This window comes from Drosophila sulfurigaster, chromosome 2R (assembly GCF_023558435.1).
Source record: "Drosophila sulfurigaster albostrigata strain 15112-1811.04 chromosome 2R, ASM2355843v2, whole genome shotgun sequence".
Lineage (NCBI taxonomy): Eukaryota > Metazoa > Arthropoda > Insecta > Diptera > Drosophilidae > Drosophila > Drosophila sulfurigaster.
In genome coordinates, this window is record NC_084882.1 from 16,306,453 (window position 1) to 16,378,541 (window position 72,089).

Below are 72,089 nucleotides of genomic sequence, written 5' to 3' on the forward strand. Positions count from 1 at the left end.
TGTATGTCGACGTCGGCGTCGGCGTCGAGTACCTTTTGCATGTTTTCATTTAATTTGAAACATTTTCTTAGCTTAAATTACAAATTCATATGAAACGTCCCTATTGCGGATGTATGTATGTAAGATGTCAGTTGGGCCTGGCGTCATTCGTTCGGCTTATCTTTTATCGGCCCAAACGAATGTCGCCATCTCGACTCCACAACCACATCCTAGCTGCCTGTGTTGTCGGTTAGCCTGCGGCTTAAATTGAGTGCCAAGCCGTTGTTGGACCACGTAAAATGCCTGCCCACAAAAAAAAGGTAACAAAAACGTAGGCAGACAGTTTATTTCGCACGCGCCGGGACTGATAGAAACCGAACCCCACAAAGACAGCGGCAACCAGCCGTAGCATTAGGAGGAGCTCTGGAGGATCTAGAGGAGCAGCAGCAATTTACAGTTGCGCGGCCACGTGACTTACTAAATCAACTTGCCGCTGTCGCTCGCCGGCTTTTTGAAGTTGAAGTTTGTTTGTGGCAACAAAAACAACGCAAAGTCTAATTCAAAACCTCAACGTCGACGTCGGCTCCTGGTGACGCCGTCGTCTGGGCGGGCGGCAAAGCGTTGGAAATGTCAGTTTGACAAATCGCGTGCAAAAATCTGTGAAATCTTTTTCACTTTTTTGGCGCACAATTTTGAATGCTGCTGTTTCGCTTGCCGGTTCCTGTTTCAGCCTCAGTTTCTGTTGGATTTGATGTCTTCGCAACGTTACTGAGGAGTGTGGGCACCGCGGTGGCATGCCCCATGTGTTGTTTTGGCGCCTTTGCCACAAAAGCCACCGAACGCCGACGGCGCCTCTTTGGGTAATTTGTTGTGTTTGTCTTGGGCTGCCTTTTTCAGTCCGTTGCCCACGGGCATGGCAAATTTTTTGATTAATCAAAGGACATTTTTTTGTTGATGCGTTAAAGAAGCCTGAATTAATGCAAAAATGATGAGTGGAAATTTGTCAAGCTTATTTACTTCCGTCATTTAATGGGCCCGCGGCACATTGACAGCGGCTGGACGATCCCCAACACACACACACACAGCCAACCGAATTTATCTTTGTTTGCTTTTGCTTTTCTTTTTTGGTCTCACATTTTTTTCCAATTTTTTTCCAGCAGTCCCGAAGCCATTTTATGCATAATTTTTCGGGCCACGCTGGTGTTGGCTCTTATTGTCCACCATTTTTACCTGCGGCCATTGGCCCTTGCATATTTTAGCCGGATTTGTCATAATGCGTTGAATATTTTTCTCTTTCTCTCTCTTTGAAAGTGGGTCGAAGCAAGGCGATAGAAGTGTTTGGCGCCTGGTGTGCAAAGTGTTTGGCTTTCTTTTTTTTGGCTTTGTATTTCGGCAATGCTAAATCGAATCTGGGTTGTTTTTGTTGTGTGTTGGTCGCCTTTATCACCGGGCCATAAGCAGGGTAAACGAATTAGATGGGCGAACAGGAAATCTATAGCATAGGCTGCTGAGGGTTTTTTTTTGAGGAGGCAGCCGGGTCATTGCTACAGATTAAAAGGAAACACTGAAAGAGGGACTATTCATTGCTGCCATCAACTGATAAAAAAAAAAAGAGAAGCCGCAGCAGAATATTTTATTAGCTTACAGTTTAGTTATCAGTTGTCATTATATTTATTCGTTTTACCTTTAAAATAAAATGCAAATTGAGCTTTAAATTTGCTTAACCAAAAGAAACACTTTAATTTTTATATTATAGTTGTGCTTTACCATTTATTGTTTATTTCTCGTACATCGTTTAATACAAATACATTAACATTTCACATACAATAATTAAGTTTACTTTTAGTTGCCTTTGATTGTTTTTCATTTTTTTGCGTGCAAATACATACGAGTATGTGCAATTTTATTTGACTATTTTCTATCATTCACTTTCTTTTTTTTTTATTATTTTTATGAGATTTACATAGAAATAATTTGCGCTTGTAACTATTTCAAATTTAATTTGCTTAGTGTTTTTCTTTTTTTTTGTTTTGTATTACTATTAGGTTTTTTCAAATTCATTTTTTGTGTTTTGCACACATTTTTGGCGATTTCAATACTTTTTTTTGCTTACCAATTCGATTACTAGGATTAATTTATATATGTACAAATTCAACTGTTTACCTTGTTAACTTTATCATTTGTGGCATAGTGGACACACTTAAAGGTTGATTTTTGCCGCCTTGCGAAACGAGAAGTTCAGGATTAGGCTAAAATGAAAGCGGCCAAAAGGGACAGCTACTAACTTAAAGTGCAGTGCCAGGGCAGCAACGAGGCCACGCACAACAACCAGGCGGCAAATGTGGCTGCAAAAGGATTAAAGTGCTGATTAGAAGAGCGAGAGAGAGACGGAAAGTGGTTAGCTTACCTGCTCGCACACTGGCACAGGTGCCATTCTCGGTGAAGCGTTGATTGTAGCCGTTGTCCTTGAGCGCCAGAATTGTGGTACGGACTCGACTCTCGCGCCTCAGATTGGCCAGTGCCATGATATCGGCCGTGCAGCGCAGCTCGAGCACCTCGCTCTTGCTAATGAAGCGCTGGTCATCAATGTGGACACGCAGTTGCAGGTTGCTCGCATAGAGTGGAAAGCCTTCGATGTTGCGTGTGATCTCATTGATTTGCGGTTGCAGGCTGCTCTGTGGTGCCTGTTGCCGAAAAAAACGAGAATCCAAAATCGAAATGTGAATTGAAACCGAAACCGAAACTGAAAGGACAAGCATTGGTCATGCTACATGCTACATGCAACTGCCACACATGCCACACATATAATTTGCGATTTGCATTTATGGGTGCTGCGGCTTTTCGGGGCCAAAATGCTGCTGTCAACGTTGCATTTTGCACTCTGCCGCAAATATGAAATCAGGTTAACCTGCCCTCAAATATCTAATGGGCAATGGGGACAACGTTGCGTATGTGTGATGTACTCGTACTTACGGTCTTGTTGTTGATGTACCATGTCAGCCTCGCCGCAGGACTCGACCACTCTGAACTGCAATTGGCGAGCAGCACATCTCGATATTTATAAGAGTGTCGTATGCCTGTGATGAACGGATCGAATTTCGGCAGGACTGCAATAATAATTAATTCAGAGATGAGTTCAAATCCATATCAAAGTGATTGCAAAGTGAGTATTTGGCCCAATTTATGTATTTATTGTCACTTTAAGCTCTGTTTGGCCTGCAGCACAAGTGCTTGATTATTTTGGGTGATGATCTAACAGAAAATGTGGTTGTGGGTCATAAAGTGTTTTTGTGTACTCAACGCTGGCCAAGCAAGTAAGCAAGTAAAGTCAACCATCCATCCACCATCCGTTGGCCAAGCCAAACACAAGGAAGCCAACGTAATAGAACGGAATACAACCACCCAACCACTTAGGTAATTATCAACCCGCCAACAGTCTAAATATTTATTCAAAGTGTTAATTAATCTTTACAAATAATTGCCCAGGACAAACTTTTTTTGATGAAAGCAAGAATAATTTGGTTTATTGCGTCGTCGACACACACACACACACACACATACAGACAGACACAGATAGAAGCAGTGAAAACAAGGTATCCGTCACCACCAACAGTCTCAGCCTCAGAAACAACAGCAGCAACAACTACAACAACGAGCAACCTCGAGGACGACCACAAAACAGTGGGCAGGACAACAACAACAGCAGGAATAACAAGTTGAGCTTCAGTCAAATGAATGCCGACTGCCGCAGTTGTTGTTGTTGCTGTTGTTGATGCTGAAAATTTGTGAAATATGTTGAGAAGCAAAGTAGGTGAAGGAGGCGGAGGAGGTGGATGAGCAGTGGGCAACAAAGCATTGAGGCATATAGGCGCACGGGGTAGGTTGGGGTGCCAGGGGCCATCAAAAGTCAGGCAGTCAGCAGTACTATAAACTTTTTAATTGACTTAATACAAACCACTTTGGTGGAAAGTTTCTGACCTGTTTCAAGTAAAACTTACAGAGGCGATGGCGATGGCAATGACGATGCTGCTGCTGCTGCTGCTTGTACAGCTGAAGTTGATGATTGCGGCCATGTTGTGTCGCTTGGTGGCATCAGATGCATTCGGTGTACAGGTGTGTGCACAGGTGTGTGTGTGTATGTGGGTTGGGGGTTCCCAAAAAAGTGGAGTTGCGGTAAGCTGAACTGTGACTGGAATTGGCAACAACACGCACCAGCAACAGCAACGAGTATACGAAAATTTTGTACGAAAACAAAGCAATCAACTCGGATAAATAAACCAAAAATACCAAAGTACCAGTAAAACACAAAACAACAAGTAAAACAACAACAGCAGCAGCAACTCAAAACAAACAAAAAATAAAGAAAGGAAACAAACGACTCCATAGGCAGTTGGGGAAATTGCTCTCTGCCAGCTTGAATGCTAAACGAGACAAACAACAACAGCAAGAACAAGAACAAGAACAACAACATCGACAATAAGATGAAGTCTGTGAAACTGAGGAAACTGAGGTGAAGCACAAGCCCAGCATGCCAAACAGGTGTAGCTCTTTGGGGCCAATGCGGTGTCCGGTTTTTCGGGGAGCATCATACAAATGATGACCCCATATTAAAAAGTCAAAAGTGGACAAGGGCTAAGGGTAAATGTTGTTGTAGCTGAAGTTGCCAAACGCGGCTTGCCCTTCAAAACCAAACAAAAAAAAAAAAAAAACGAAACAAAAGGTGGCTGTGGAAATCTCTGAAGTAATTAGGTGTGGCACAGGCTTGTCCACGCGTTTTTGTGCAATAGACACAGATCACATCCTGAGCAAAACTTTCAAAAGTTAATCAGTGGGGTGGCGACACATGGCACGCAACTAAGCGGAAAAATATTTGCACTGTAAAGTTTTTTCGAGCAGCAGCGCTTTTTCGAGCATCATCAAAGAGCACACACACACACATACACACAAGCAGGTGATTGCCGTTTGGAAAATCGACACAAAGTCATTCTCAGACCGCTTCCCTTGCAGCGATCTACACTTTGCACGTTTTGTCCAAAGTTTTTTACAGGTGGGTTAGGTTGGCTAACTGAAGCTTGACGACGGCGATGGCGATGGCACTTTAGTGACAAAATTCCCAAGTTGATTGTTGGTCTGTCAACAGCTTCGCAAACCATTGAAACAAAAAACTGGCTACACAATCCACACAACAGAGAGCAGCGAGCTACACTAGAGTACACAACACTACACTATGCTACAAGGCATGGCATTAACTCGAAACTACGTGCTGCACTGGACATGCGGCACACACACACTCACTCACACACATTGTTCTGTTGCAGCTGCAACATCAACAGTGCGGTGTGGCCATGGAGTGAGGGGCGACAGCGGGGGCGGTGTGATGTGGTGGTGATGCTTTGGTGGTGGTGCTTAAACTTTGTCGCCAGCTCGTTGATGAAGTTTGATGCCATGGCTGCTTGGTTGGCTTTTATATTCGTAATACTTCAGCTCCTCATATCATATATGTATGTATGTCTTGCTTGGATTGTGTTTTTTATGTCTCTCACACACATACCCACACACATGAACATAAAATTAAAATGGCGAATTGAAGGTGGCATATGCCAAAAATTGCTGCTTGCTGCTTCGGGGGGAGAAATTCAGTCATTTTGTTATATGTTATATGGCGGTCAGTTTATGAGTCCCTTGTTTGTTATTGAAAAATTTTTATTACACAAAAGGAAACAAAACGGAACCGAACAAGATTAAATACAATAATAAAGCATTAGTCGTGAATGTCACAATATCAGTTGGCCATAAAAAAATATGATTACATCTCAACCAAAACTTAAATTAAATAGTTTCAGCAAAATGTAATACTTAAAATTTTAGATGAACGCTCACTTAAGTTATATTTATTGTGAATAAAAATGCCATTTAAATTGCAAGGCAACCCACGCTTTTTGATGGTTAAATTTGGAATGCGATTTGGATCTAATTTAGTCTTTGTTATTTGCATGTTGAACAAGTTAAGCGTGGCTTACTTTGCCTTGCCTACCTCTGTAGTATAATAAGTACAATAGATAAAACTCGCAATTGACATGCAAATATCACACAGACAAGAGGACGACTGGAGGAGGCGAACAAGCACAGAAGAAGAAGAAGAAGCAGAAGAAAACATCCAATTAAAGGCGAAATTCAAATACGAAAATGCGAATTCAAATTTGATTGTTACGCGTAAACAAATGCTTAAGTGCGCATTATGCAAATCAATACTCTTAAAGTAGCGTCAATAAATAACCACCACTCCCCCCGTTTCTCTCTCGCTCTCTATCTACGTTTACCCGCAAAACTGAAGAAGTAAAAAGTACCAAGCAACCGAGAAACAAATCGCTGAGCAGGAAAATTGCGACAAATAAATCATTTTGAGCCGTCGTCGTCGTCGTTGGCGTCGTGCAACACACAAAAGACATAAGCGGGCCATTTTCATTTGCGTCAAATGACATTGGGCTAGAATCAATTGATTTGAATTTCAAAGCGTTGCGCGCTGGCCCCAAACGCCGCATACCACATTGGGCCACAATCAGCGCGGAGGGCCACGACCGCAGTGTGCCGCGGCATCATGTACGCTGCCAATCAAAGCGAGTGCGACTCTCTGAGTTCAAAATGGCGCCCAACATGGCCAGCGGCACCGACGGTGACGGAGGCAGCGGCGTTGACATTAACAAGCCCCAACTACAGTTCCCCAAAAGTGCCACAAACGAGTTGGCATTGTTATTGCTGTTGCTGTTTCGGTTTGTGTTGTTGGCCCTGTTGCCTAGGCCATGCACGTGACAACGGAGATGCTGCTTTTGGGAAGATTATAAATTGATTCGTAGCAAGCACACAATTGAGTTGAATTTGTTGGCAGGTGGTGTGTGTGGGGTGTGTGGTGTGTGTGTGTGTCTGTGTGTGGGTGGCCAGGATTTATTAACAATCATTACTCATACAAATGGCTGACGCGTGTCACAATTTTGCAGCATTTATGCGGCAGCCTTTGAACTGTGTACGCGCCTCCTTCCATCTGTCCGCTTGTCTGTCCGTCACTTCATTCGTCCTGCCTACTGCCTACTACTGTCTGCCAATGCCAATGATAAATGAAAAGGAGTTGAGCTCACCCCGCGGGGGCGGCGACCCGTGCAAAGACCATTTATAATTTTATTAAGTGTTTGCAAAATTGCACATAATTTGTTGTCTTTGTGCGAGAGCACACACATAAATCATACGGAGTAAACAGTAAAAATTACTCGACAAAGATTCGTATTCAGCGTGAGATAAAGTGAGCGAAAGAGCGAGATCAGGGAAATGACATTTGCTACCTACCGCCAACGGTCATATTGGCCGACTTATCGATCAGCTTGAACTCGGGCGCATCGCCGGATACCTCACAGCGATACTGGCCGGACGAGTGCACATTTAGTTTCTCCAGCTCCACGTTGCAGATGAATTGATTGCAATGCGACGAGCCGTCGGCGATGGTGACACCTTTGACGGGAAACCAATTTGTTGTCGGCGGTGTTAGCGGCGAATATCTGCAGAGAGAAAGAGAGTGAGTGAGAGAAGACATAGACCGAAAAAACATTCAGATAAAGAGACACTTCACAGCGACTGCGACTGCGACTGCAACTGCGACTGCGACTGCGACAGAGAAAGAGTAAGAGAGACGGAGAGAACGACTCGAGTGCTGCGCAAAAATCGAATCCATGAAATATTTATGAGCGCATGCAAAAAGGTTTTCGATTTCTGCATTTTGCGGCAACGTTGCCGCAAATGGCGTGCAAATAAAAATCCATCGATTTGCCGATTTGTAGCCGCATTTCGCGTCGCGCTCTCAACGATTTTTATTATGAATACTCCGAGTGCGAGTGCGAGTGCGAGTATTATGCAGTTTTCAATGGTTTCGCCTCTGCTGCATTTTCTGCTTGAGGCTTAGTCTTTTCAACTCCATCAATTTTTCCAAAAATAAAATATAACAAAAGAATGACAATAAAATTCAAATTGCATAGCCACCCGCCACATACATTGCATATTCAGATATACTATACGATATAGCAGAGCTGTAATCTGCGCATAATTTGTGGAATTCAAAATTCGCATTTTCATGTGCAAAACGCTTCGTTTGATTCTGTTTGGTAAATATTATAAGAAACTTGTGAGCGCTAAACTAAAATTGATGGCCATGATTATCTTTGCAACTGCTTTGCTTTTAAAGTCTACATTACATATTTATTTTATTTTTGCATTTTATGATGCCAATTGAAGTATTTTTTTATGATATAATGCGCTAACAAATTCGTTTGAGCGTAAATTCCAACCCCAAGAGTACTAGCTTTCTTTTTTCTGTGCAATAATGCAAGAATATAGTACTTTAACAGTTCAATTTCAAATAAATATTCAATAAATACTTTTTAACAAAAGGATATTATTACAATTGCTTTGCATTTTTTTGTAGCGTAGAAAAAAGAAAGAACGATTGAGAGTAGTCTATCAGCTGATACCCTGCACTCAAGATATATTTAAAGCATGCAAGAAAGCTACAGTCGAGTATGCCAAATATACTAAAAATATACCATAAAATATTAAAATAATACCGAAGAATATATTTTGGAATATCGATATTGTAATACATTCAAAATATACCATAGAATATACCAGATTGACAGGTCATATTTATAACTATAATAAATGGGACATAACATATGACTATATCGTCTCGCCTGTTGACTCTGATCAAGAATGTATGTAGATGTCTGTTACATACATATCCTGCAGGCACAAAGTATAATATAAATAGCAATGTATAAATAGTAAAAATAGTATTTTAAATGAATTTTATAAGCTAAAAACGCTATCAATACCACTCAAAAAATACTGGGTAAAAATCGATCTGATCTGTTGCATGATATAATTTTCTTCTGAATGCATTTTTAGCGTGCCTTAGGGAAAGTCAATTATGTAATTGAAATACTTTTTCCACTGCTTTTTGTTAACCTAAACGCTTTGTTAACAATTCTCATTTTGCAATCAGTTGATAATGCATTTGTTAATATTGTAGATTGCAAATGAAAACATTTGAAATTTATGTGTTGCAATTACTGTCAAGTGTTGATAAACATTCGCATGTAGTATCTATTATCCAAAGACATTTGCATCAAAACCGCAATGTCAAATGCAGTTGAAAATGGCAATAAAAATGAAATAGAACATAATGTGTCAAAAACAATAAGCCGGTTGGCAAAAGCAATGCAAATCGCATGTGGTTAACGAAGATTAAATACGACATTTTTGAAACTCTGTATCACATATTATTTATTTATATTTTTTTTTGGTAAGTGTCCTCGAATCGATATAATCCATTAAACTAATTGCTTGACTGGCGATATTAATAGGGCTTTAAAATCAATAACAAACGTGGCCTAAAAAGGATTTGTGTATGTTTGTGTGTATATGTGGTGCACACAAAATACTGGGAAAATTTTGCGCTCGATTAAGCCCAACCAATGACCAGCAATTAAGCCAGTTAAATAAAAAGTGCTCTTCACACATATTTGAACGCGAGCCGTTAAGGGGCCGTTATGAACCGAAGGTGAGGAGGGGGATGGGGATGGGAATGGGAATGAAGCAGATTGTGGAAGGGCGTCAGCTGAACTGTCGAAATGGCAACGTCATCTGAGCGCAATTGCTGGCGCCCATAAAAATCCATTTCAATTAAGCATTTAAATTAGTCGCGACACTTTCAAGCGTTCGAGTGTATACACTACACTCACCTACGTGTATCTGCCTGCCCCTTGTGCCCCTCATCGCTCTTTGCTGCACCCATCTGGCATCACTTTGTTGCGGACAGTGTTGCAATTTCATGACGTTTTCAATTTACACCATAAAATCTGCATGAATGCGCCGACACACTCGCCGGACCATTTTATTATATCGAGCCGAGAGAGCCGAAAATATTTTTATGGCACTTTTTTATTTGTTTTACAGCCGCAGCCACAGCACAGTAGAGTTGGCATCGAGCTTACCGTACGCTTACCTGAAAAATTCCTGGCCATCCTTATACCATTTGACAGAGTTGAGGGTCCGATTGCCCATTTCATAGCTGCAGAACAGTTTGGCCTTTTGTGCGACATCGATAATGCGCGGGACGGAGAGGCTCGATAGATGCAGTGCGTCAATGGGCGCCACAGCTGCAATGAAATGCGTGCAGTGATTGCCGTATTAATCAACAAACTTTCAATGACTTCAACTTCATGAATGAACTTCTCAGTGACTTGTTCACTTCAATAATAAAATGCTTATCGTATTTAATAAAAAGATTTAATGCCCAAAGTAAGCCACCTTTAAGTCAGCTAACTTTGGCAATAAAATTGTGAATTAATAATACGTTTTTTAAACTGGAACTTAAAATGCTTAGTCTCTAAAGTTATAAAATAGTTTATGTATTCTTTAAAATATGAATAATAATAACAAACAAGAAGGAGTCGAGTGTGCTCGGCTGAAGTATTAAAATATATATTCAGGTTACTTTCATTTTAAATTCTTATTCACTTAAAACATATTAATATGAATTGGCTATGAATATTTAAATTAAGTCAGATAGCATTTTCAATTTTTTTTATGTGTTAACTATATGTTTAGTTAAATTCATCTAACTTTTTTAAGCTCTTAAAAAATATAATCGTTAGTGTTTTCATGAAAATATGAAAATAATAAGCATATGAATAAAATCATATAACTTTGTTATCATCTTTCCTATTTTACATATAAAACAGATAAATTTGTCAAAAAATAGTGTGCAATTTTTATATTTAGTTAACTTTTAATTTAAATTATTAATCACTAAAATAATAAGACCTTTGAAGTGTTTATTAAAATATTGATAAAAATAATAAATCAAATAAGTTTGTTACTTTAATTTTTGACCTTTGCCTTAAGTCTTTTTTAAATAGCTCTGAGTGCTCTGACTTGCCTTGAACTCATTGTTTGCCTTTGATCATGTTTAAGGGTCAAAAATATTTGCAAGGATTCTCTTTTTCACACTGGCCGAAAGGGCAGCCGCTTTTTTTTTTCGCACATTTATTATTGCATTTAAGCGAGCATTTCGCAAATGCAAAGGCCATGAATCAAATGGCCGACCTCGCGCCCAACGTGGGTTTTAATTAAGTTTATTTTACTTGGCTTGATAATAAAAATTACTGAAATGAGTGCGAGGCTGGCAAAAGGGCGAGAGAGAAAGAGAGAGAGAAAGACAGTGAAAGGGGGGGAAATGGCATTGGGCGTGCTGATGTGGTTGTGGTATTGCAGTCATTATTGTTGTTATTCCTGTTGTTGTATGTTTTATATCTGAACTATGAACTTTTGCGAACCGACAAAATAATTAGCATGGTCCATCTCCCACTCTCTCGCTCGCACACATTTTCGCTGTCTCTTTCTATCTTTGAGTGTGATACACAGAGTGCGGAAGCAACAGTTTTTCATTTGTTTATGTCCGAGTTCCGTTACAGGGACGGATTTAATGGTCCTAGGCAACGGCTTGAACGACGGCTAATTACAACAAACAGCAGACAAACAAAAATTAACTTATGTGCTCCATAAATCAGCCAAGTAATATAACTTTTTTTCCCGGCAGTGTCTTGACATATAGAACTACTGATAACTTGCTCATAAACTTTGCGAAATTATAATTAAATCAAATTCCATTTCACATAAAGTGAAGATGATTTTGATTAGTTCATGACTTGATATGAATTATAATGTTAAGTATAAAGAGTTCAGGCAAAAACAGTTAATAAACAAAACTGTAACAAATTTGCATTGTTCATGTACAAATTTGTTAATAAACTTTTTTCTTGACCCCTTTCGATTATACATAAGTAAGTAAGTATTTTATTAGCATACTATTTCCATATATGCGAATGACATAGAAACATTTAAATGCAATCATATGATCAAATATGCAAATGAAAGTGCTAAATGATAAATATTATATATGTTTATTGTAATGTGTACATACATGTGTATTTACAAGTATTTACCATTTTTTTGCGCATTTAATTCATTCATTCGCAATTTTTATTTTTTATTATTTGTTTACAATATTTTGTTTTGTTTGCATGGAAAATTAAGTACGCTTGACGCAAGCGATTAAGTATTTATTTTTGTGTATTGTGGCTGATGAGCATTAATGCGGCTTTAATATTGATAAATTTAAGTCCTTTCGAGCTTAACGCAATTTGCCACTCGCAAAAGTTGGCCCACAAATTGCTTTATGTTTAGCCAGGCCAATGCACATTACTCATAATGACGAGCAAAAAATTCGATTAGCTTAGAAAGCAATTAACATGCTAAGCATACAGACGCACACATACGGATGGAGGAGAACTACTGGCTGAAAGAAATTAAAAAGGATTTCTGGCCAAATGACGAGGTGATTTGTGGGCCACAAGTATGCGAGTATGTATGTGTAATATGCTCAGTCTAAATCTGGCTTAAGTCGCCAGCTTGGGGGCAAGTCGTCGTGCGTTTGTTTTGGCTTTCTTTTTGGCTCCACTTGCTGACTGATTGTCGGTCAGTTAATATCACTCAAGCATGAGAGCTGCCTTGGCGACGCCCGCTGACAGATAGCCAAGCCGGCCATGTGAGCAGGCGATGAGTTGGCCAAAAGCCAACATATATATAGTACGGCTATAAGATAATGAATGCGTTGACGTTCAAGCATTTAATGTGCCGAAACAATGATGAATTAGTGACGAGACAGAAACTTCTCAAGCGCAAAATAATGAGGCGTTTGCTTGCCCTTAGTCTCCGCTCTCCGTTCGTCGTCTTTAGCCACAGACAGAGGGCTTTCGACATGGCCCAAAACTCAGTGTGCGGGCAATTTGCTTTGAATTTACTTGATTGCCGGACGGAATTTGGCGCCATTTATGTTTCAGGCAGCATGAGTGTGTGTGTGTCTTCGTCAAACGGTGCATTAAATTTGCACAACAGCATCAGCATGCTCGGAATTTTCGATTAAAGAAGACAGGCACCGAAAAACGAGCATTTCGTATTTAAATTTTGAAACGCCAAGTGCTTCACGTGCTCGCCATATTAACTTGATGGCAATACTCGTATATCTGACCCAGGTATCAAGCAAGCACTGTATCCTTATTCTTGTGTATCCACAACACAAACACTCTCTGCAAACCGAATTTGTCTTTGTCATCGCCATTGACATTGACATGTGGTTCAGTTTTTGTCTACTCTCTTCCTAAGACGTCGTTATGTAAGCCTTGAGATGATAGTTCACATTACCGCTTCGACTTTATTTTCTTAGGGTGCTTGCTGCACGAAGCTCTTCAAAAAAATAATAGAAATTATATTTACAAATAATATATGGCATGTCATGTCATTGAACAATCTGTTTCTCTGCACTTACAGTTTCATTAGATTATTACATTATTTTATTTATTAAGAGTATGTGCAATTCGTATTTATTTACCACTCACAATGTCACTAGCGCCCATCTTAAGTTCTATATGTTATTGTAAGAAAAATGAACCACATTTCATCATACTACAAAGCTGGAGTAACACACTTTTACTTTTCTTTAGGGCCACAAACATTTTCAGTGGCTTTTCGGAGAATATTCATCATAGTTTTGTTGTGTGGGCTTTTGACAGCTTTGCCGGAAAATTAAAGGGAAAAACTTAAAGGCAGAAGTAAGTTAGTTGGAATATGTGCGTGTGAGATTTGTGCTCTCATCACAAGTTTTTGACAGTTTTGTGAGCAGCGGATATACAACGTATATGCTATGCTGATGGATTGTTTTGGGGGCTAGTGCTTTGTTGTCATGCCTTGTTACTGGGTTGCACACAGACAGCTGCAAGTTGGTTGCAAGTTAATGTGAAGCTAAAATGCTTAAAGTATTTTACGGAGTCTGATGCGAGAGACTGCAGAGTAAAATTATGTATAAATTGTAGATAAATATGTAATCAGATGAGCAACTAGCTACAGATGCTCTACGAAATATTATACCTTAACAGATTTGCAAGGAAAAGTTGTAACGAGTCGACAGTTGATTGCATAAGGACTCTGCATCCGCATCCTAGCTATATAATACAGCCAAGCAGACTGGAAGACAGACAGACAGACTGACGGACGGACAGACCGAGCGACCAACTGAGACGGCAAGTGGGTAATAGTTTCAGGTAAAAGCCTGTAAACGAGCAAACTGGCACAAACGAGCAGCAAGCTGAATGCTGATGATGATGCTGTTGCTGCCGCTGTCGCTGCCGATATTGCTGCTGCTGGTCGTGGAAGGGGCAACGGCGAGGGCAACGGTGCGGATGCTCGATATCCAAGGCATCTGTGGCAAATGTAGCTCGAGTCGTAGATATAAAGTCATTGAGTTGGAAACTGTTTGCCAGTGCCAAGCCAGCAAAAGGCTCAAGTACCAGCAGCAGAAGAAGAAGCATCACCACCATCATAACCACTTCCAGCAGTCGCCTGAGTAACAGCAGTTTTCTCTGCATCGCCCATTCGCTGCTTCTTTTATTTATTACATGGCGTATACGCAATATTTGCACACGCCGTAGTCCCAGCGCAGATATGCAGCAAATGCATTGTTTATATTCTGTTTCTCTTTTTTGTTGTCTCACAATTTCGCCTCTACTTCGGTTTTTTTTTTATTGTTGCATTTGTTTTTGTTTTCTTTTTTTGGCAATTTTGTAATTGTTTCCTATTGTTGAAGGGCTTGCAACTTTTTTTTTAATCATTTTTATAAATTTCCACAGTTGCATTCGCCCAACAAAAAGTTGTGGCGAAATTTTTGAATAGGCAACGCCCAGTAACCTTTTTCATTCTGGCTCCTCCTTTGGTTGCCTCTATTCTCCATTCTCCATTCTCTATTTTCGCTTTTCCTTTTTCTTTTAATTAAAACGAACTCTCAATACAATATGCCCGACCGTGTGGAGCGGGTTGGGCCCTGGAGAAGGGCATCCAAGCTTCGTTTGCCTTTTTTGTTTGCTGTTAATTTTTTGCGAGTTCTGCTCTTGTTTTTGTTGTTGTTGCTGTTGTTGTATTTTTGTGCCACTGTTTTCTTTTTTGGCGTGTCTTTTGTTAGATTTTCCACGTCTCGTCGGGACACGTTGTTGCGCCCGTTGTAGTTTTTGTTGTTATTTAGTCCCAGCAGACGCTTGTGTTTATTTATTGTGGATTTCAACAGCAAAAGTTGCAAACTAAAATTAGTAAAATGGGGTTTGCATAGCTGATGTGTCCTACAAAATAGTACTATATATACATAGTAACATATATATACATAGTAACATATATATACACCTAACGAAACTGTTTAAAAAGTGTGCCAATTGCAGAAGTTATTAGCTCTTGGGATTGCCCAGTTCTATAATATTAAAGTCATTGTGTGTGTAAAAAAAAGGTGAAATTGACAGCAATTAAATTCGACTTTAATAAAAATAACAATTTAAGGCTAAAGCGTTGAAAGCGTTGAAAACTCTGAAAGCAATTTCGTTGTTTATGGTTAATTCAAAAACTAGATTTAAACTTATGCTTTAAATGGCAAAACTAAACGCTTGGCAAACCAAAGCTAAGCAGTTAACAAAAGATCATTAACGGCAAGGTAAAAACAGAAATCCTTGGCCAGTTATCGGAATACTTTACCTGAGAGTTTTCTGACGGCGAGAAAAAGGAAGGAAAAGTGGCAACAGAGCGAGAGAAAAGTGCAACAAGCACTTGAGAAACTTTTCTCATTTAACGCTGAGGCAACCTGAAAAGCTACTCAAAATCTATTTGAGTTTAGTTTGGGTTGGGTGCAGGTGAAAGTGTGGGGGGAAAAATACGACAAAAAACATTGGACACTTACGAGTGCGAACCGAGACAAGTACAAGTAATAACAAAATATTACGTTTAAACGAATAAAAATAGAACAAAGTTTGCAATTGACAGTCATTAAAGTTGGTCGAGAGCTATGCGAAGAAACCAGGCAAATATCAATTTACATTTTCAATTGCGGCCAAAATCAACGGAGCTGTGTTTAGGCCAAATGTTCGTTGCAATTTGCTGCAATGCAATCAATGAATGTTACACCAGCAAACTGTTGCCATATTTACTTATTTTTTCTGCCAAACACTATGGGAATGTAATTGATGTTGAGTTTTGGGCTTCCTGAAGCATGTCTTTCCTGATGCTTGCTCTCTACATGTCCTTATGCTTTTAAAGCAGCGTTACACACATGTCTGTGCGAATATTTTTCATTCTTTTCACATCAGCGCAAATGTCACGCATAATGTTTAAGAAAAGCAAATATATATAAATGTATGTGTGTCGTATATATTATATTCATTTGATGCTATGCTGCGCAGCGTTGTTTTTCCACATCGTCTCCTTATTTTGCAAAAGTCAAATATTAGCTGAAAAGTTGAGAAAGTTTTCTCAAGCAATTTTTCGCTTACATTTTAGCAGCAGCAGCAGAAGCAGCAACAGCATCAGGAGCACCGACAGCTCCAAGGCAGCCTGCTCCTGGTGTTGGTCCTGCTCCTGGTCCTGGCGTGTCCTGGCCATGATGCTGCTTGGTCCTGCTCCTCCTGGTCTATCTGTCAGCAGACGGAATGCTGTTGGCATTTCCTTCACTTCTGCCCCCTCTTCGATTCTTATCTACTTAGTTTTCTCTGAGCGTCTGCCACTGTCGGTTTTCTTTCTTTTCTTTTTTTGATACGTTTATACGTTTTGCTTTTGCCATCTCTTTTCTTTTCGTTACGTTTCAGTTCAGAGTTTCTTTGCTCTTCGGCTCTGCTACGCGTTTCAGTTTCCCCCAAAGTGCATTAAAAAATATTGTTGCTGCATGGTCGGATACGAACTGCGCGTATCATTTTTGATAAAATTCATGGTAATTGTTTCAACTGTGAATTTATCGAAGTTTTTCATGTTACGCACAAACTTTGCCCTGCTCGGCAGCCAGCCAGGCATTGCTTTTTATGGCGAAAGATGTGGCTGGCGATGTGGGAAGTCTGATGGCAACTCCAACGAAAATCTTGCGATGGGATAATGGAGACTAAAACATCGTCATGCTTTTGCTTGCCTTTTCCTGGTTGCAGAGAGAGTGTTGAGGAAGAATATGGCGGAACAGAAATTAAGTCTTTAAAATTCATTAAATTAGAGGGTTAATTGCACATGAGTTTGCAATAACAGATTGGCGCATAAAAAATGCGCACTTTGATTCCCCAATCAAGTGTGAAAATCATTTTCAATATTTGCGTTAGACGGAGTCGGTTTATATATAAGATGTTGGTAGTAGATCCCTAGAGAGAGAGAGAGAGAGTGACAGAGAGTGAGCGAGAAACTAGGAAGGAGCCCAGTAGTGTACACTATATCAAAGTTAAACTTTTATCACTGTTTGCCACCATGCCACCAACGAAAAGTTGCAACTTTTAATTTAAAAAACTCCCCGCGCCGCCCTTGGAAACTGTCTCAGTTCTGGCAGCCACAACATTTACATTAACTTTTGACCTTATCACAACAAAGCCAATAGAATCAATTTTGGCCCCCCCAAACGAGAACAACAAAAGAAGCCCGCAATACCAGCACATTGCTGTGCTGTGGTCTTCGTCCTTCTGCTGCTGCTACTGGTGGCTCTCGTTTTTGTCCTGGTCGAGCCGTAGCACGCACTTAGCAGACAGGGCAGAAAAGGGCAACAGGCTAAATGGGAAAGCGGTGTGAGTGGCCTTGAGTTGTCTCAACTGCACATGGTAGAACTCACATTTACAGCCACAGTTACAGCTACAGATACAGATACAGCTACAGCTGTACAGTTGGAGGCAAGTAGTATATTATTGCCAATAATACAAATGCTAAGGGTTAAAGTTTCCAGTTTGTAGCACAAAAGACAGATAAATGTCTGTTGTTTTAGCTGGCAAACTGTTTTTGCACCAAGCATAAGAAGAACGATGGCCAAATGTACTTAGCTTATGCAACTGTGCTAGCAAACTATTATTATCAGTTAGTCCAAAGAAACTTTGCCCTCGGGATTGCTGCTTAAGTTTGCTACATAAATCGCTTGTGTGTAAAATAATATGTTCAACGAAGAATTTAATTGAAACACACTATGTTGGATTTTGTGTGTCTGTGTATGTGTGTGGTCATTCGACGTGGTGTGGTTGTAATTCCACAAGCTGTATAGAGACCGCTATCAGCAAATAATGTGGCAACCTGTGGCGTATTTTCACCTGTTAATCAAATGGTATTATAATTAAGCAAATAGTTCAACTGAAATGGTTGCATAGAGATAGTTTGTAATGCTTCAATATATTTCTAATTCTAATACTTAATGCCATTGTTATTAAGTATAATTTATTTTAATGTTTAAAAGGAAAAGGTAATCTACAGTTAGTTATTAATACAACTCTATTATAAATTACTCAACAAACTTTACAATTTAATGGCAGTTGCAGTTCTTTTTATCAGCTTTAATCGATTTGCTCAAGGTGTGTCCTTTTGCTACAAAGTATATGCCGTTAAAGGCATATTTCATATTAAATTATTACCGAAGTACGTGGAACACGCTGGCACACAGAAGATGATGGGAATACAATAACAATAGTTGCAAAACTGAAGCATATTTTAGGAGTACTAAGGGAATAGACGAGCTACGTGTGAAGGGTGTACAAGGAGCGCAAGGAGGCAGAATCTTGATTCGAACTTATGGCTGTTCAAGTCGCAGTTGCAGAATGTAAAATTTATTGTTGGGTCTGGTGAGAAAGTGCGCTGACTATGGAGCTGAAGCTGGAGCTGGAGCTGGAGCTGGTACGTGGCCGAAGTACTGCCTGGAAGCTACATGAGATTATGATTAATTGTTGTATATGCAGGGGCACTGTGGGCGTGGCACGTGTGACAAAGCGCAACGGTCAACGACACGAGTGTGCAGCTAAGTAAATAGAGCAGAAGAAAGATACAGAGATGCGGAAAGAAAGATAGTGTGAGTGCAAGACTGAGAGTGAATGAGAGGCAGTCGGTAGCTCAATGCTGCCACGCTTGCCACATAAATATGAAGCTGAGTGACATTGCGAGGGCATTAAAAAATTAATTTACTTGCAACATGACTAACTGCCTAGCTGGCTTTCGCTGGCTTTAGCTGAGCTTATGCCGCATGCCACATGCCGCATGCCACAAAGTATTCGCTACTCGCGCTAATATTTCACGCTCATTTTTGCGTAATTTAAAAACATCAAATATCCAATTAAACTTGCCACAAGCATTCATCCTCAATTTATAATAATTACAAACTAATTAACTGTGATCCCTGCGCCAAGGCAACGCCAACCGCAAGCAATGCCGAAAATGTGAAAATAATTATTAACTGAAATTAAACCAAATTACAGCGGCCCAACAACGAAGGCACCATCAACACCAACAACAACAACGACAGTAACAAACGAATGAAAATAAAAAGCAAAAGAACGCACCATAGCAATCGAAAGCATTAGCATGCGGGGAGGGAATCAAAATGAGAATAAAAATGATACAAAATTTAAATTTCATTTCATTAACAATTTGAAGGCGAACCGCAAAGCAAGGACTCTGCTCAAGCATGAAACTGGCCTGCGGATGACGAGCTATGGAAATCTGTACACAACTACAGCTCATTAAAGCTGACCAAGACCAAGACACACAGTCTCTCGCTCTAACTCCAACTCCGAGTCAGAGTCCAAGCTAGACGAGTTTCAAGTTCTAGTCTGAGTTTTGTGGGCCTTTATTTATTTTAAAGTGAAAATTATGTGGGCAGCCGAGCTGAGCACAAAGTCAGCTTCAGTCAATTTGAGAAGTCACGCAGATTCCTGGTGCCTGGTGCCTTCTGCTTGGTGCTTGCTGACTGGTGACTGCTGCCGCCTTGGCCAATGCCAATGCATGTGGCAACTGGGGCAGAAACTTTGGCCAGAGAGGCAACACAAAACGTAGCAACGGCAAAAAGGACCTTCAGCCAGATTCTCGCATGTGCGTTACGTTAATGGAATTAGAAAAGTTTTTAAGCAAAGCCAAGCTGAATATACATAGATCTAAATATACACGCATATACTATATATGTATATGTCTCTAAATGTGTGTGAGTGTGATTTTGTTAAAAAGTGCGTCTTTATGGATGTGTGAGAGTGGTGTGTGCGTATGTGTGTGCAACTACAACTATGAGCATGACATAAGCAAAGCGCAAAGATTGCGTAATGAAAAAGTTTGGCGTCTTGGCTGACTCACTTTATGTTATGCCGAAATGCCTGCCATCCAAACATCCTTATGTTCTCGTATCCCTAAATATATTTCGTTTTCTATTAAAAGTTTTTTGTCGTACGCAAATCATCAGCAATGTGAGATTATAATCAAAAAGCCTAGATTTTATCCAACCTAAAGGTAGCTGTTATAATTAAAGATTTGTTGTCAGATCTTTAATTATAAATATAGAATTTTGACAATGACAATTTCTCTGATGAAGTTTGAGAATTTGAAACTTGAAATTTCTTTTGATTTTATAGTAAATCAAAGACACAAAGACATTAATGATGTTTTAAAGTTAAGTGCTCTTTTTATGGTACTCAAAGTTTTCGAAAATGTTATTAAAATCCACATTTAAAGTTTAAGTGAATTCATATTATATGGTTTTTTGTTTGGTTTGTCACTAGAAAACTTTTTGCGTTTTATGAGGCTTAAAGTGTTGGCTCACATATCAAATCGTAATATAAAAATCATATTTAAATTTATGGTCACAAGAAAGCAAACGCAACTTTACCGATTTGTCGACTGGCATTATAATTTCAAATTCCATGATTGCTAATAAGAAACGACAACGATAACGACTACATTCCCCATTTTGTCTGTCCATTTGCCTGTCTGCGTGTAAAATTATGCGAGTTGTCTGTCCTGAGGCTATTAAGGCGGCATTCGATTTCGTTTAGACGCAAGTAAATCACCCTGGCAACACTTACAAGTTTCGACAGTTTTGCCAGCCAACATCAGGGCAGAGAGTGTGAATAGAAAGAGGGAGAAACAAGTCATCGACTTGGCTCAAATGTTGTTGGCCACATAAATCATATTTCAAATGGCGCGTGGATGAGCTGCAGGTTATTATTGATATGCACGAATCGGATAAGCAAATACAATGACTTAAAGCTCAACATGGAAAATTATGGATACTTACTACACAAGCAGAGAATTAATATTATTGTTCGCTATAAATTTGTGAAGCTTAATTCTGAGATTCATCAGATAAAATAGAAAAGTACTTTAGCCATTCAATCAACAACTCAGCCATCAAATTAGTTAATTTAGTACTCAACGAAAGTTCAGTCGTTTGACTTTTATAATTGCTGGCAACAGTTTGTCAATTTTGACAATCAACTAATTGTTTATGAATCGATTTGCGGCAGTTGCCTCGTTAAATTTTTTGGAATTAAATATTTTACGGCGTTTTTGGGTCATTAGCATTTGGCTGATGTGCAGTTTATGGCCAAACACAGACGCGACGCAAGTGCTTTAAACAAGATATTTTTTTTTGTGTTATTTTATTTTTTTTTCTGTCTGTGGTATTCCGTCTATGCATTGATGATATGAAAACGGAAACGTTAACGTTTGGTTTTTATGTTGCACGCCCAACTATTGCCAAATAATGTTCTTGAAATTCGTATTATTATTATTATTATTATTATTATTATTATTATTATTGCGATAACTGTTCGTTTTATGTGCAAAGTTCGAGCTTAAGAGCCGTGGCAATGGCAGCTTATAGCTGAATATAATTATCCTTCACCCGATGCCAATCAAGCAGAAATTTCACAAATGCCTTTTGTCGTGTATTGTGGGTTGTTCTGCTGGCATCGTTGACGCGTCGACAGCTGTGCGGCATAAATATTAATGTAAATAATTCCGCTACATTTGTATGTGGCAGCAAATTAGGCTTTACTGGAATAATTACGCAAGCAATGCAAGCAGGCAAAACTGGGCAACGAGTCGTATGCGTAACAGGTGCATGTGAATAACTTGTGAGTGGCTCTCAGCATTAAAGTTAGCGGCAGAAAGCCGCCACCTCAGCATTGTTGACAGTCAAAGCGGCACTTGCAACAGCAGCAACAACAGGCAACAGGGTAACAACAAACAGTTGTTGACTTTTATGCCAGCAAATGTCACTTGCCAGCCAGCCTCAAGGCACGACAGGTGTGTTGGAGTATGCCTGTTCGTTGTTGGTTGCTTGTTGTGTGTGTACGAGTGTGTGTGTGTGTGTGGGAGTGATTATAAGTACTGCTGGCACAAAGCTTAACATAATTCAAACGCCTACAGGGCTCTGCCGTCCACATCCGACACACAGAGCGAGTGAAAAAAAAGAGGAAAATGCAGCAACAAGCAGAGAAAAGCGAATGCAACACACTTTACATAGCGAGAGCTTAATGCATGTATGTGTGTGTGTGTATGTGTAGCACGTAAATAAGAAAATTTCTTTATTGTGAACGTAATGTCTGCAAGGAAAATGTGATGGATGCCAGCTCTCCGTTTCGCTTGCTTGCGATTACTACTCCGACAGCAATTGCGACTGCGACTGCAACTGAGCAGGATATATGCGTTCATAAAGTGTTTGCTGAGTGTTTCAGGAAATTACAGGGATTATATCACCATCAGATCAGACCTCACAAAATTCTTAAAGTCTGGCAAGCTTCCTTTTTAAATCAGCTTTCCACAAAATGCAAATTATATACCCAAGCGTATACGTAATATCGAAAGTATACGCACAGAATACGCACATAACTCATAGTATATAAAGCATAGTAGCTGGCGCTCTCTTTGGGCATAATTTAAAATTGCAATTAATTTATTAATTTGAATAATGACCTTTAAATTGTGGGGCAATGGCAACTCACGCGTATTTATTAACAGATTTATTTTCTTGCTGCTGGTTAAAAATGGTTGAAGTTGCTGGCAATTTTATTATTATTTTTCACATTTCCGGCCTGTGCATTCAAAATACGTAAGGAAAATATTTTAATTGAGTGAGGCCATGCCATGCGATTGGGTGCAATTAATACTAAAAGCAAAATATTCAGATATTTCCACAATTTAAACAATCAAAAAAGAAATAACAATTTTGTAACTGTTGGTGCAAATATTCTTCAGCTGAATTTCACATCTGTGATTGATCATTTCGAAGTTCACTTTGGCCATAATGTTGTGTGTTCATATAGCTATTAACCGCATTGTACCTGTGTCAACCATATGCCAATTGATTGTCAACTGTTAAATGACTAAGTAATTGCACGAAAGCATGTGGTTAGCTTGAAACGACAGGGACAACAGAATACAGAAGTCAAGTTGCAGTGTGGCTGCTGCAAGGACGAGGAAAGGCAAGGCAAGGCAAGGAAACGAACAAGGCAAGGTAAACAGCAGATACAGTTTGGGGCAGGTAGCAATTTGTAGGGTCATTATTCATGGTACTACATATTGAGGCATGTGGAGAAGCGAAGCCAAATGACCAGCAAAAGTGGCAAATCTTTGTTCACACCTCAACAACGGAGAGTGGACAGCACAGCCACAGAAGCAATGACCAAGGACACTGAACAGACCAGAACAGAGCACGGCAGCCGCAGAGCTCTAGAGTCTAGACTAAACGGTATTTGGTCACATGTGTTTGTGAGCCATTTTTATGGATTCGAATTGCTGCGTTTGGTCTTTTGGTCAACCTTAGAAGTGTTTTTCCTCTACATAAATTTGCTATAAAAACCATTTAAACGGAAACGTTGAAACATTCAAAAGGCAAAAGGCAATGCCACCCAGTTGCTTGGTGCCAAAAACTAGTAAGCAAACTTCCCAACTCATCTACACACATAATCTCACACACAGTTAGACACACACACACACACATTCGCACACTTGTGAACCTCACTCTAGTTGTCGTTTGAGTTGTGTAGCAGGAGTTGTGTGCCCGGTCCGCTGCCCAAATCTAAACTGCTCCAATAAAGCAAATTATCGTTAAAATGCTGCTGCACATAAGAAGATTTACGATTGCTCAGCTCGATGCTTGGCGCTTGGTTTTTGGCATCAGCTTCACCATCAGCAGCATCAGCAGCAGCTGAAGCTGAAGCAGTATCAGCATCAGCTTTAGCTTTAGCTGGGGCAGTCCCAACCTTGGCCAAATGATTCGGTTGTACATTTGCGGTGGAGCGTTCTCCTTCTACTTCTCCTTTCCTTTTCGATTGCTGGAATCGTTTGTTTGTTTTGCGCTGCATTTGGGGCTCGCTTGATTTTTGCGCACTTTCCAATTCGTCCCATCCAAGAATACGATTTTGCGAAACCTTTTGCCTTTTTTTTCTTTTTGCTTTTTTGGGCGCTTTTCGTTTCACAGTAGCTGGTGCTATTCCCGCATTCGATTTTCCTGGCCAAAGCCAAATGAGCGTATGACCAAAACAAATAGCCCACAAAGTGAGTTGTTCTATGGGTATACCATATGCATGTTTGTCTGCTACGTTCGCTCTGTGTCTGTCTCTCTCTGTGCTTGTGTGTTTGTAGTTGGGAATGTGTGCGTTGATTTGCAATGCCATGAATGCTTCAACGCTTGACTGTGGGTCGAGCACGGACACGAACACGAACACGAGCTCGGGTTTTTGGCCACAGCTGGTGCACAAATCTCACACAGTTGGTTATTTGACAATTGATGATAGCATCAAGTTGGGTCGCCAAAATGGTTCGCACACACACTGGCAACAACACACATACGCAACGTTGACCCACGCTGTCAGCTAGAGATGGACACGTGCAGCCCGAAAACACAATACAAAAAAAATCTGACACGAACATCGACATCACGTTTTCGCAATTAGTTGCAACGTGATATTTTCGCATTTCTTCCATAATCTAAATACATAGTTTTAGTACAAAATTTAATTGATTTATAATTAGTTGACATGCTGTAATAGCGCATAACTGAGAGTAAGAGTAACATTTTTGGCAATCAGTTCCTTAGCATCATCAATTTTGTTTTTTTTTTCGTTTCCGAACTTGCTATAGTTTTTGTGCTGTATTTGGCTGCTTAAATGGATGGTTCCCATATGCCCATCTCTAATGGATTGCTTCACTTGATTGCGGCGCTCGCATTAACTTTTGTCATTCCATTTCTATTTTATTTTATTTTATTTTCGCATTGCTGTGCTTGGACAAACTGCGACGGCTTCGAACTATTCTCGACTGGACTTAAAAGCTTTTGTGGTTGGTTTATCTAACGGTGTGTCCTTAATTTGAAGAAGCATTTGATTGCACTTTAACTTTTTGTTGTCTGCCATTCGTATTTTGCAGGATTCCATTTGCTCTGCGTAAATTATTAATGAGCCGGCTCCAAACGTAGCATTTCATGTTTTATGCTTTATGTTTCATGTGACATGCAAATCGGGCGTGCGACTTCCGTCAGGACACAGCCACCATATTTTTTTTTTTCGGGAAATGGAAGGAAGAAGGCTCGACCCTATGAATCCTCGTATCTGTGCGGTCATTTGGTCCACGTTCGTTTCCGCTTCCGATCAGCGCTAATGAACATTTTGTTAGAGATTTCGGCCTTCTGCTTTTGCACCCGCTTCTTATCAATATTAATGCATGCATTTTCCTTTCTCTTTTTTTGCGTTGCTTTACTTTTTTTCTCAGTCTCTTTTAACGATTTTTCCTGTCATTACTTCAGCTATCGCTTTGTGCCTTGTGCCGCTTCCGTGTGCGCACATTACATTGTCGATGCTCTGACCTGACTTCCCTACTTTAACCTCGTCGCCCCCTTTATTCACCCTGCTTTTCTGCTGATGCTGTGGACAGAGTCTGAGATTACATGGCTATGGCTACCGCTGTTTTCACTCTGCTGCCGTCCATTGCTTAATTTCGTTGGCAATTATTTATTTAAACTGGAATTCATTGGAACATAGCAGCGCTTAATTGTTTGACTTGGCAGCTAAAACTATGCCCCGGTGCCGGAACTTTGACATCTCGTTGACCGTAAATTTTCAAGTTTCTCATTAGGCCCGCTTGCGAGTGGTGGCGGCGAGTCCCAGGCGACGCGACGCGTCGAGTTGAGTTGAGTTGAGTTGAGTCGAGTCGCCTGCCACCGCTTTCTAATCAACTTGGCCACAGTTTGTCGCGCCATCCCCGAAAAACTTTTGTCCACGCCTTAGTGTGCCTAATGAAAGCATTTTCACTGCGATTTCATTTCATTTAGCCATCCGTTTTGCCTAGTCGCCCAGTCGACTGCTTCATTCATTATGCGCCCCTCAGATTTGTAATTTACACCTGAGGCTTTCAGACAGGTGAACAATGGAGCCACCGATTCAGCTTTAACCAGGCTTGTTAACCAGGCTTGTTATAATGAACAACTAGAAATTTTCGAGTAGTTTAAGATGCAATAGATTAATTCTGCACTCTGCTAATTTTACAAGGCACAAATATGTTTAAAAATTGCAAATTTTGCATATACATATTTTTGTTTATTTTGCATATTTTATAAAAGCAATTTATGATTGAGTTTGTGGCTTAAAATTGATGGTCATGCGGCGCTTTTATTAAGTCTCTTTGACAGCCTAATGAGTAGTAATATGATTTCACTGTGTTAGCTGACAAAAGGATACATTCCCATCCTCTTTAAATACGAGTACTATAAAAGTTTGTTTTTGCACTGGGACAATTTTGACAATGTCATAAAGGCGTACTCTCTCTCTCTCTTTCGCTCTGCACCAACTATGCCTTCATTTCGCTAGTTGGCTTTCTAGCTGGCTAAACTGGGAAATGGCTGGCAGCAATTATGGCCCTGGCGCAGTTTCCTGCAACAACTGCAAGCTGTAAAATGTTTATGAAGCTTTTATGAGAGCCGCTGATGTGCGGCGGGCAGCGCCCAAAGGAGGAGTAAGTAGGAGAGAGGATTGCGGGACGACAACTCTAAGAATTAACAATATAAATTATATAAAAGGCAGCGACGGACAAAAGTAAGTGCTAAATGGCTTATTATTACGAATATTTTCATTTGTAATTGTGTTTTGTGTTTCGTTCCCCAGCTTGCCTCATTTCAGTTGCAAGTGCCGCACATTCTTTCTTCTTCTTTTTGTTTGCACAACATGAAGAAATGGTTAAGCTTGCTTAGTTTTGGGCAATTTCTAGGTGAGACGTCTTAGAGTAAACTCATAATGTGCCACGTGGATACGAATTTAAGCCCTGCGCACATATTTAAATTTTAAATGGACATTTTGTTGGGGTCTGCTTCTACAACATTTTTTTTTTTCATTTTTAACTTGTGCATAATCTTTAATTTAAACAAATGCCCAAAGCCAAAAAATAAAGCTAAAGATGACATAAAAAACAGAGAGAGAGAGAGGGAGAGAGAGAGAGAGAGAGTGAAATAGAGAGGGAAATAGTAGAGTGAAGAGCGTCTGGACAAAAATCTACACCGAGCTAAACTAAAAATGAAACGTGCCGTGCGAGCAAATCAGCTTAAAAATAATAATAAAAGAAAATGTGTACATAAAATAAAGGAAAATGCTGGAAAATATCACAGCCCAGTACAGTGCAGTGTGTGTAGAGCAAACACGAGCTGTCATTGACAATAACCGAATTTCAGCATTGTTGTTTATACACTAGGAACCCGTTCAGTTGTTTTTGGCACAAATAATTTCTATTTCATTTGCTTTGTGTACGAGTATATTGTTTTTTTTATAGATAAATTCAGCGAACAGCAGACAGTTATGTTATTTTATAAATTAAAATTTACAGTTTAATATAATTATGTTAGCATTTAATTTAAATATATTTAAGTCCATATTTCAGCTCTAATAATTATTTGTATAAATGTTTTAAGAGTATTTTGGTCTTCGGCTGCTTTGGACTGACTGTTATTTCTTGTTTTCAGTTTTCTTTTGTCTGCTGTATATTATAAATTCCATCAAAGTCATTGCGCCTTGGACATACTCGTAGACGTGGCGAGCTGCCCACATCTTTCTCTCTGTCCAGAGAGACGACCTTGTAAGTGGATTTCCGTTGTGGACTGAACTGGACTGCAGTGGCATGTCAGGCATACGTAGCAGACACTTTGCTCTGTTGTGGTGGCAAAGTAGCTGCTGCTGTTGCGACACTAAAGCACATATCTGACATACGCGAGACGGAGAAATTTGAGGCACGCGTTGAATTCGTCCACAGAGAGAAAGTGAGAGAGAGACTGGCAACATTTTAGCGTTTGTCTAAATCGGCTTTAAGTCCGAGTATATAGACACAGTGCGTGGGCGATCGAGTAATAGGAGAAAGTGAGAGCAAGCAAATTAAGTGACTATTTTGACGCTTGGAGTGGGAACTTGACCTAGCCTCAGTCTGGAAGATGGAGTCTGTGCACACCTCATGGCAGGCAGTTTATTTTGGCCTTTTGTTTTCCTCAGTTTTTGTTTCCAGCTCCGGCGCTTGACTTTAGGGCCGCGTGTGCGTTGGTTTAGGCCAGACCAAAATTCAGACTTTTGCCATGTGCTTTTCGTTCTGTGTGCGCCGTTTTTGTTATTTTTATACTTTATGCAGGGTTTTTGGTATTTTGTTGTGTTTTTTTTTTAGAAATTTATTTATCAACGCTTTTTGTATTTCCGTTGCTGGTTGTTGGCGATGCCTGCTGCTGTTCCGCGGGCCGTTTGTTTTTGTTAAATTTCATATACTTCCTCATTTTTAATTTATGACAATGGCCTGGCTATTGTTGTCGTTGCCGCACCACGCCACGCCATGCCACGCCACGTTGCCACACTCCACGCCCACAAGGCCCGCTATATTATTGTAACTGATGCTCTTATAAATGGCCGTCCCCGTCAGACAACATTTCGTTTGTCGCTTTTATCGCGTCGGTGCGACAGCTCTAGGGCAGCTAGGCGGCGGTACGAGTCAATAGGGTGTTAGGAGGCTGCTCAGAGAGAGGGGAGTACAGTTGGACTGAGGTCACCGAGGCCTGCGCGGAACACGTACACTTTGTATTTCCGCTGGCCGCCATTGTCCTTGACTGTTTCATTATGACAGCTGGCGCTGTCTGTGCTCCTCGCTTCCCGTTTTCCGCTCTCCACTTCCATTTCCATTGCTGTTCCCGTTCCCGTTCCTCTAACAGTTCCTCTTCCCCATCTTCTTTCCTATTTCCCATTCCCCTTGCCGTTCTCATTTTCGTTGATTTTGGTTTTGTTTAGTGCCGCATTTATGCTATTAAAGTGTCATGTTTTTGTTGTTCTCGCTGTTGTTGTTATTGCTGCTGCGGTGACTAAAACAAAAGCCAAGTGTTGGCATTATTATTATCAACGCGTTTCCTTTTCCGCAGCAGAGAACAAAAGCAAATGGCGAGATAAAACGCTGCCATTCATGCTCTTGAGTGATTTTAAGTTGATTTCCTTTGGTTACTTTTTCCCTCTCTCTCTCTCTTTCTGTCGCTGTCTTTCAACTATATCCATGCACGAACTTAAAGTTTCTTTGTTCTTTTGCGAAACAATGAGGGCAATCGATCGAGTTGCTGCTCGCAAAAGCCGTCAATCAACTCAGACCTAAAGGTAATAATTAAGAAACTCTGCTTTGGGGTTATAGCATATCAATGAGACTAGCAAATTAAGCCATTTGTTAAGCTTTTGTTAAATTCCCGAGTGTCTCAATTAAATCTTGCGTAGATAAATTATAACAAATTGACCAAATCAAATAAGGAATTTCTAATCTCTTATCAATTGTTGCTACGATATTTAAGCTACTGGCTGCGGGGTTTAATTAAAATATTTAATACACTTTAAACCTAATCTAAATATAATTCGCCTATATTTGCAGTCACACATATTTACGACTCAAATCTGTCTTGAAGTATGCGACATTAAAACGAGCAGAGCGCATATGTGTTGGTTTATTTAATTGAAAAACATTTTCACACGAATGACGTCACGACTTGTTATATATTTGCGCATTTGAGGCGTCATTAAAAGGCGCGTCAGTGCAGATTTATATTTATGGCCTCGTGTGGCAAGCAGCAGCAGCGAGAGAGAAGCAAAAGCTGCTCCGATTGCCCATATAAATATGCAATTATTTTGCATTTGCCACAAGTGCGCTCCGCCTTCAACTTTTGATATGGCTCTGGGTTTTTATTTACTCGACGGCCGCACGCCATTTTGGCCATGTTTATGACACTTGCGACTTTTGGGCGACAGCAACAGCAAATTGACTTTTGCACGATATGAAGATGTCGTGGCATGATGCTGTGTTGCTCTGTTGTTGTTGCTGTTGCTGTTGCTGTATGTGGCAAAGTGGCAATGTTGTGTGGCTCGTCGGGGCAACCACATATCGTTTTATGTGACATATTTATTTGTTGATTCATATATTTATTTATATTTATGCGCATAATTTGCATTTGACATATTTTTATGGTGTTCGTAAAGCCAACAAAGTGGGAAAATCAAAATTCGAATACGATATTCCCCCCATTTATATAGTCGAACACAAGTATTCGCTCTTTGGGAAAGAATGGGTTGAAGTATGAATAATCGAATGTTCTGCGAGTACACTCATAACGAATACAAAAAATGCATATTGGATATTATAAAGGGATCAATTAAATAATTCTTACAGCTGTTGTTAAATGCTTGTTGACTACATGCAATTGATTGAAGCACATCGAGGGCTGTTAGTAAAATAAATGAATACTTTATGCACGACATTTGAGAATGAATTGATAGAATATTAAATCAGATATGAATGTAATTCGATTACAAATGCTGTGATTAGAAGACAACGTTAATGCTAAATCACAATAACTTGTTGTTTTCAATAAGAAATGAATACGAAACTATTCAAATTTGTAATGCAGTGCAGTGCAGTAAGGATACAAAATACAAATTTACATACTCAATCGAGGTATATTTCATTTGACCCCAAAGCCAGCAGATAGTTTGTATCGCTGTGTGTAAATATGCGTCGATGTGTGAATACATAAGTATATGTACATTATATGCGAGTATTTTGTACATTCAGATAGTGATACTGATTCTGTATGCACTTTGTCTCTAATGCGTTACAAATTGAAATGCATTGTCAAATTTGAACCATACGCACGCACACACACACACACACACACTCACTGCATGCATTTATTGTTGTTGTGACAATTGTTGTCTGCATTGTTGCAGCCTTTTGCGGCATCGATAAGCTTTTTGTATAACCATATCGTATTTTATTTGCCAGGATAGCAAGGCAGCAAGAAAATATTTGTTCATTTAAGATAAATTTATGACTGTTGTCGATGCAAATTGTAGCATTTATTGAATTGTTGTTCTTGCTGTGAATTTTGCCATTGCAATTGCCGTTCTCGTTGTCGCTGTCGTTGGCGTTTTGTTGCTATTGGCAACGCTCGTAAATAGTTATGCAAATAAATTGGCAAACGCAAATAAATCGCGGCTCACATGATAGGTGCACATTTATGACAGTTATGAAGGACCTCCAGCAACAGTTTACGCTTAATCACGTTCATAAATATTTGAGAAATGGATCTTTTGTTTTACTTACCATTAAGGATGCTCATGATCATCAATTGAGCGCCCAGCAGCAGCAGCGACGTTGACGCTGACGCTGACGGTGACTGTGACGTTGACTGTGACATCGGCGGGTTGCTCATTTTAAATCCTTTTCTCTTTTCTGTTTTTCAATTTAGCCCGTAATCCAGGCGGGCTTCAAGTTGAATGTCGTTCCTAGCTGTTGTTGTGGCTGCTGATGTGGATGATGTCGTGTAGGAGCATTAAGCGGAAACGCCTTTACATTGCCGCGATAACAAACGGAAATGCGCGCCTGGCACAAAAGAGGAGACGCATCAGTTGGAGCAGGATGCGCACCCGTTGCCTGCCAGTTTGCTGCCAGTTTGCCTGCTGCTAAATTCGCCGGTTTCTCTGCAGCTGCTGATTTTTTTCTTTCCTTCGTTCTTTTTTTATGATTTTCGTCTTCTTTTTGGAGCCTCTTCCTTTTTGTTGGTTGTCAACTTTATGCAGAGCAGAGCGGAGCTGAGCTGCTGATAATATTTATGGCTCGTTCCCGCTGCTGTAATTTCTATCAACATTTGTTTAGGCCTTGAATAAGTTGGTAGGTCTTTAAGATTTCACAATGCATTTTAAGCATTAAATAATTGCTTGAAATGTTTGCAATTTGCATTTAACTTGTGTAATATTAAATTTCTTTACTGCATTCGCAGTACATCATAGGAGAAGGTAGCTCTTTTGTTGGCTTATTGGCCAAATCCATGCTAAAGATTTATCGTTGCCTGCCTGTGTTGGATTGTTGTTGTTGTTCTTGCTGATGTTGTTGCTGCTGTTATCTTTCAGAATTTATATCCGTTTCGTCGACTTTCAGACATTGGCAAAGACCTGCTTTAGCATTGGCTTAAAGTCTAGACAGACACGCTCGAGCGCTGGAAAGTATGGAAGTTGATTGTTGCACTTTTGCGACCCGCGGGGCGTATACGTCATGTGGATTGCCTTTATGTTACGAGTGTGCTGCTGTTGTTGTCTACAACAGAGAAAGATAGAAAACCATGTTATGGAACAGTTTGATGCAGTTCATAAAAAACTTATATTGCTAGTAAAATATGTAAATTTGCCTCTCTCTCTAACTTTAAGCATAACTTTCTAAGTGGAATTCGTTTTGGTAGTTTATCTGCTCTTAAGTTGTTACCTTGCTTTTGTTGATTTGCATTCACATTGATCGGCCCTAAAATGCCCAAGTGCCATACGATCAATCTAAGTTTGCACTCAGAAAGTCACCATTCGATACACAAGCGAACTGTAATTCAGTGTGCAACTGCTTCGCTGACAAATCGACAGTCGAGAGTTGACAGTCGTGGAGAATCGCCTGCAGACCATTCACCGTTTGCTGGCTTGTTGGCTCGGCCAAAGTGAGTTTGCGGATGCGGCGCAAATCAAATTGGCCGCCCTCGCGTCAAAGGCCATCCATCAAGGACGACAGCTTTAGGCGAGCGCAGCTTTGCATGAAATTGGCTGTAAGCACAAAAGGCGGAGGACGAGAACGAGGAAGGACAACAGCCAACTACGAGACGGAGACTCGCCACTTGAGACTTAATAAACTGCGCCCGCCGGCCGGCAACGAAAAAACAAGCAAAAAATAGAAAAAAGTAAAATGACAGCAGGAGCAACGAAAACAACAAATGGAGAAACTGCAACAAAAAAAAGCGTATGTAAATAAATAAACGCTTAACTCTTTCAAAGCCAAGTTCATAAAAAAAAAAAACACGCGACTGACGCTGGAGCTGGAGAGTGCAGACATTACGAGTATTTGGCTAAATCCCCGCCGGCATTATCATCAATTCATCATCACAGTGCGGCGCAGTTGCTGCTGCTGCCACTGCTGTTGCCAGCCTCCTCTTCCATCCACTCCCTTACTTCCTCTCCCAATCGCTCGCTATTGTTGCCTGGCTTGCTCTGTCTATCTGCAGTTTGTTTAATTTTGAGCAACGCAAAAAAGTGCGGCACGTCAAAAGGCCGCAAGCCAAAAAATGTTATGTTGCTGGGGCCGCTGTTGATGTATGCGTCGTGTACATCAAGTCAACCAGTTGGTTGGGCTTAAGCTCGGCCTCGTATCCGTTGCTTTGGCCCCGTCACCAACATGGCCACAGTCGCAGCCAAAGCTGTTGTTGTGTTGCGGGTTCCTCACATGCACAATCCACTCTCTCCTCTCGCTCTATGTGTGTTTGCTTTAAATACTCTTTCGCTCCCTACGAGTGTGCGTGCGTGTGTGTGTGTGTGTGAGTGTTTTGGTCTCATTTTATATTTTTTTTTTTATTTTAGGCTACGTTGTACACTGCAGCACATTGTTGGTTGTTGGTTGCTGTTGTTGCTGCTGCTGCGGCTGGCGCTTTCTAAACAACCCAGCAAAATGCCATGAGTCAAATAAATTACCCCAGCATTGTTGTTGGCAAATTTTTGATGGTTTAATTTTGTGGAAAATAAGTTGAGCCGCTGCGTGGCTGCTGCTGTGGCCATATAACACACACTCACATGAAAGAATCACACACACACACACACATGGCAAACGAGGAAGAGAGACAGCAAGCGTGCGAGTTAGAGAATTTGTTGCCTACTTTTGGGGGGACGCGTATACGCAATAAAATAAACGCGCCGCAGCCACATCGCAGTTACATTTCCGTTTGTTCGCAGCTCCTCGGCGCACATTTTATGCCGCATTGCCATTTTTATTTATTTATTTTTATTTGCCATTGCCATCGCCATCGCCAGCGCCAATGCCTGCCTGGGCCCTTTATTCATTCATTTATAAATTATTGTTGCCAGAGTTCTCATGCCCTCTAAGCATACTTATATTTATACTCGGCTTTATATAGTATATATATACATATATTTGTCGCTACCAGCTGTATTTGTATGTGTTTGTTGCGAGTGTGTCACTTCGAGTGCTTTGCATTTTCAATTTCTGGCCTACACGAAACGAAAAAAAAACTTAACATAAAACATTGCATATTTATTTAAAAAATTTATGATTTAATGACTTTACCCCCAGCTTGTATGGTAAATAAATTAGCCAACAGCGTATAAATCTGTCTGCTTAAGTGGTGAGAGAAACAGAGACAGTAAAAGAGAGAGAGAGATTGGATGAAAGTCAAGGGCCTGGGAAGTTGAACAGCCTTCGTTTATAATATAAAACATTTATGCACATGTCAGTACTTGAGTAGGCAGTCATTACCCTCCATTGAAGACTCCTTGAACTCAAAGGGATTCACTTCCAGTTTGAAGTTTGTGTGTGAGTTATTCTCGATGCTATTTTGGGTACTGGTAATTCTTTCCAATAATGTTATGCCTTTAAAAATGTTTGCTGCACGCTTCGTCATATTCGTTGAATTCTTTTTGAATTCAGCCACCTCATCATCATCGGCATCATGTCATCGTCATAATCATCATCATGATCGGACGGAACCATCAGCGCTGTCAACTTGATGTTCCCCCTGTGACATTGTCAAAAGGGTTTAAGTGCCTGGCTCTTGAACCAGCAAGCAGCAAGCAAGCAGCAGTTGAAGTCGAGGCAAAAAGGATGAGGCGGCAGCTGACAGCCATCCCCAAATAATGCTAGACAAAGCTAAAAGAAGGGGGTTGCTTTGGGAACGTGACGAGGAACTTATACGTCTAACTGAATAATATTAAAGTAATGATATGCACACAGCTTTAAGAATGCTTCACTCACGAGACTCACATTCACATTCACATTTGCACTCATACTTCAATATTCTTTCTCATTTCGCTTTCTCTCATTTCATTAGCCTATTGAGATGGAAATTGTATATTGATTTGTTGCTGATTTTCATATGCGATATTGAAATGGAAATGAAGCAAGACAGTAAGTCAACTGTCAACAACGAGAAGTTAGAGATGTTATTTCAAAAGATTAAATATTGATAATACTACATGTTGTGCTTATTTAACTAATAAGCTTAAATGACTAAAGTTCACACATTAAATGCCTCAAATAAACTGAAACTGATTTGTTGGTCCAAATAACTAAGTGTGGCTTTGCTTAGAGCTATCGAATAACAGGTGCACTTCAGGCTTAATGCGGAATTTACCCTCGTCCACTTAACACTTAATTATAGACTCTGTCTCTGAGCTATAAATTAAACATTGCACGCCTACATGGAATCAGTGTTGCCAATTCTTCTGTTCATAAAATAGCGAAAGTAACATATGAAAAACGCTAGAAACCGCCAGAAAATAAGGATGATAGCCAAAATATAAAGCTACGTTAGTAAAACAATATTTTTATTAAGTATTTTTGAGTAGTTAATTTCATCAATCATGCCCTATTCTGGTGCACTTTGTTCTGCGAAAATTGTTCCCTCACAACAATCCCAAATGGTCAATGGGGCTGACCAATGAATGCGTCGTTTTAGAGACAGTCGGAACAAACGTTATTTTGTTCGACTGTGAAAACGCAGATGACGAAGACTTATAGTTGTTTGTCTTGGCATGTGCTTGCAAATCACAAAGTTTCGCATTAATGGTACATTTGCAATATTTTCATTTTAGATCATCGGCTGCATCTAGAGCTAACCAATTCTTAAAGAAGGAGTTATAAGTCTTGGGCATTTTAACTGCCCCACACGATCGTTTTGGAAATTGTGAAATACACAGATGGTCATGTATATCTAGTATAAAACTAGTAAAAACTATAAATCGATAAAATGCAAAGATCTTTTGGCATATCGATGTTTTTACCATTGCAATGCAAAATACTGCAAGGTTTTAAAGTGTGGCATAGTAAAACATAAAAATACACAAAAGTACCAGATATTTTTAAAAACTAAAGTTCCATCAGGTTTGTTTTGAAAATAGCTATATTTCCCGCTAGCCGCTAGTTTTCAATTTATCCCGCATTTTGCTTTTGAAAACCGTCAGATCTAGCGGGAAATAGCTAAATTGGCAACGCTGCATGGAATCAAAGGACTTCAATCGCGCACAAGTGATCCAAATTCCTTCGCGTTCGACGTGCTTGAAAATCGCTAACAATAAACAATTAATTACAAGGCGTTTTCGCCCCCACCATTTTTACTGTCAAACCTTTCACACCACAAAAGAGGCTAATTAAAAATTTGTAAATGCTTCCCAAAAAAAAAGAAGCGAAAGGGAACGTGAAAGAAAAAACCAACACCGTTAGGCTGATGTTTACTGCTGTTGCTGCCGGGAACTGATTTGAGTTTTGGCAGTGCAAATGAAAAGCGACGAGGCGCCTCGTCGTCTTGAAAGCGGTACTCGCAACCCTTGTGACTAAAAAGAGTAAAACACGCAATTCACCTTCGTCATTGTCATGTTAATTAATTTGGAAGCACTCGAGAAGTCAAGTGAACACGCCGTTAACTGTTTTGCTGCTGCTGCGTTCGGCAATTTCAATTCGTCTGCTCAACTTTGACCTCAGTCGCTGTCGCCGTCGCCGACGCCAATGCGGGGCGATCATCGACCGACTGGTTTGCCGTGAACTGCGAACAAAACTCAAACTGTCAAAATTCATGCGAGGCAACAATAACAATAACAAAGCAGCGTAGAGTTCCGACTTGGCCAGTCAGCCTTTCACACTTGTTAAGACTTTTCAATGGCCATCAATTTTTAATAGCCTCCCACAACAACAGCTGAGGCAGCAGCAGCCAACCAGCATATAGCATCAGCATCAGCATCAGACTGCGCAAACCTCCTCCATGCCCTGGCCATGTCGATGTCCAGTCATGGCGTGCCACAGTTCAATGCCTCTGGCACGGTTCGTTGGGCCGGCAAATGCCCACCTGGCGCAGCAAGGATAAACACTCGCCTCAAACTCCAGCTGAGACTGAGAAGACACACATACTACACAGATATTCGATTGTGGCACTCACTTCACGTGGCACAGTTACGTCTTTTTTTTGCTGTTTGGCGCACGTTGCGTATACGCCGTGTGTGGCACGCGTTTAACCTCTGCACGCACAGAAGGCTTTTCGAGACTGATGCTGGCGAGATGCTCGACGCGCACAGCGTGTGAACAACGCGACTGCGACGCCAGCGTCGGCAGAGGTAACTTTTCCTCGTACTCGTCGTCGTTGTCGTTCTTATTCCTTTTTTTGGTCGAGAACTCTTCGTCCTGTTGAGACGCGTCCTGAGACGAAGACGCTACAGCAGCAGCAGCCGTGGCTTGTTGTCTTTTCTGGCTGTCGCAGCTGAGACAGCGTCATGCCAGGACATAAGCAGCAGCACTCACCAGCGTAACATATTGTCGTATCAAGGACGAAGCTAAACACTTCGTCACCTGCCTCAATAATGTTCGACTCATTGTCCTATGGCCCGTTGCACTCAGCACATTTCTCTTTTGTCGCTTTGTCGCCAGTCGCCAGGCGGCTCTCTTACAGCGAACACTCGTTTCTGGGTCAGCTTACAAAGTTGCCGGCATTGTTACACATAAACAATTGTTAGCAATATGCTGTAAAATAAGAGCTGTGAAGGAATAATTATAGCATTTTATATAATAAAGATTATTAGATAATATTTATTAATTTAACAAATTGCATGCTATGAATAACAATTCAAATATGCAGCAGCATGCTGCATGCTGCATACATGCTGTATGTATTTAACAGTCTCTTTAACAGTCTCTGTTGGGTGCTAACATTGTGTTAAAACTCTCCAAAATGTTTGAGCACTGCTAAGGCAGCTGTACAACAGAACGTTAACGCAATTAACAGCGCTTAAGAATTAACATAAAATGTTAGCGAGCTAAGGATAACATTACAGAATCAATGTTGCTGGTCGTGTCTCCCTCTTAAGTACTGAATTTCAAACATGTTGCAATTACAAGACCCAGACAATGGGTATGGAAATCGTGCTTTCTACAATTTTTTTGATGACCGGCAATAAAAGCAGGTCGAATAGCCACTCTCGACTAGGCTAGCACTAGTATTAACTCAGAGTGTAAACCCGTGCCGTAGACTTTTGCCAGTCGTATATGGGAATAGGGATAGGGATAGGAATAGGACTGAGGCACTTCACGTAGCCAAGAAAGTCGCGTCATGTAGATTCGTTTGGATATTTAATGGCCTCTGCGCTCGTAAAATTTTGAGTGTATCTTCTACGAGGCGGCTGAGCAGCAAATTCAAAGCAAAGTACAACAAAGTAGTCCAGCAGCAATTATCTTTGACTTGCTTTTGCTATTAGCTGACCAAGGCGTACGATTTCATTTCATTTCATTTCGTTTCGCTTGCGCCTCTTTGGAGCTATCGCTATCTCAACTATTTGCGCGTATATTTTAAGCACATTTTATGTGCCAAAATGTTGACTGGTTTTTTTTTATACATAACAAATACTCAACCAAATGGAACTGTCGGAGAATTGGACTTACGAATACCCTGAAGTAGAGTTAATGCAATTTTTATGCTATTTAAGGAAATATCATATTTATTCTCTGTATCAGCTATCTATTTATACATCGAAAAATATGTATATTACTTTTGTGAGTATCTCACATATACGCAGAGTGCGTGTCTGTTGTGATGGTTGAACTTAAATACGCATTAAGTAAGTTTCTTGGGGAAACTAGAGCTCGCATTGGGATAAACGTACTAAACTACGACATGGCAACAACAACAACAACAAACGAGCAGTCACAATAGCAACAAAAACTATGTCAACAACAATTTAGAAATTGCGCTTGAAGCAGGACGAAAAACTTTTTGCATTTCATGTGTTTTTGCCATTGGAGCGCGCTAATTTCCGTGGATAATAGTTTCATCTTCGTGACTGTGGCACTGCCACAGCAACGGTGGCCACAAGACACCACATCACATCCTTGCCTACCATACTCGTAGTATATTCCCAGTCCACCTTTGTGCCTGTCGCAGCAGCAGTTTCACTTCTTCCAGTTGACATGTTGAATTTGTCGTCGTTCGTCTTTATCATGTTTTTTGTTCTCGGGTTTTTTTGGTTGCGTGTTGACGATGTGCGTGAAAAACTCAACGAGCCTGAAGCTTGCAACGGCTTTAAGTTGTCGCCCGAAAGTTGTGTGAGCCGAAACCCAAATTGATATACTCGTTGAATCTGTAGACTTGGCTCATCCCGCGTGAAATTGTTTGCATCTCTCTTGGACATGCTTTATGGTAAGATACAGTGGGTGCTGCATGGCATATTCAAATTGACCAGCTAGCCAGAGCATGATGCCACTGAACCAGACATCGTCAGCCATAGCAAATAAAAAAAAAACCAAACACAAAAAAAAAAGAAAACTTTTGAAATGCAACAAGGAAAATTGCAGCAACAAATTCGCAGATTTCTTGCATTGTGCCAAGTCTTTGACTCTGGTTGTTTGGCTTGTTTATGGCTTGTTGATTCGTGCATGAGATAAAGCATTTATTTTTGTCATCTGCTTGCAAAACTGACAAAAGTTTCTATGTTGAGGAAGAGAGAAGAATCGTTTCTCTGCAATAGCTAGAATAACGAGCATGAAATCGAAATTGTCTTTTCGTAGGTTAATTTTTAGGAAGCTTCGTGTTTTTGTTGATTCTCTGATTTTTGATAAAACCTTTACATAATTTACGAGTACGCGTACTTTGCGATTACTTGGTCCCATACAAAAGGGCTTAGTAACCAGTCCTTTGTGGACCCTTAAAATATGATACATACTCAAATAAGTATGAGTATGCGTGTGTGTGTGTGTGTGTATAACAAATGATCATCACTCGAAACTGTTGCGTTTAATCTTGGACTTGGGCCAATGCCCAAGGGCTATTAATCATTTTGGCCATCAAGCAGGAAAGCGATTACTCATACATAGATGACTCCTCCTCCTCCATCGCTCTCTCTCCCTCTCTCTCTCCCTTTATTTATGATTATTCTCTTCACTCAATTCGGTATAACAAACATTGCTTAATAGGCAGCCAAAAATGGCTAAACAAAGCACAAGGATAAAGGAGGGAGGCTAAAAATGTGATTCAAGGCTATTGGAATATTTGCTTAAGTGTTATTTCTGTCAGCTTAGTTGCCCAAAATTATGCTACAATATTTCGTTATATTTATCGCATTCGATTGCGCGTATTAACCGAGTGTTTAGTGGGGCGTACGCAGGCCATTCACATTGTCCTCTGACTGACTGACTGACTCCCTCTATGGGTGTGTGTGTGTATTTGTGTTAAGGAATTAATAAGATAAGTTTACGAGTATATGAAAGAGAGAATTGACTGGTTGCCTTTTGGACTGTCAGCGGAGCCGCAAAAGTTGTTTACTTAACAGTTTGGCTTAATTTGTTTTTTATGACTGCCATATGAGCGAGCGACTTTTGCGTTTGCCTCAATTTCTGTGTAAATCAGCAGATTTATATTTTAGTCTGCTGTCTGCTAATTTGATTTTGAGCAGACTCTCATGGCCGACACATTTAAATAGAGTCCAAAGTTAGGAACATGTTGTGCGAGTTAATTACAGACAAGCCAGGCAGAAGAGGCCGGGGGAAAGCGAGGGGAATGTTGGCTGCGTGTCAATTTCCATAAAAGAATAACAAATTGTTTCAAGGCCTCGGCCCCAATTCAATTGCTTAGCAAAATGCCATTTACAATTGTTTATTTTAATTGGGCCTAGCATACACATACTCGTAGTTGCGTGAGTGTGTATGTGACCGTTTATTGCGGCTAATTAAAAAACAAACAATGGCCTTACAAAGTGGGCTGCAACAACACAATGGCCGCAACAACAGCATCTGCAAAAGGCAGCCCCAATCAACTCAAAGCCGCATTACGAGCTCACTCTCTCTCTCTCTATTTCTATCCCTCTCTAGCACTCTCTCGTCTACGTTACATCACTAGCAAAGTATTTGAAATCTTGCTACACGTAAACCACGTGCCCCACAGGCAACCACACAGCATACTGCTGCCAACCCACACTCTCACACATGCAGACGTTCGCATGTAGTACATGTTGAGCAACATGCACGTAGCTGCAGATGAGTCTGGCATTTCTTTCGACATTTCTTTTGCCGCTCCACTTGAAGGGCCGGCGGCCCTTTTGTTAATGTGGCGCCATAATGAAACAATTAGGTGCAGAAAATTAGGTTACAGTCGCAGTTCACAATGGCATGCAAATGTTGCAAGTGCAAGTAAATAAACCATAGAATGCACTGCACCACAAAAAAGGGAAGGGAGAAGAACAAATAAAGAACGATAGCAAAAGCAGAATGGCACTGAATGACAGGATGCCAGAAAGCCACACAGTCGTTCTCCCTCTCTCTCCAATTCTCTGCTTAGATGGTGTAGATGGGTTTGTTGCAAGGTAGCTGCTATTATTGCAACATGGGGCCGGCACTCTGAAAAGGGTTGGCTAAGCTGCAAATGTAACTGGCTGCATAATGTCAGGCCATAGACTTGCAAAACCTTTGTCCATTTAATGCGCCAGACGATGTGTTATCAGTGTCAAGTGCTGCGCTGCAAAGTATGCTATAGAAAATGTACACCTAACTGGGCTAAGCTTTTGTGTATTTGCATCTGCGTACGTACCGTATTTATGTTGTTCTGCATATTACGTAAGGGAGAAATAAAACTTGATCTACTTACGGCACTGAGCCGATCAAGCAGCCACAACATCTTTGGCCCTTTGTTGCACTGAGCTACTGATTTTCGGTTACCTTTGAACAATATTCGATGACAAATGTTTGATTACGATAGGTTCACCATAAGCTACTTAGACAACATGTAATTAAACTATTAAAGTTACTCTCATCAATACAAAGCTTAAATGAAGCACGCTAATAGTAGTTGGGTTAGTTCGCTTGGTCTCTTGTTGTGGTGATGACCCTTATGATAACATACCATAATAATTTCAGCACTGTAGTTCTGCTTTTGCTTTTGTTTGTGTTCAGCTGGTTGCATGCAGCAGAGCGAATGTTTTCATTAGATGTTTTGCCAATATAGCATATAGGCTTAACCATATCGCCATATCGGCTCGCTGTTGATTGCTAACTAACATATATAGCTAGTTCTATATACTACTTATGTATTTTAGTATACTGTATGACATATTTATGTGGAGTGTGGTCTCTTCTCTCAAACAATCTCGTAACTCGTAACTGTGACTCCAATCCCACCTACAGCTGCAGCACGTTGTTGACGTTGATTTTAATGTTTGGTTCTGTTGGTTTTGCATTTTATGCGCTCATGTGTCATCAGCCGTGCGAGCTAAACCAAAACATGAAATGAAAACATGACATCGTAAAATGACGGTAAAGGCCGGACAGCCAGTGCACAAGGACAACACTTGAAAGGCTAAGCGGTGTTAGCTTAGTAATTTTCAATTAAAGGAAAAGCTTTTCCCTTTTTTATGAGAGCCATGCGGGGGGCGAAAGGGTATGGGGCAGGTCTAGGGACCTCGGTCTTCTCGCATATTTTATTATATTTTGTTTCATTTAATTAAGCAAATGTATTCAATGTTAATACAGCAACTTAACTGATTTATTCGCAATGTGCTGGCTGTTGTCTGTTGCCTGTTACCAGTTGCCCGTTGTCTCTGTCATTTGCCATTTACCATCTACCGTTTACCATTCGTTGGCCATTCGCAATTTGGCCAAATTAATTTGGTAAGAAATCACGTAGATAAGCAATTAACATTGCGTTGGCGCCCCGTTGGCCACTCGCAACCGGACCTACCCTTTTTTCATCTCCGCATCTTCTTCTTCTTTGGCTGTCATTTCATTTCATTTACAGGCCACGTACGTGGTGTCCATCTATTGTTAAAGAGCATAAAATACGCTGACAGCTTTCAAATGTAAAGCAAAAGGGCATCTCAAATACACAGCTTTATACATACATATATATGAAGCAACATTTACACAACTAGTTACATGTTGTTATGAGCATATGAAATGACTCTGCTTCAATTGCTCGTCATTTGGCCATGTCCAAATATGATACTCGACTTGTTGGAAGTTGACAAATGCTGTCTGCTTCAATTTGTACTTGGCAACTGTCACTAAGCATACAGGATACGTGATATAACCGCTTGGGTTAGTCTTTGAATATGAGTGGGATTTCATGCTTAGCTTTAAACTATAGTGTATTGCATACTCACATGCCTTTAATTTGATTTGTAGTATGTTCTAATAGTAAATAAATATTTTACTTAATATTTGCAAAACTAACATAAATTCAAATTAGCATATTTTAAATGTAATGCATGCTGAAAATAAACAAAAGCCGCCATCGCGCATTGTAATTTATTATTTACGGCGCATTAAATACAAGCTCGATAAAACCTAAAACAATTCCCGTCCTGGCAATCGTATAAACTAAACTCTTGACACCCTCAAACACAACAAATCGCACAATTAGAGTATCAAACAGTTGCGCTCATTTGTGAGAGCTAACAAATATTACGTATACGAGTAGTAGAACTTTCTGTAGAGCATCCCTTAGTCGAATGTTTGCGAAACTATTGGGCAATTACATTTTCATTTTTTAATATACCGTATTTATATAAATTATGAGAGATTTCGCAAGGTATGCATGGATTTGGTTTTGGTTTGGCGTGCATTGTTTTCATAATTATTGTTTATTATAATTAATTTTCAACAGTTTTGGCAGCTCATTTGTAACTGAGATTTGTAATATGCTTATCGCTTTTGCAAATCGAAATGCAGAAAAAAGAGAAAAAATTAAATTAAAAGAGATTTGTCCAAATATTTCATGTGATCCACAAAAATAAAATTAAAGTTTACTCCTCGAATGAAAAAATAAATTTGTTAGCTCGTGTACTGTAAATATTACATGCTTATTCATAGATTAAAGTAGTGATTACAAATAATATTCCGTTAAATTATTCAACATTAAACGTAATGCTCACGAGCGTCACTAATTTAATTTCATCGTTGGCCGCAATAAAAATGTTCAATAATATATTTCGATAATAATTTGTGCTCTTTGTGAATGTGCGGCTGTAATATTTAAGATTTAATAAACTATACATATATTGGTATGCCGTGTACTTAAATTATTTTATTTATTTTATATTCGCTTTTCAGCGACAACAAAATATTTGCCCGGTCACGTTTTATTGTTAATTTTAAAAAATTTTGCAAAATGCTATCGAATTTAACGACGCTTCACGATAATGCTTCTCGATACTGCTTCCCAAAGGTCTGAACTCGACTATGTTGCGAGGGGACAGAAAAACAAACACAGCGAAACGCTTTAAATATTTGACTGTAAGGCACATATTTTGCTATAGGCCGATATGGAACTCTTTGTCCCCGTTTGTCCCCCTTTGGCATCACAATTTTTTTCGTCATCGTCGTTGTTGTTGTTGTTGCCGTTGTCCTGTGCCGTTCTCTGGCTTGTTGAATATTTAAGCGGTTTTAAAACATTTGTTACTCGCCTTCCCACTTTTTTTTTACGTTAGCTAGTCGGTCGGTGGTGGAGTCTGTGGCCCCGGTTTTATTGTTTTGGTTATCAACGCTCAGCGCTTTTAAAAAATTCAATTGCGGTCGGAAGTCGTCGCACTCCCATAAACTGCGTCCCCTCCTTTTCGGGGTGGTTCCCCTTTCAGCAACAATTTACATTTAAATGGCGATAAAAATGTGATACAAATTTGAAATTCTAGACTAGAGTGTTCTACTGTATGCCATGGCATTTTGGCGTGTTGTGTTGTGCCCCAAAAACTCAACTCAACTGGACTGTGGGCTGGACTGCTTTAATGATGCTGATGTCGACGTGTCCCATACATTTTGCCCATCCAGGAAGAGGTATGCAGTCAGCAGAGGTTGAGACAGAGGCAGAGGCAGAGGCAGAGAGTGTAACAGCGTGCCAGAGTCTCACTCTTACAATTTGCGCAAAATGCAAATTTAAATTCTTTTCAATTGTTATTGTTGTTGTTCCATTTGCACTTTGGCACAAACACTCGACGCCTTGGCCACACCACACAAAAACACACAACAACAGAAAATAACATACGTTAGCTCTCTTTTCCCTTTTGGGGAATTTTACTTGTCGTAGCAGCAACCGGCAGCATTGTCATTGTCCTTGCCTTTAGTGTGTCTTCTGCGGTTTGCTTTTATTTTTATTTTTATTGCTATAAGATTTTTAAATATTTCATGAATGTCCTTTCGCAAGAGACCTTATGTTAGACCATATGGAAAATAATGCAAAAACTTATTACTTTAACAAATTTCAGATACTTGCGTTGTCTATTATTATTTACTACACCCAACAGAAAAAAATAAGCAACTAAATTTATTGAGAAAATAAGCAATCTGTAGCTTGGACTTGGTCTGCTTTTGCGGACATTTTGCCAATTTCCGAAGTGACAAAATCAGATAATTTAGAACGCCGTCAATCTTTATCACTGCCATTGCAGTTGGCTGGCCAAAAGAAGCCATGCAGCCAAACAAGACCAACAAAGTGGGCGAGCATTTGCTGGAGGCGTGGCATGCACCATAATTTCACATGACTCGTGCCAGGCCGATAAGCAAGCGCAAATCAGTTGCCAAGGCGAAAGAAAATCCCCGAATCCGAATCCGATTTCGAATGCGAAAAGAGAAATAATTTCTATATTTGATTTTCTGCTGCATTTACTTGTGTTTGGCTTCGACTAGTAGTTTATTTGGCCATCTTTTTGCCCGAGTTTTATTTGTCGATTAACAAGTTGCTGCGGCCATTTCCAGGACGCTTTTGAACCAATGCCAAGCAGCTGCAACCGTTTCTTGGCAAATGTGTTATCGGCAACCAAAGTATGCTCCAGGTTCCAGTTGACTGCAAATGAACCCATCGACTCGTACGGTATGCGGCAAATGATTCGCATTTCGACTCCCTGGCATAATTGAAAAATGAGCAGAAGTGGGAAGTGGGAGGGGGAATATTTGATTTATGCGACAGCGTCGCATATTAAGTCAGATTCATTTCCAATAACCGACTGATTGAAATAGAGATATTCCAATTACGTTTACTTACCAATAAGTCCAATTCCATGGATTGTAGAATGCATATTTCATGCTCCAATTGGCTGCAGCGTCAAGTGTTGCTGTTGCTGCTGTTGTTGTTGTTCGTGTTGTTGTAATTGCAGGGCACGCATTTTAATGAAATCAAAAATTTACGACACTTTTGCCGATTCAAGCTGAAAAATTCTGCATTGCTGACGTCGTTATCGTTCTCTCCCTTGCAACGCTTTTTTACCAGCAAAAATCTGTTTGCGCTTTGGATTGAGCAGCAGCTGAGACTTTAGCGGATACAGCGATTTGCCACGCTCCTGTCCCGCCTCGTCTCACTTTGGCTTCTCATATATGCAAATGACGCTATGCAACAATAAAATGCTGCAATTCAGTTCCAGATAAGAATGGACTTTGAGCTCCAGTTGCAGTTGCAGTTGAAGTTTGAAGTTGAAGTTGGAGCTGGAGTTAGAGATGCAAACGAATTGCGGGTGTTTGGAGCATCTGCGTCATGCTTTTTGGGTTATTTATGCAGCGAACCGGAGCGTCCAAAGTGCAAACTGCATAAAGATTCTGTCACTCAAGTGACGAGCCATGCAAATTTAAGCTGTTCTTCCATTGTTGCGCAGCATGAATGCTGAAAATGTCAATGCAAAGTTATATGAGCTGCAGTTTATTGTTATACAACATTTTTAAGACATTTTATTTCATAATTTCCCAGTTGTTGTACATGTTGATTAGCGAGTGCAAATGATAGTTGGACTGGACCACAAAAGCAGCTAGAACAACTCAGGTTTACAGTGTCAGTTACATTGTAGTGGTTTGTGGAGTTTATTGTGACCTTTACATGGAAATTCTCTGACAGCAAACCTCAAGTTCAGTGCTTAGCACTGAGACTGACGTAACTCAAAAACCACATAAAATTATAGCCATAATGCAAACGCACTCACTGTCAGTGTCAGCAAATGGCCAACTGCAGTCAGCCATCCCTCAACCTTTTTACCCCTTTTGCTACTATTGCTTGGCGTCTATCAAATTGGAGTCAGCGCCAATTTTGAATGCCAGAATCTGTGCAATGGCAGCTTTAGTCAGTCTTTACTCTGCTGTTGTAGCTTTTGTTGACACGGCTTTTGCGGCGTTGTTGCAGCCGATGTCACATGTTGTGTGCAGCACATGTGTGCCCCCAATCTGTGGCAGGCACAAGCTATAGTCGGTGTGTGAGAGTGTGTCTGTCTGTGTGTGTATGTGTAGAAGAGTGTGAACGTGTAAAGCTGACAGTGTCTGTCATTTAAAATTTCGAAGCCGCCTTTTTTGCGAGTTAATTTTTGGCATTTGCGAGCAAGCAGCAGCATCATCCTCGCACTTGCAGCTTGTCGCTTAATTATGTGGCTCTTGAGGTGGCAAAAAGTAGTTGACACTTTGACGTGACTTGCACTAAGTTGACAAATCTGAGTTGTCGGCAAAAAGGTCAAAGTAAATATGTTTAACATACTCCTAGACATGCAATTAGTCAAACCTTTTTTCCTAAGTATCAACAGAGTTATTTCCATAGCAATGAATGATTTTAGAATAATTAGTCTATCTTTTGCTCTATTATAAGTTGATCGGCAACTGCTGCTGTTGCTTGATTAAGCATGTAGATGGCGGATGGGAATAATCATGCTCAGCTCAGTGTTCTCCATTATTTAAGGGGAATTTGTACGACATTCAGGCCATGTCTTGATTTGTCCTTCCACTTCAGTTTGAGCTTTGTGCCCTGCAATCATAGAATAATCATTATTTGCGTTGGCTGCTTGTAAAACTTTATTAACTACTCATACAATCATCAGTTGCATTTTGTTTGGCAGTTTCCGCTTCTGCAATCTACGAGACTTTTCTATCCCGACAAGTGCTGCCACTGACAATGGATGGACTGGAAGGGAGGACGATGCCAAGGACGCCTCATAACCAGATCCTGTGCCAAAGTGTAATGGAATAAAATATTAATAATCAGAGAGAACTTTTGCAAAAGTGACTATCATCGAGCTAGAAGCGGCCGGATTCGGTCTTGGACTTGCACTTGGACGCGGACAACGAGGTGAAGTGGAAACTGGGATCAGCATCTATAATTCCTTGCGCTCAAAGAAACTTTGACACAACTGTACTGGCTATCAGGCAACTGAACTGAACTCAACTCAACTGAACTGAACTGAGTTGAGTTCAGTTGACAGCTTGGCGGACCAGCTCTGCACATCCTGCGCTTTTCCCCCCTCGTGCGTTTTACAATTTGTTAATTACTGCAAAATGAACTTTCCCACTGATGCTGCAACAGCACTCGACGCATCACATAATGCTGTGGCATCAGAGAGGGGCGGGCGAAAAGGCAACTGGAGGCAGTAGGAGGATGAAGCTTGAGCTTGAGCAAACAGCAGATGCTTTTCCTGTGCACAGTTAAAGTGGACAGGCAAGGGTGAACGCTATCTGCTATCTGGCCTCCATGTCCAGTTGCAGCTGTAGCTGCATCTGCAGTTTCAGTTTCATTTCGGCGCCTGGTGACAATGTTTTCATCGCTTGCTTCAGCGCTGCAACTCCAACTCCAACTGCAGCTGCATCCTCTCGTCATCAGTTTGCTTGTCATCATTGTTGCCGTTTCGTTACATTCCATCATTGTGCTCCCACATCGTCCTTTCGATCTCTTCTCTTGCATTTCCCCACTGACACTCTGTGCTCACTAATGCGGTTTGTTTTCGCAATTTTTGTTGCATGCTTCGTTATTTCTTGTTTTGTTTGAAATTCTGTTGCTTTTTATGCAATCTGCTCCGCTCCAAGCATCCAACCATCAACCGTCCAACCATGCTGCAGCAGAGCAAACAATGTCACTACCCGGCCTGGCTGCCAAACCCAAACAAGCCTGAGACCGCGACCACGAAGCGATGCGACCCAACGCGACGCGACGCGACGTTCACGTCTATGTCCGCATCGCAATTTTTCATTCTCAGCAAGAGAGAGAGAGAGCCTCAGAGCAGGCAAAGCACAGACGAGCGAGCCATTGGGCCAGCTCATTCATTACTAGTGCTTTGCTTCGGCTACAATGTCGGCATGGCCCTGTCCTTGCACCCAGTCCAGTCCAGTCCAGTCCTGTCCATCGCCAGCTGCTGCTGCTCCGCCTGCAATCGCCGTCTGTACATCATCCTTGCGCACGCTTTGCGTCCGTCCGTTTCGTTGGTCTGCTTGTCTTTCCTTCCTTCCGTTTCATTGCCAGTCGCAGTCGCTGTCGCTGTCGCAGTCACAACCGCAGCCCAGTATCCTTCCGCATGATGACACTGTTTTTGGCGGACGCCGTATCCTGACGTTGCCAACGTTCGCCACGCTGTTGGCCTCATTTAACTTGTAATTACGCTTGAGCAAAAATCAAAGTGGCTCAAGTTGCCAGCCATCCAGAGAGCCAGCCATCCAGCCAGCCATCCAGAGAGCCATCCCTTCCACTGCTTCGTGGCGAGTCAGCTTGGTCACTGCTGTTGTCCTGTCGTAGGTCCTGTTCGTTGTGAGAGGGATCCCTTTTGGCTGCCATGACAGCCACAGCAACAGCAGTACCAGAAGCTATTGCCACGCGTCCCACAAGTTTTGTTGTATTTTTCGGTTTTCTTTTGGCCGCCAATTTGAGCAGCATAAAATATTTAAAGTCTCGCTTGCCGCTGATTATTACCGCCTACCCTTTTTGCTTCTTTGCGTTTCTTGCTAGTCACCAAAACTTCCCCTCTCCCGCCGCCTGCAGTGCTTGTTTGTCGGTTTTACTGTGGCGTTCCCCAAGCTTCATTGCGTCAGCTTGGGGACACATCGCAGTCTTTTCTTCCTGCTCTGCAATTCCCTCCAGCATCATGTTGGTGCGTAACTTTAGCTTTAGTTACATTTTTGGCAAAAAATTTGTGGCATCTCGCGAACCTAACCCTTTTTTGCGTTGGCTTTTTACTTTTGGATTTATTTTTCGCTTTTCTTTTTTTTTTCTTTTACTGATTTCCTGTGCGACTTCTACGCACTTCCGCTTGGGTCCCAGCTTCCATTTAAGTGTGTCCAAAACGATGTGCTGAATAGCTGCCTTCGCTTTTAGTACATAATTTATAGCGAAAAACCTGTGCATAAACAGCTTAAATTATGTGCCAAGATCTCAAGAGCTCAGGTTGCTAATAACCTTTGCTGCCATGGCCTAGGACCATAACAAAAATATTGTGCTACATAAAGAGCAAATTAGAGAGCAAATCGGTGAAAGGAAAATGTATGAATGTGAAGCTACTGATAAAAACTTTAAATGGAACTTGTTAAATATTTCTGAAATGCCTAAAAAATTATTGAGAATTTGTGTAGCATTTTTAGTATAGGCAAATGGTTTAAAGAATTTCAGTCTAAAATTATGCCAAGTGTTCAAATGTTTGTTCAGTCAGTCAGTATTTTTGATGAGTAAATATGGAAGTATAGCCAAAGTCTCAAATAATCACATAAGCTGGTATTTGTGCACTTGTGTACACATGTGAGACGCTTAAACCATTGAAATCAACTCATTTAGCTTCAATGAAGAGGGACAGAGTCAGAGAAGACGACTACGACCACTTCAGCCGCAATATCAACACATTTGGGTTTTAGCCATAATGAAGTTGCTAACTTCAGAAATGCGGTAGCAACGACAACGGTCCCGACAACAGCACCGACAACGGCCACATCAGCTAAGACCAAAACATAATCAAAACCGAATTATGTGCTTTAAATGCGTCCTTTTGGTCGTCCTTATCGTCCCTTTTGTCGACAACATTGTCTGAAGAGCATTCAAACTATCATTTTCCTACTTAGCCAAATGTGTGTCGCCAGTCGCCAAGAGTCTGACTCATGTACATACATACACTCAGACACACACACACATACACACACACACACGCAGAGAGGCGCACTCACACTCTTGCATAGAGTAATTAGAAAAGAAAAAGAGTTGGTTGCAAAGAAAAGCAATTAGTGTCTCTCTCAATTTCTAGCGTTACACAAACAAACATGCATATGGCTCTTTGTCTCCGAGGCAGAACTTGGGCTGCAAGGACCAAACGAAGCTCGCAAGTCCTGCGTCTCCCTTCTTACCCTATAAGTGATTAAGAGCATTTGTGCGTCGCACAAAAGCACAGTTGAAATAGAGTATGGCAGTCGCCAGGCAACGGAAGTTCATCTTCAGTTTATTGGTGGCGCCACAACGGCAAGCAGCATCAACAGCAGCGTAACACACCGTGTATCAGTGTTGAGAGTATGTGTGTGTGTGTGTGTGTTGTAAGCAATTCAAAGATCCAAACTAGTCCAACTAGTCCAACTGTCCATTAATGCCCTTTCGATAGATGTTTTGTGATGCAAACGAAAACAATTAACACCAAATGATAAAATGAGCTCTTGGCCGGGTCTTGGTCTTGGGCTAGGGCTTGGGCGATGGACACACCCTCGACAGATATGTAGATAAATAGACGACGGGCGGCAGCACAAAAAAGGATGAGAGGCAAACCAGACAAACTACACAAAAGTTGAGAAGTGTTGAAGGCAGGCAAAGTTTTTTCATCAACGAAAACATTTTCCGAGCATCGAGCGGCGGCGAGTAGTTTGCTGGTCAAGCGACGATAGCGATGAGCCACAAGTTTGATAGACAGAGGCGGAAGTGTGCAGATAAACTTTGAGCAGTCCTTGGCTTTTGGGCGAGTACTCCAACATACATACATATATAAATGATGCGATATTGAGTTGAGTGAGAGTGAGGAATTGAGGGAGGGATATAGGTAAACAGCGTGGCAGAGCAACAAAGTAAATATCAAGTTAGCGCCTGCGGCATTCACTTGCCTTTCGAGTGCTTCCACGGCGGACACGAAAACTAAAAGCGGAAACGGAAGTTTGCCAACGTGCAGCAGCCCTTATTGTGCGTGCGTGCGTGCGTGCTTACGTACGTTACGTACATCTTGGTTGATGGCAAATGGTAAATGCTAACTGCTGACTGGGCGTAGCTGTATTTGTATCTGTATCTGTGTCTGTAGCTGTAGCTGCGTGTTTGTGTTTGTATTTGTGTTTGCATCCGTGTTTGTGCTTGATTGCTGTTATCAATGCGAGTCCGAGTCCGCATTCGACTTTGAGTCGCATACGTTTCACTCAGCATCAGCATCGTCGATCTGCCAAGTTGCGCTGGCCAAAACAAACAAGCCCTGTGACTCAGTTCCGCTAAAAGGTTTTATTATTATAATATTCCCAATTGACTTTTCTGCAAGGCATCTTGATATTGCGCAGCTTCAGTATTTTCAACACTTTCTTTATATTTCGCTCTTATTTCCAGTTGATTTAAGGCCGCTGTCAATGGCAGCAAACACATAATATTTTCAAGGGGTTTTGATTAGACCTCCAAGGGTTTTGAAAATAGGTCAACCTATGCTTAAGATCAATTATCGAGTCAATATTTGGTCACATTATTTTAACTATTCTTAGCAACTGACTTATAAAATATTGCGATGTTTTATTTTTAATAAACTCTAGTTAAAAAAAGCAAGTAAATAAGTCTTGTAAAGCTATAGCTGGAGTATATCTTTCACTTCTTGCTCTAATTGAAAAAAAAAAACGAGAGAATAAAAAAACTATGTTGGAAGTTAGTTTGCCATTTATTGCTGTAGGCCAAACATTTTAGTTTTTACTGTCTGCGCGCAGAGACTTCGTTTCAGTAAAATTAAAGAAGTTTTGTTCTTTCAATTTGCCTACGGCTCAGCTTCTGCTGCGCAGTAGGCATGACAGCAACTGAACATGAGTGAAGCGGAATACGGAAAACCGGAATGCAACGTCGCGGCGTGCCATGTTGCAATCAAAAGAAGACGACAAAATGCTTGACATTCCGCAAAACAAGAGAAAGCAGACAGTTTCGTGTGTATACAATTGTTATTGCTGCGTATTCCTATTTAAAAGCAATCAATATTTCATTCTTAAATTATGATTTAATAATGTGTATATGCAATTAAATTTTATAATTAATTTTTTAAGTTTCTAAATCGCATGCAAATTTCTTAAAAAACTTGAATTTTACAAGAATTGCATCGAGCCAAAGCTATTTAAGTGTGGGAGGCAATTTAATATTTTTCATTTCGTTGCAAGTCTCGGCAAGTGGTTCTCAGCCTCATAACCTGATGGAAAAAGAACACGGCTTGGCTTGGCTTGGCGAACACTGTGTGCGCCTCCTCTGTTGGCGCCACGTCCGCTGCGCCTCTAAGTATGCAACAATAACAATATTTAAAGGTATCTGCCAATTTATTTTAATGGCCGCAATTAAAGTTAATTACTCGCGTAGACAAAACGTGCAAAGCGGCACGGCAAAGACGCTGCTGCCTCCTGATGGCGACAGCTTCGACTACAGATACAGCTACAGCTATAGCGACAGCGACACCGACAGCTACAACTATGCCTGGGTTGGTTGGCCGGATAGGGCTCTGAGTGGGTCTGGCTTCATTCTGGGTGCTGGATGCTGGATGCTGGCAGCGCCCAATTAGGCATAATACGCTTGACTTGGTTGGGCGTCCTGCGCCCTGCGCACGGTACTCTGACTACAACTTGCTCGTGTTTAATTTTCCTAATGATATTATTGCAATTGACCCTATTACAATTTGACTGTCGCAAATGAGTCAAAATGAATATTTAGTTTGGATCGGCACTCGGAAAAATTTAAACGTTTTGTGTAATTGGCTGAAATGTGATATGACGATATGGCTGACTGGCGGAGGCGATCAATTAATTCACCACACTAAGCCTTAAAGTCAGCCTCTTGGCTTAGCCTGTGCCGTCAGTTAATTGCTTGCACACTTAAAGGACAAAGTCCCTAGAAATTCATAGCGCAGACGACTTAACCGCATCGCGAAATGTACTATAGTTGGATATGGTTTGGGGAAAATGGATGGCGAAATGGCGAATGGGTATGCTCCATCATTTGCTTTGACGTTGTCACCGCAGTGTAAAAGCAAAATGCGCCTTGGCACATTTCAAAAAGTGTTTACTCCAAAAGTAAATGCCTGAAATGAAAATTGTTTTCTTGCTGCCTTGCTGCCTGCTGCCTGCCGCTTGCCTCATGCCACTTGCTACTTTTGCTTGCGCTCGCGGCTGTCTTGGCCATCAGCAATATAATTTTGCTTTGGCACAGTCGACGACAAACACTTGAGAACAATAGTTGCGAGTGGAGGCGGTGGCGGTGACGGCGGCACAGACTGCAACCACAACAATAATGACTTTATAAAAAAATGATTATCCTGTCCGAGTGTCTGAATTTCTAACTCAGCAGAGCTGAACGGAGTTGCGCTTTCGCATTAAAAGAAGCAGGTTTTGCTAAAAAAGTAATTGCAAATAAAATGGTATCTAAAATAATGGAAATGTTATGAAAAAAATCTGAACTCTTTAAGCAAACTTAAATTGAAGAATATAAATGATATAAAGATTAATCAGTTGCTTAATAAATGTGAAAAACTTAGTATTAAGAAAAATAATAATTGAATAATTCATAAACTTTTCAAAATGTATTTTAAAATTTAAAATTTTTAAATGCAGTAATAATTAACACAACTTTACAGTAGTCACTGTGATTTTTTGTATTGTTTTGTGATTTGGTCATCTCTGACACGACAACTGTTTTTTTGTGGCAAATAAGCAGAAAATCCGTTGCCAAAAATTCTCCATCTATAGAAATGGAAATGACCAGGCTGAGGCATGTTTAGCACTCAAAGGGGCACGTGGAAACAACAGAGTTGAAGTCCTCTCTTCGCTGTTTACGTACGATGACAAGAAAGTGAGGACTCGCTGTAAGAAGTCCCATTGCGGTACTTCGTTAGATAAATGGGAGTGGATATAGAAAATCGTTACATCGTTGGCCACTCTCCACTATGACTATCATACAACCGATATCTTGGGGTTGTCATCAGAGAGCGAATGACTTTAGTAAGATTTTGGTTTTCAGCCAAATTACATGACTAAGTGCTTGGGTTGAGCGTTGGGAGTCGAATCCTTGTTTTTCGTGCTTGGTTTGGGACGAAAATAATTTGGAATTGAAATGAATGAAAATAACATTTTCCCATTTTTGGTTTTAACTTTTGCCTTGCTTGCAAAATTTTAATAAACTCTTGCCGCAATTGAAGAGGCTAAATAAACTACGAAAAATCGACTCACTGACTGACTGACTAAATCAATGAATGAATGAATGATGAGAAAATGTAAATGTAGATTTTGGATTTTCTTAGTGAGTTGGGTAACAAGTTCTGTTAAATTCATTTGCTTAATTAGTAGAGCAGACAAATTTATATACTCTGCATATTGTAAATGGCAAAGGCAACGTCTATTAAAATCTGCATTTAGTATTTCATATTGCATAAAATAAATGCCATTGAAAATGTATAGAATTCGACTACACAAGAGCGGCAATCGGTTAGCCACGAGACTAGAATTGTTGCAACGAGGGCGTGACGGGACAATGAAATGCATTTGCGGCACTGTCGTGACCCAGGCACCAGGCACCAGGCACCCGGCACCAGTTACTATTCAGCAGGCAAAGGCATTTTTGCAATGTGGCAAATAATATAAATAAACTGAAATTGCAAAGCAAAGAGTTTTTAGTTAGCAGGCGAACAAGAGACAGTTTCCAGAAAATGGCCAAAAATATAATTTCAAAATAGGATATGCCACGTTGTTGTTGGAGAGGGTGAGGCGATGAAGAGGAGAAGACTGGCGCTGGGCGTCGTAAACGAAGCGATGACTTACATAAACATTGGGACAAGGGCAAGCAAACAGCAGCGCAGCAGAGTAAACAGAAATGACACAAGCCATAAAAATCTAAACATTCGAAGTGGGCAAGAAAGAGATGCACTGAAATAGAGTAAGAAAGAAAGACGGAGGAGCGAGTACGATGACTGGAGGATTGACGGGGGTATGCTGCAACTTAAACGAGCATCCGAAAGGATTTTGTGTACAATTTCCGTTTTATGACTCTCCAGAGTGGTAATAAATCTCACACAAAACTATTTCCGTTGCATTGGAGCTGCTTAGCTCTCACGCCAGCTCCCTCTCCCTGCTCCTCCATCTCTCCGTTTCCCCCTCCACTCTGGTAAAAGCAGCTCACTCACATGCAACGAACGATTCATACTTGCAGATCTAGAGCCTCGGGCAGATGCAGAGCAAGACTCTGCTGTGCTGCACATTATCTTGTGCGCAAATCCAAAATCCAAATCCAAATCCATTCAGTATAAATTATGTTCAACCTCAGTGCTCAGTCCCTGGCCCCAGACAGATGGACGGACAGGCGGACGGACGGACGGATGGAGAGACAGCCGTCTGGCTGCGGTTTTGTCGTGCCCCCGTCGCGCACTTGGGTCATTGTCGGCCATTGCTGCTTATGATTCGTCTGTGCCGCCATTTTGTTGGCTCGTGGCACGTACTGCACGGCTTTGTTGCACTTTTTTCGACTATTTCCGTTAGTTGTCTTTGCGCTGAGTGTGCTTTTAGTGTGGCATCCGCTTACACACATACACACATACTCACATACACATGCATACAATTCACATACAAAGAAGCTTCGAGATAGATTGTGATACTGAATTGTTGACAAATCAGCAATAGGCTAAGAGTAATACTCATTTTATGGCTGCAAATATGAACTAACCGTAATTGCAATAAATTTCATGACCGACAAGCAGCAAAACGAAACACTGAAATGCCAAAATCATTTGCAAGTCAATTTGTCAAATAACGAAAACACTTAAATGGTTTTCATTTTGATGTAAAGGAACGACCTCTCAACCACTCTGAGAGAGGGAAGCGAGCGGTTGACAATACTCTGCTATGCCTCAGCTTATGTTCATCATTAGCACAAAAGTCACGATTTGACGTTATAGAAAGCACTTGAATTTAATGTGCGTGGATTTTACCTCCCACAATTTTTGCATAATTTTGCATAATCCTTTTGTGTGTGGCTGCTTTGCGTTGGCTTCTGTTCGACTGTCGTTGCGCTGCCGCTGCCGTTGCCGTGGCTGCTGCCTCTTCACGGCTGCTTCAGTCTCAGTTTGTTGCCGGTTGCAGCACGCGGCGTATACGTAACTTGTAATTTCATTGCATTTGCATGTTTTATACGATCTCTCTTTTTTATTTTTCCGCTATGCCTGAGTACTCTATCTAGTCTTTTGTTGTTGTTGCTTTCTTTTGTTAGAGCTACTATGTGCTATAATCTATGCTGTTTTCATTTTGCCAGCTCAAGTAAAGTTTTATTGACAGTAAACGTGGCCAATGCGAAACTAAAAGTTTTGCAGCGCTTTGGGGATTTTTGTCGAGCTACACACATGGACAAGGACTTTTGCTCTGATTCATAAAACACAACACAAACGACAAGAAGCGAACCAAAACGAAACGAAACGAAAACGTTTTCAAATTGAAACAACATTTCGTGTACAAGTGTTTAAAACTGAACTTTTACACGTGTCCAGCATTTGAGTTGCCTTCATGCCATCGCTTAGCTATCTCAGTTTGTGAGTATGTGTTTGTCGGAGAAGGCAGAGAAAAACAATAAAAACAATTGTTAGAAAAGTCTCAAAATACTTATGTGCATTTTGTATTTGCTTTTTATAGGTTTAAAATAACTTTCGTATCGACGAGATAGTCCGAGAATTGTGGGAAAGTTAGCAGCAACAGCACATCACGTATGTGCATTGTTCATATGAGCAATCTTATAGCTATTACAGCAAAATGATAACTTCATAAATGCATTTCATTTGAATTACACTGCTAATTCCCAAATTGCATGTTGACTGTTTTGTTGCTCATGCTTCAACTATTCGCATTTCGAAAATTTAAATATATATTAACAGTTTGGAGCATTGTCTGGATGCTGGCAAACAGATTTAACTAACATTCGTTTGTTGCATTTTGTGAGAGTGAAGCCACTAACGAGCTCAGTTTCCCAGTGTTCAGCTGCCAAAATATCAAACATCTAATTAAGTCAAGGCACTGACAACTGTACTCACAGTTGCTGCCCACAAAAAGATAGAACTGACTGGTTTGGATATGGTTATGGTTGCGGTGTATCCTCCGCTCCTCCCTGTGTTGCTATCTCTATATTTGTGGGTGTTGTGGGTGAATGGCAACCCACATAGGGAGTTCATTAGGCACAGCTGCGTCAGTTGAAAAATACACTTTTTAGCTAACGCTTTTCGTTTCAGTTTTGCTGCTGCTTTTACTGCTGGATACGCTGCGTATGCGTAATTTATGCGGCACATACACACAAACACACGCACACATAGTAACAAACGCATAGACAGCTGGCAGCCGAGAACAAACATTCCGCTGGGAACCCCCTTCCCAACAGCCACCAAAACATACCCAGACACTGCCAAGGTGTTTGCACAACTGCTAAACGAAATACTAATGCGGTAAACTCTATGCAAAAACCATTTTAATTAGCACGAAAATCATTGTAACTCGTTAGGTTTCGCTGTGGCTCTCTTCCCCACCTCGTTCCACTCCACTCTCGTTACAGCTGAGCTGACAGGTACGTGAGCTCGATTCTTGGCCGCCGAGAATCCTGGCCAGGCTCACACATGCGCTGCTAGCGACAGATACACGCGCCATACAAAAAGCAGCCACCTGGGGCCATGTTTTGGACGAGGGGGACGAGAGGTGCTGCAAAGTACTAAGGAGCGGGGTGGAGGGGGACTGTCAGACACATGAGAATCTCGCTTTGGGCTCTTTTTGTGCCGGCAGAATGTTTGCATGTCCTGCAAGGACTGATGAAGAGATAATATTGTGATCACGTTCGGCAACCTGCTGAAATGCAAATAGAACAACGACTGTGGAATGGATTTCGAGTGGCGTGGAGTGGCGTGGAGGGGAGTGAAGTGAAGTACTGTGGCCAGGTCAAGTCGCAGGTCGCGCAGCAGGCTAACTATAATGTGAGAGTTGCGCTAATGAAACGTTCATTAATCATATGACTATACGGCCGCCCGCTCACTCACTCGCGTGCCTGACAGCAGCAAATTGCTCATACGCGCTGTTGCACGCCGTATGAAAGAGTCTTGCGGCTGATTGTGAGAAGATCAGGAACGCGAAATATGTTGCCGGCAAAATGCCACTGCACATATTCATTTCACTCGCTCTCGCTCTCTTAGTGAAAGCCAATGCCAACAATGGCAAGTGCTAACTGCCAACACTGCTGACCCGGAATGGGCGAAAGGCACATCCTTTAGGGGGGCAAGAGGCAGGTGGCAGTTGCACTCTCCTCTGGATGAGCGTACTTGTGCTGTGTATGTGTATGTTAGTTAATTAATATTCCCGCTGCCGCACGTTTCATGTTTGCATTAATTTGGCAGGTAACTTGTCAACGTTCTTGTTGTTGCTGCTGTTGCTGATGTCTGTTGTCCTGATGAGGATGCTGCCGCAGTCAGGCAACATATCTAACGAGCAGCGCACACTCACTCACTCACACACTCAGCATGGTACATGACCGCGTCTCTTAGCCATGCATGTACCATAGTTAGCTGTATGTTCTTTGCTTGTAATTAGCAAAGATCGAAGTGATTTAATTACTTGGGCAAACTTTTAACATTGTCTATTCGGCATACTAAAACTTTGGCTGCTGCTGCATAATCATTGGCCACAAGTGCGAGACGTTCATGATATTATTCGGGTGTATGTCGTTACCCAATTGGCTGTTGGCTGGCAGCTCAGCCTGTTCTCGTGTTTGTTTTTTGTATTCGCTGGCGATGCCTTATCAAGAGTTGTCGACATCGCATTGTTGTTATCATTGATGCGAAATGAATGTAATTAGAGTTTGCCAATTGCCGCTCTTCTAATAAGCTACTAATTAGCGGGGTATTAACCTTGTTCACTCTAAAGAAGGCCAACACAGTTTGTGCACGAGTCGGGAATACACACTGTATGTGTATGTATGTGTGTGTGTGATGCCGGAGGCAGAGGCGTCGATGATATCATTTCACAGTGTCAGCCTAATCACCACAAAAAAACACCAGCTAATCAGGCTTATTTGTTTGCCACTGTGTGGCATACTGTGTGAGTGTGAGCATGTGTATGTGTGTGTGTGGGTATCGTTTGACTTTTTGGCAAAACATGAGTTTTATTAAAGGCGACAACAACAAACGATTGCGCATACGCCACAAATGTTTAACTGTATTTTTTACCCCACTCGCTATCTGTATGCCTTACTCTTTCCATGTTTCGATCTCTCTCACACACTCGTGCCCTCTCTTTCTCTTGTTCTTTTTTGGTTTTGTATGGTGTGCTGCTCTTTGCGGCTGCACATGTACAAGTAATCTAATTAGTTTTATGCTAATTAGTTCGCGGCTTTAATTTAATAAATTATTATAGCGCATTATTTTGGGGAAAACTACACGGAACTGGGGAATTAACTATACAATAGAAACATCGCAAGGACTATGGCAATAACCACATTTGATGTTTCTAATGGAGCTCGCACGAAAAGGAAAAGCTTGTGGTTACGCGATGCTAAAATCTAAAATATATACAACATATTAAATTTCGCTCTTGAAAAAAGTTGGCTAAAGTGCAGTAAATAAATAGTTAGAATATTAAAAAGCTTTCTGTTTAACAACAAAGAATTAACATTTATTTGTGGATTGCAGTTCGAAATTAGAGAGACAGCTTCGGCAAATTTTAAAAGTTATTCGTATCCAGATATTTAGTAAAACTTTTCGACAGCTAATAGCTATTTTAATAATTTTTAGTAGACGTTGCCATTAAAACTATTTCGATTTTAAAATTTTCGCGCTAATTAGCGATAGGCCGGAATGAATTCCCATAATCCACAAAGAGGCAAAGCGTGAGGCATTTAGAGTTTATAGGCACGACGCAGGACCAAATCGAAGTATGCATCATTATCAATTGAGGCACTGATTGTCGCATAATAGTTATCAAACTCTTCTTTGGTTACAATGCCATCTGGATTAGGAGCACCAGCTTCAAAGTTCTTGAGGAAATTTACCAAAATTTCCTTTTCAGTCATTTCGCCACTCAAATACTTTGGATGATCGCGAACTGAATAAACATTCTTCAAATCATCTACTGTAATTTGTCCATCTCCATTCTTGTCCAGTTTATTAAAGGCTTTTTCAATAATATTCAAACGTGATGCACTCATGGGTGGCTGCATTTAAATAATATTGCAATTAGTTAAATATTGAAGTGTTGATAATACTAAATAGACAACTCACACGAAGTTTGACTAGAAATTCTGTCATGTTTATGGTGCCATTATTATCAGTATCGAAACTGTAAATATTTCAAATTAATTTTTGTGTATTGCAAGTTTTTCCGATATTTTGCACTTTTACCGCTTGAACATATCGTCAATATCCGATTCGTTAACATCCAGTCCCATATCAATGATGCCCTTTTTGAACTCTTCTAGATTGAGAGTCTTGCTGCCATCATCGTCCATTACACGAAACGCTCTGAAATGAAAAAATGCCAACAAAGGCCATATAACTAAATTTCAAGTGTGATGCACTGCGATATACCCATTGAAAAAGTATTGAAATATTCTAATAAACATTTGAATTCTTTTAGAGAATTTCAATAGTAGAATTTTAAAAGAAGTAGAATCAATATTCATTCAACTGATTAAAGGCGGCTGATTTAATGCTAAAAATATTGGCTCACTGAAAGTGAATATAACCATTTGGTTTGAAAAATTTGTATGCATTCTAGTCTAAACAAAAATATGTTTCTATTAATGGCCTCAAAAAGCAAGAGCAAAAATCAAACGAGGGAAGCAGCTATTGAAATGGTGATGGGATAGGGAAATACGGTTGGAAATACATACGCAACGCGCAATACGGATGGCAATGCATTGAATTTTCCAGCTGGCAAACAAACAAATTGCATAAATACAAATAAAAATCCACACACATCTGGTCAATGCGCATACGCACACACATAACATAACGGTACACACACAAACTCATGCATATGTTGGTAGTTGCGATTTTGTTCAAAATGTCTATATATTCAAAACGGAAAATTGTTAACAGAATGTCTGTCAGTTGGACAGATGAGCTGAAATTGAAATAAAAACTAAGAGAGGAGAAACTCGCAAAAGGGGCGCGACTGTCGTTGTTGTTGTTGTTGAGACTGGTTAGGTTTTTGGGTGCAGATGCGTTAGGGTGAACGGTACCAGGAACCAGAGAAATCCAATTATGTTTGTTTGCATTCAGTCAGCGATTTTTGCCATCGCTATCGCCTCCCCTCCAATCCACCCTCCAAACCTCGAAGCTCCAAGCTCCCAACCCTCAGTTCGCTGCATCGTGCATAGTTTTTGCCGCTTGGCATACACTTGGAGGAGCTTTTCGAAATGTTAGTTCAACATGCACTCGACATATTTGCCTATGCCTAGCTCAAACCCGAACACATTCTCATCACCATCATCAACAGCATCGACATCGTCATCATCATTGCCATGATCAGCAGGAGCAGGAGTCGACATTGCAAACTATGAGCAAAAGCTGAAGATTTGAAAAACATGCTTCAGTTTTCGGCAGCAACTCGCTATTCACGTGCTTCACAAGTCTCAACGCTCAACAGTTTCATCACTTTAAAACATCCAACATCCATAGCTTGTGAGTGTGTGCCTGACCAACAATCTCATCCTGTTCATATAAGTGTCTATCCTCAGCCTGCACATTTGTTAATAAATATTCCGCCATACTCGTATGCAAATGTTACAGATACAACAAAAAAAAAATACAAAAAATTGACAGACGGATAAGAGGACTTCTCTTTTTTTTGGGTTTGGTTGGACCACAAACCGTTGCCATGTTATGCAAACATGGCATTGCTGGTTGCATATCCAAACTGAATGTTTCGGCTTTCAACCAAACCTCAAACAGGCAGCAGCCAGGCCTTGGCTTGCCATTGCCTTTGCCTCTCTTGTGAATGTTGTCTATGATACACTAACTCACCTGGCAAGGCCCAAGATGCCGGTGGCGCCACGGCTGAAGCACTGCAGGCGCAATTTGTAGATTGAGTCCTTTTCGAGTCCATTGGCCAGCTCACGCTTCGCTTGGTTCTTCAGCGCCGCTTCCTTGGAGAATAAGTCCTCGCGTGGCATCTGCCCCAGAAAGAGAAGCAAAGCAAACACATGGAAGAAATATGAGGTAAGTGAATGTTAAAGTTTCTACCTTGTTTGTTTAATATTTTCGCAAAAGCTTATTGATGGTTTCACAAGAATATCGCGATATTCTCTTTTCTAATTAATTTGGAATATAGTGTTTGTGAAAATTGTAGAACGTAAGTATGAGAAGTTTCAATTAAAATGAAATGGAAAAGTATTGCCCTACTTGGATAGCTAAATTTTTGTGACGTGTGTTCAAAGGGCGAATACAAAACGAACTAAATCATAATTAAAATTGAAAGCCAACTAGACCTCCATAAAATATACAGAAATACCAGCACTATAAGTTCATTTTTAACATTAAAGCTTTATAGAATTTAGTGTTTCACCTTTTCCTATTCTGAGTCAGCACACAGACTTTAGTTTGTTATAGATATTTTTTGTATTATTTTCTCGTTTCCTTGTTAATCTGTATCTTTTATTTGCTTCCAGCGAAACTAATTAAATTTCACATTTATGTATATTTATAAGTCGGCAATGCGCCCGGGATACTTTGAAGCTTCGTTTAATACTTTGCTTAGTTACCTCCAATAATTATGTCTATTATGACAGCTATAGCCCGAAGCTATTGTGCTTGAGAATTGATTTCCCCCGTATGTTAGCTTAGATTGGTTTTAATTATACGCAGAGCTACAGCAAAATGATTTGGGTTATGCGAATTCCAACGATTGTTTTTTTCCTTTTCTACGTCCAAATATGTACTGTTCGTAATTTTAAGGCGCTGTATTTCACGATTCATTGCTCCCAAGTGGTTTAATTTTTGATTGTGCTTATAAGGTTGTGGTCCCGTTATCGTAATTGCTTCGTCACACATATGACGCAAAGCTTTTAACGATAATGATATTGGATGCCGAATGCCGCATCGTACTACATATGGAAATAACACATCACTTATGCAGCATTATTAATTAAAGCGCAAAACTAAAGTTATTTCAGTGAGCAAACGCACAAACGCGCTCTTAAGTAATTCAAGTAGAACTGCTCGCCCCAGCCCCAACACACACACACACACACACACACACCTATCATCAATAAGCAGGCACTTTGTTCAATGAACTGGAACAACTTGAACTTCAACTAGTTCATTAGTGGTTCAGTTGTCGAGCGGGTGTACGCTTAAGTGTGCCCGTTCACCTCAATGTTTCATGCATGAGCTAGCGACAACAATTGCAATTGCGATACATCCAACTCAAACTAAGCTGCAGTGAATGAGAGACTGGGGAAGAGTGATACGGTGAAAACTTAAGGGGGAGTAAGGGTGAGGCTACCTCAACATATTCATTGCCAAGCAACGTTAGCTATCATAAGGTAAAGCTCAATTGAACCAATGCTGTTGCGTTATCAATTAACAGCGATTCGACTCCTGTCATATATAGCACATACGATGTGTAGTCAATTTAATAGCAGTACGAGAAAATGAGAAATGATTGCCAGACCATAAATATTTCATAGCAGCTTGTTTTGACTATTAGTTGTCTATATTTCATAGTATTTACTACCCTCCAAGGCACGCAATTACGATAGGGAAAGAGATAGAGAGAAAATGCATGTAACTAACTCTAATTTGTGACACAGAACTGAGCTTTTTAGTTTGCTTATTGATTAGGACAAAGTCAGGGTAAATCCAAACACGCAATTCTATGACTGAACACGTAACTCCAACTGGGTTATATATTTTGTATGCGCAGTATTGCAAATGTTCTTTGCAGTTTTTGTGACGGTTGCGTTTACTTGATATTAATAGCTTATTGATCATCTGACCCGTGCGATTTGATAGTCATAATGTCAGACAGAGAGTCAAGAAATGTAGAGTGTATAAGCAGTTCATTCACCTCTAAATAGTATAAATAAAATCGATGAACTGTTTTAACTCGTACCTAGAACATTGTCATGATGTTTAGCGCCAGGCAACTGTCCGTCTCATTACAGAATTGATGACCTAATTAGATAGTCACCTGCTGTCACGAGTGCTGCGATAAGTAGTACACAATGGTCCTAATTAAAATACCCAGGTGGCACTTTAGTGCCGAGTGATGCGTCATACTTGCGTTTTGTCGAGCAAAGGGGAAAAAGCAAACAGCACAAAACTGACTACAAAACTGTAAAACTACAAAACTGTTGTCTGTTGTTGCTAGCTGTTGGTTGCTGTTAGTTGTTGTAGAGAGAGCACAACATTTGTAGCTGGCAACATTTGCTGCGGCGGTTGCAAGTGCTGCAGCATCCTGCAGATGCCACAAAGCTCTGGGCGAAAGTCAAGGTCGGCCACATATCGATTTCGGCAGATCCCAAGATATTCACGCAATGTAAAGCTGCATCAGACTACTTACTTACTACTTACGTAGTATGCGAATAAATGGATACACTATGTGTGTACGTGTATGCAAAAACAAATGCTTGCTAACGAAGGATACAAGAGAAGGAGAAATAAAGGAGAAAGAAAGCAGAGAAGAGGACACATAACGAACGGCAGAGCATGAAAAATAAATTATTGCTTTATTGGGGGTAAACAAAAAGACAATTTAACACGTCAGCAGGATGCTGAGTGTGGCTATAACAAGGACGTTGACGGTGACAGAACCAGAGACAGAGACAGAGACGGAGGAGATGGTGATATCGGTGATGTGGACGAGGACAAAGGACACTGCGCGACGAAATAAAGCAAATAGGTCACGTTCAAAGACAACATCGATTAACCATAAATTGCGAGTTAAGCAAAAAAGCAACGAGCCACGAGCAGAGCGAGAGAGAGAGAGAGAGAGAGAGAGAGACAGAAAGTGAGCAGGACACAAGGAAAAGCAGCAGCAAAGTCTGGCCGAGTTTAAGCATGATTTGTGCGTGTCTTTATGACATGGAACACATTCCCCATTCACATTCGCGCGAATAACTTTATGTGTGCGCACAGGACACACATGAGATACAGTTATACAGTCACAGATACAGATACAGAGATACATTCACAGTCACAGTCACAGTTGCAGCAGCAGCAGCAGCTGCCTTGCTGCCTCGCTAACAAGTCAGCCAGTTGGTGGAGGAGGAGGAAGAGGATGGGGCAGCTCCCAGGCGCCTGTCACTAACACCACAAGCTGTCATCTGGAATAGAAACGCCAACGCAGCAGCTGGAGCTGAAGCTGAAGCTTGGTGCTTGGTGCCTGGAGCTGCTTGCTGAAGGGCTGACAATTTGTATCCGCGTGTGTGTCACAAAACTTTCACAATAATTAACAGACATGTCGATTATTTCTTGGCTCACAATTTACCTTTTTTTGTTGTTGCTGTGCGTTTGTCTCTGTTTCTGTTGGATATGTGTGTGAGTATGTTTTGTATGTTTGTTGTGCGTTTGGCAGCTGGTTGGTTGTATTTTATTTTATTGTTCCAAAATGTTTCAACTTTTGCCGCTGACAATTCAACTTTGCACGCACCTCGCACGTGTCGCGTGTGCCGAGCGTTGGCAACGAATGCGGCACCGAATGCGGCAACATAAAGCGCCACCCGTTTTGCCAAGCCAGTCAGCCGTTGCAGCTACAACGACACACACACACACACACACACATACAGTATTGCTATCTATAGTTGTAGTTGTCGCTTTAGTTGTCGTCGTTGTTGTTGTTGCCTCACCCAGTGAGCACCATAAGCGGAATCCTTATAAAACTAATGCTAGCGGAAGCAACAACAGCTGGCTCAACCAACTAAGAAAGCTTTAGGTTGTGAAAACTCAACACGCAGATACCCTGCAGAGATGAGCAATTGAGCTGACAGACAATCGTGATGTGTAACCTTCTTTAATGTGCAACATCCCCTTTTGTTTTTGGCGGGGTTATCTTTATGAGTACAGGGTATATAAAAAAGCTTAGTTGGAACCATTTGGCTGCCAATTGTCAAAATGCATAGCTACATTCTCAAGTGAGCTTTTGAGCCTTGTCGCATTTTTGTTTAGCTACATTTGCTGCGCACCTTTTTACCACCTTCTTATGAACCTGAGCGAGAGAGTGAGAGAGCTGCCGAGACAATGACGTGGTGCTTGGTGTTGTTATGGCGGATTTGCTTTTTATGACGCGACACGGCATTATCATTACCGTTTTGTGGTGACGAAGTGCATAAAATTTATACGCTGATATCATGGCCCCGTTTTGCCAAATTGATGTGCGCTTTATGAGTTGTATTCTTTGACATTATTTTTTGCAGCAGATAATTTGATTGCCAGCGTTGTTTGTCGCTGCCGTGGTTTAGTTAACTTTATGAATTTCCATCCAACGGGTGAAAATAAAAAATAAATCACAATATTGTAAGTAATGAGCTTATGTTTTTTTGATTCCCTCAAGGCTAATATCAATAGGATGAGCTGGCGAAAACTAATATTTTGATTGTCCTACAGCCTGTTGCATGTGGCAAGTTAATGTAGATGATTGCCTTGGGGCACACGTTAACCTTTACAGTTAAGTTTTCCGCCTAATTAATTTTTATGGGGTAATTAAAGTAGAGTTCACAGTTTGGCCTCAGGTGCTTGTTTGTGGTTAACGGTTGTGTACTCTTTATATTTATATAATTTTCTATAATTCTCAGATTTAACAATCTGTTTGCTGTTCCCAAGACTCTTGCTGCATTTTATCTATTAAAAATTTAAAATTTGAAATATGTTGAAGATGTGAAATAGAACGCAATTTCGCACTTGAAGATTTCTATTCGCATTGCCCGTGTATAAGTAAGAGAAATTGCTTCATCATACGACATTTTTCTAGCTTCTCATATGTACATTTACTTTATGTTTGCCAGCTTTTGTCCCTATATCATTTTGTCGCTATTATTTTTATGCGTGAGTGTGTGTGCGAGTGTTTGTGAGTGTGACTTGCTGGTACTTCAACCTACTTTACTGTCAACTACATTTTGTCAAATTACTTATGCAAATCTTTCAACTTTTACAAGCGCGTCCTTGCCACGCAAAAATCCCGTTTAGTGCTACTCCCACTCCGCTCGCTCTTGTTGTTACAGCTACTGGGTATTGCTTTTTTTTTTTACTTTTTTGCAAGCAAAAAAATTACGCTCAAAAGCCCGACATGAAGTGGCAGCCCCTGGCACTGATATCACACACAGTCAGAGAGTCCCAACGCAAGTCGCTAGTCGCCAGCTACCATTCATAACGGAGCATCCAAGCTGGCGCTGCAATGTCACGAAGGTCTACTAAAAACCTATTCGAGGAGCATGGCTGCAAAATGCGAGACAACAAGACCAGAGCAGAGCAGTCAGTACTGCCTGGGCATTAGACAACAATGTTGCCTGCCATCAAACTGACTATTTGTCGCCTGGTTGAGTCTACGAACTAGGGATCTGCATACCTCTTTGCCTGGACAACGTAACGCCATGCGACGCCACGCCAAGTGCTTGGAGCGCTTATAAAATAAATAAAATTTATGCTGCGACGCATTATTGCCTTGTCTTTTGTTGTCCTGCAGGCGAAACTTTTCTGTAGTTGTTGATGCCCTCTTGCTCTTGTTGTTGTGTTTAAAATATGACAAATAGTCGCCAGGTAGTGAAGGGCCAGACGAACACCACCGCATAGCGGGAACTCATTTTGTGGTACTGATAAATTTGGCGACCATAAAAATGCTTCACAAATTTCCAAATACCCTGCAAAATGGTCTCTTTAGCTACGTAATAAAAGCGGTTAGAAAACATGTGCAAATCAATTGTGTTTTTGAAAGCAGTTTAAACAATAACTTTGCTAATAAAAGTAAACAAATTGTGCAAACAAGTAAGTATATTTTCATTTAAATTTCCAACTACAAAGCAAACATGTGCATGAAATGTGTATACCCATATTATTAAAGTACAATTAATTAATGATAAATTTATGTTGTATTTTTCTAAAATTAATTACTCGAGTCGGGCAGTTGTTAGAGTAACCCCAGTGCGGGCTTAAGCACTTGCTCGCAAATTGTTATTGTAAATGATAAATATTTTGCTGGCTTTGCCTTTGTCTGTACCTGAGTTGAAGTTGGAGTGGGAGACTGAGTCCCTAAATGTATGCGTAGCGATGGCAATGACAAAGGCATTGCCGCCCAGCATTCTGGCCAGTTCATTATTTATGAGTGTGTTGACATGGAATTATTCTTAGTCTTTATTATGGCGACACTGCGTTCTGCTACGAAAGTAGAGGACTTAGCAGCACATAGATGGGGATGGAGATGAAGGACGAGGAGGAAGAGCTTAGAACGCTGCTGCTGCGTTACGAGTGCAAATTTTCAGATAACTTACGAGTGGGGCATGGCATGGCGATGAAACAACGAGCAAATGCCTGATGCCAGAGAGCGCCTAGCAAATATTTGCTTAATTAGTGAAATGACGGACCTGGCAGTCGCCATCGCCATCGCCATCGCCATCACCATCACCGTTGCCATCGCCCCCGCGCTCTTCATCATTGTCGCCGCATGCAAACAGAGCGGTTGACCAAGGACATTCTCTGGGCGTGGATTTGTTTTAAAGCTACGCTATTTATATGGCGTAGAGTGTTGAATGTTGGATGTTGCTTCGGGGGGGTGAATGTGTTTGTGTGTATGTTTGTTGATTGTTTACCCGACGCTTATATTAATTGAGTTTGCTACGATTTTTGACCTTGCCACGTAAGTAATTCAGTGGCGTTTGTTTTTGTAGCGCAATAGAAGTTTTTTGGAAAAGTTTTACCGAGTTCCAACTACAATCAGGTCGTGCATCATTAATCATGCAAGAATTCGCCCGGGTCATACATCATGGAGCCCGGCCATTTGATATGCATGAAGTAGTCGACTTTAGCAAATTGCAACACTGTCAATAAAGATACAACATCCAATAATTTGTAATACAAAATCTGCATGATTGCTAAGTGAAGACCATGATGAGGGGCACTGAAGGGGGAGCAATGGCAAAACAATTTACTGGCAATATTTCACAAAAGCATCAAGCTGTCTTTGACAATTACGACAGGCAAAGTTATTTTATTTAATGAATGACCCAGAGAATACACTGTAAAATACAGAAAAATGGTTGTCATGTTCTCTCTACATGTGTGTAGTCGAATGTGTATGTGTGTGGTGTGTGTTCATCCTGCAACGCCTTAAAATAACTACCGAGTATAATAAATTATGTCCACGGACAGCTGCAGAGCAGAAGCTTCCCAGGCTAAACAATACAGCAGCCGACTGCTTTGCTTGGCTTGGCAAAGCGCCATTTACAGGACATTCGGCATACCTGATTCTGTTGCTGAAAGTGTCCTTTGTGCCTGCATCAGGATCATCAGGAGTCGCTACAGAGCATGGCAGCTTAGCGTGTGTGGCGGCATGGGCACTTCAGTAATTTGCAAATATTTCAATAGAACATCATGCTACGAAAAAAGGAAAACAGAAACATGCTCTCTTCTTCTCTACACCCGCAGTCCTGCCATCCTGTCGTCCTGCTAACAAGCTAGACATATGCTGCTCAGCACTATGGGCTACGACTACAACAATAAATTATGGGCGAGTCGGAAAATTGAATGGCATCCTGCACAGTGGCAGACGAGCTTCGTCGGAGATACAAAATATAAATGCAGCTGCAGCTCACATTCATGCCAACAATCATACTCATTCCCGCACTCAAGCTCACACTCATGCTGACACTCACACAATCCCAGTCCAAATTCCCATACACTTTTGATGTCTATATGCAGATTCCTGTTCGAGGTTTTATTAATCATTGAGAGGCAACCCACAACGCGTCCATTTAGCCCCATCTCTATCTCTCGCTCTCTTGCATATACATCTCTGTATCTGTGTATCATCTGTGTATCTGTGCTGTCATGCAATGTGTGAGTTCGTTAATATGCCAAGGGCTGCCACTGGCAAATCTCTGTGGGCTCTGACAAAGGCTTGTGCCCCATGTCTGAGTCCCACTGTGTGTATGATTGCGACTGCACTTGTTCGAGCAACTGAAGCACCAGCTGGAATCAGCACGCTGCGACTCTCCCGGCCCATCCCGACCCGACTCTCTGTGCTCCGTGTTTAGTGTTCACTGTTCAGTGGATGTGCCTTCTTTCCACGGCTAGTCGCTGGAGCTGTCGGCTAACCATTGGGTTATTAAAGACACTGCTCGTCAAAGGGCTCAGCATAGTCTCTCGTAGAGTATGCGAGGCATAAGGTGTGACTTCCGTTGTGAGTAACGTCAACTTGATGTATGGAAATTATGATTTGGTTTTGTGGCTTCTAATGCAAATGACTTCTTAGGTAACTTTGATTTTCATTTAAGTTGCTGTTGCTGAATAGTCTTTTTTCATTTTGTGGCTTCAAAATACTTTTGAATTTGCAATTTCCAAGGTAACTACTAGTCAAGCTTTGCTGCTCGCTTGGATTTTTGCACTGTGCCTTTGCCGAAAGAGGGTTGCATACTTTCTGTAGCTACTGTGAGGCAGCTCAGCGACCATTGTTGTAATCACATGGCGGGGGCAGTGCAGCAGACCGAG

At 40.8% G+C, this 72,089-nt stretch overlaps 2 protein-coding genes and 1 long non-coding RNA gene across 4 annotated transcripts; 1 reads left to right on the top strand and 2 right to left on the bottom strand.

Annotated features, from left to right (window-relative positions):
- Positions 1-1,908: 1,908 nt before the first annotated feature.
- LOC133837432 (uncharacterized) lies at positions 1,909-37,499 on the bottom strand. 2 transcript variants are annotated; one of them, XM_062268196.1, is made up of 7 exons: positions 37,391-37,499; positions 31,525-32,514; positions 10,025-10,178; positions 7,318-7,526; positions 2,953-3,086; positions 2,387-2,663; positions 1,909-2,324 (listed from the first exon to the last, which is right to left on the bottom strand). In XM_062268196.1, exons 2-7 carry the CDS (start codon positions 31,631-31,633, stop codon positions 2,260-2,262), a joined length of 948 nt encoding a protein of 315 aa, XP_062124180.1. In that variant the 5' UTR covers positions 31,634-32,514; positions 37,391-37,499; the 3' UTR covers positions 1,909-2,259. The 2 variants fall into 2 exon arrangements, with proteins under 2 accessions (XP_062124180.1, XP_062124181.1); XM_062268197.1 differs by lacking the exons at positions 7,318-7,526; positions 10,025-10,178; positions 31,525-32,514; positions 37,391-37,499 and adding an exon at positions 5,860-6,285.
- Positions 4,194-5,664, top strand: LOC133837433 (uncharacterized). The gene is made up of 2 exons (XR_009893807.1): positions 4,194-4,617; positions 5,298-5,664. It is a non-coding gene; the product is annotated as an uncharacterized LOC133837433 (long non-coding RNA).
- Positions 37,500-61,037: 23,538 nt separating the features above from the next.
- LOC133837531 (calcyphosin-like protein) lies at positions 61,038-63,823 on the bottom strand. The gene is made up of 5 exons (XM_062268326.1): positions 63,636-63,823; positions 63,417-63,565; positions 61,791-61,910; positions 61,671-61,728; positions 61,038-61,603 (listed from the first exon to the last, which is right to left on the bottom strand). Exons 2-5 carry the CDS (start codon positions 63,563-63,565, stop codon positions 61,289-61,291), a joined length of 642 nt encoding a protein of 213 aa, XP_062124310.1. The 5' UTR covers positions 63,636-63,823; the 3' UTR covers positions 61,038-61,288.
- Between the last annotated feature and the right edge of the window lie 8,266 nt (positions 63,824-72,089).

Coding starts and splice junctions, on each gene's coding strand:
- LOC133837432 (XM_062268196.1), bottom strand. CDS start 31,633: ATGAGCAACCCGCCGATGTCACAGTCAACGTCACAGTCACCGTCAGCG. Junction 3,087..7,317: donor GGCCAATATGACCGTTGGCG/GTAGGTAGCAAA, acceptor TTATTATTGCAG/TCCTGCCGAAATTCGATCCG. Junction 2,664..2,952: donor GGTACATCAACAACAAGACC/GTAAGTACGAGT, acceptor TTTCGGCAACAG/GCACCACAGAGCAGCCTGCA.
- LOC133837531 (XM_062268326.1), bottom strand. CDS start 63,565: ATGCCACGCGAGGACTTATTCTCCAAGGAAGCGGCGCTGAAGAACCAA. Junction 61,729..61,790: donor ATTGACGATATGTTCAAGCG/GTAAAAGTGCAA, acceptor AAATATTTACAG/TTTCGATACTGATAATAATG. Junction 61,604..61,670: donor AATTTCTAGTCAAACTTCGT/GTGAGTTGTCTA, acceptor ATTTAAATGCAG/CCACCCATGAGTGCATCACG.